The 72,089-nt window shown below is 31.7% G+C and overlaps 4 protein-coding genes across 6 annotated transcripts; 2 read left to right on the top strand and 2 right to left on the bottom strand.

Moving 5' to 3' along the window:
- Nucleotides 1–21,960: 21,960 nt before the first annotated feature.
- LOC133688858 (pectinesterase inhibitor 3) lies at nt 21,961–22,777 on the top strand. Its single transcript, XM_062108484.1, has one exon. The coding sequence runs from the start codon at nt 22,033–22,035 to the stop codon at nt 22,624–22,626; it is 594 nt and encodes a 197-aa protein (XP_061964468.1). The 5' UTR covers nt 21,961–22,032; the 3' UTR covers nt 22,627–22,777.
- Nucleotides 22,778–35,022: 12,245 nt separating this feature from the next.
- On the top strand, nt 35,023–44,974 carry LOC133689229 (uncharacterized). The gene is made up of 18 exons (XM_062109018.1): nt 35,023–35,654; nt 35,741–36,263; nt 36,356–36,616; nt 36,822–36,913; nt 37,663–37,872; nt 37,948–38,352; nt 39,072–39,235; nt 39,433–39,526; nt 39,667–39,723; nt 40,091–40,225; nt 40,363–40,431; nt 41,466–41,579; nt 41,840–42,001; nt 42,153–42,281; nt 42,652–42,753; nt 42,851–42,930; nt 43,435–43,581; nt 43,934–44,974. The coding sequence occupies exons 1-18, from the start codon at nt 35,154–35,156 to the stop codon at nt 44,514–44,516; spliced, it is 3,828 nt and encodes a 1,275-aa protein (XP_061965002.1). The 5' UTR covers nt 35,023–35,153; the 3' UTR covers nt 44,517–44,974.
- A 683-nt stretch (nt 44,975–45,657) lies between these two features.
- On the bottom strand, nt 45,658–51,969 carry LOC133689231 (3-oxoacyl-[acyl-carrier-protein] synthase II, chloroplastic-like). Of its 3 annotated transcripts, none has more exons than XM_062109021.1 (14): nt 51,267–51,969; nt 50,408–50,613; nt 50,101–50,304; nt 49,523–49,633; nt 49,330–49,425; nt 49,177–49,222; nt 49,008–49,087; nt 48,404–48,472; nt 48,120–48,204; nt 47,162–47,316; nt 46,991–47,071; nt 46,635–46,694; nt 46,395–46,528; nt 45,658–46,215 (listed from the first exon to the last, which is right to left on the bottom strand). In XM_062109021.1, the coding sequence occupies exons 1-13, from the start codon at nt 51,613–51,615 to the stop codon at nt 46,412–46,414; spliced, it is 1,659 nt and encodes a 552-aa protein (XP_061965005.1). In that variant the 5' UTR covers nt 51,616–51,969; the 3' UTR covers nt 45,658–46,215; nt 46,395–46,411. The 3 variants fall into 3 exon arrangements, with proteins under 3 accessions (XP_061965005.1, XP_061965003.1, XP_061965004.1); XM_062109019.1 differs by having other exon boundaries at nt 45,658–46,230; nt 51,267–51,968; XM_062109020.1 differs by having other exon boundaries at nt 45,658–46,099; nt 51,267–51,968.
- Nucleotides 51,970–64,864: 12,895 nt separating this feature from the next.
- LOC133688659 (uncharacterized) lies at nt 64,865–68,264 on the bottom strand. The gene is made up of 8 exons (XM_062108230.1): nt 68,027–68,264; nt 67,593–67,895; nt 67,387–67,480; nt 67,076–67,194; nt 66,875–66,985; nt 66,488–66,583; nt 66,334–66,391; nt 64,865–65,243 (listed from the first exon to the last, which is right to left on the bottom strand). Exons 1-7 carry the CDS (start codon nt 68,069–68,071, stop codon nt 66,335–66,337), a joined length of 825 nt encoding a protein of 274 aa, XP_061964214.1. The 5' UTR covers nt 68,072–68,264; the 3' UTR covers nt 64,865–65,243; nt 66,334.
- Nucleotides 68,265–72,089: the final 3,825 nt, after the last annotated feature.

Here is a 72,089-nt window from a genome sequence, read left to right as displayed (position 1 = left end):
TTAGCATGGGCGCCCACCGAGCATATTTATTTCTGTGATTTAAAATTATTTTTTAAAAATTTAATTTTTTTAATTTTAAATTAATATTATTTGATATTTTCAAATCGCTTTTATGTATTGATGTTAAAATTAATTTTTTAAAATAAAAAATTATTATTTTAATATATTTTCAAGTATAAAACATTGTTGTTATACTTATACCGGTGAATGGTACGTGTAGGATTTCACTATCGAATTTTGAGAAGACCACATATTTCCAGGCGTGCTATTAGTGGTTTGTTTCATTTTGGCCTCATGGTTCCAGTGAAATATATAGAAGTGTCTCTATATCTATCTATATAGATTTTGCTGACCTCCTGTCCGCCAATAAAATATTAGCGGCGGCCGTTCTAGGCGGTGCTCGATTGTGGTATATTCCTTTGGAAAATCAAAGTGGCCAAAGCATCTTGCCTCCAGTAACTAGGATATGCCATGCAACAAGCAGCCTTCTTAATCATACCTAGCCTCTCTTTATCCTGACTCTTTGAAAATGCATTCCTGTGATATAACGAGAGGCCCCTCTCGGGATATTCTTTGGCATTTTAAACATGAATCGCGGCCTCCATATATGCAGGTCGGCAGGTTTGATATACAATTTGTGAGGACATGGCTTGTTTTGGAGACCAAAGTTCTTATTTTCTTCTCTCTATCAGCTAAAATCTTGAATCACGAACTTGTTAAGCCCTAAGTTACCATTCCCACGAACCCAAATAGAGCCCAACCACCAATCACATGAAAGCAAGGCGCAATAGAGCAGGCTTTTCATATGGATGAGTAGATTTCACTATGTCGAGATAAGTCTCTCGTTAAATTTTTTATAACATAAAAAATGATAGCGCTTCTAAAGAATAAATAAAAATATGAGGTTTTGATGATTGATTTGAATATAATAAGCTTGATTAATTTAATAATATAATTATAAAAAATTTAATGATAATAATAATAATAAAAATAATGATTAATCAATAAAAAATAAATATTTGTTAATATTATGAAAATATACTATCTAAATATTCTTAAAAGATCTCAACAATTCTATTTGATAATAATAAAAAAATTAAATGAGAACATGATAATCTTATAAAGACAAAAAGATAAAAAAATCTAAATCTCAATCACTAGCAAATCAAACATTGAAGGACAAATTGAAAAAAAAAAATCAATTTTAAAAAATGATAAAAAAAAAACTTGACTTTAGTCAGCATGCCAAACTCCCAACCCACTTGTGAGGTCAGGATAACCCCATATATATAAAAAAAAAAAAACAATGAAGGCCAACTCTTAAGCAAACTAAATAATGCAAGGTGAAACTAAACAAAAACCAATTAAAAATGATGAAAAAAAACTTGGGTCATCAAGGTTAACTCAACTAACCTGTGACTCAGAATATGAGATCCGAATAACCTCATAGAAAAGAAAACAAAAAAAAATCACAAAACTAAAGCCCTAACAACTTAATGTTGAAGGGAAAAATAAAAACAAAAACCTAAAAAAAATATCAAAGACAAGTCGGGCTAATCTTTAAAATTAAAAACATAGGTTGTGAGACTAAATTACCACATAAAAGGTAAGTTTGTAAAAAATCATAAAGCAAAATTTCAAATCATCCAAAATTAAAAAACAAACACTATTAAAAAATTAACAAATAGTAATGGAAATGCCAACATATAATATTTAATCGCTGCTTTCTGATAGAAATAGTAATGGACAATTTATAAGGGAGTGTAAAAAATAAAAAAAAAATCAATAAAAATATCATTGAAAATTCTGTCAGAAAGTCAACACTTTATTATTTACCAACAAAATTGCAAATGAGATAACTTCATCAACAAATATAAATAATTTATAACCAGCAATCCCTTCCACCTCATTCTTCTTCTTTGCCATCCTCCTGCTAAAACAAAATATAGGTTGCTCCTTATTTGCTAAAAAATATAGCCACCCAAACTCATCGGTGTCGATCTACATCTATTACTAGTTTAACATCTATTGTTGATTTTTTTTGTGAAGCTTTGATATACAAAATAAGCAAACCTAACTATTCTTTTGTGACCCATTTATGTTTTTGGTTAATTTATTAAATTTGTTTGTATATTTATAGCTCTCTGATATATTTAAGTGTTTCAAAACTTTTTCTTAAAGAAATTTATTGTATTAATGTATGATTTGTATGTTATGGTTTGTTTGAGACTTGGAGGAAATTGAATTTTTTTTGTCATTTGATGAAACTGAGTTTGATTTTGTAACTTAGATGTTTTATAATTGAAGAAATGATGGGTTATTTTAATGGGTATCAATTATATTTTGTCGGTTTTATTGTTAAGTTGAAAATTTAGAGAAATTTAATTTTTTATTGAATTGATAAAATCAATATTATTATATATAGGTTTTATAAGCAATGAGTGATCATTTTTAGATGTATTAAGATTCACCTGAAGGTTTTATAGGCAATATTATATTCAAGGGGTTGATGGTAATTTCATTAAATTTTATATCTTTTAATCTGAAGAATATTTGTGTAGGTGAAATTAGATGTCCATATGTGAAGTGTAAGAATAAAAAGTTCTACCATAAAGATGTTGTGATGATTCATTTACTTAAAAATGATTCATTAAGAAATACTTATGTTAATTTGTACATAGAAAACTCTATGTTCCTTACAAAGACCATTATCAACACAAACAACCACCACAATAACCGCCAGTATAAATGCCCAGCTGCAACAACTTTATAGCAATAATGATGACAACTAAACTAGGAGAGATTAGAAGAGAGGAGAGAAGATCGAGATCTTTCCCAATAATGATCTCCCACCTCTACCAGCGATTGTTTTACAGCCACAACAAAAGTAAAAGGGAAAAAAAGGCAAATCTAAACCAATAAACCATGCACTTCCCACATCATTAGAGCATTTATCCACACACCACTAGTCATAGTAGTGCTTGAGCTACACATGTTGACATTGTCGAACTAGTTCTGGTAGCATCCAATTAACCTATCTACTTTAGAAAGTCAATTTCAAACCCTAAAAATAAGCTTTTGCTAGATTTTAATGTATTATTGATTCTCATACATATTATAATGAATTGTTATGATTATTAGAAGTTTCGGGGTCCATATTGATGTGTGGCAACTCTAGGGTCATGATACCATCAAGGATTTTTTTTTTTAAGATGGAATAAGGTTAAATCAATACATCACGATCCTCGATGTAAATTTTTTTTTATCTCATAATGAAATTCTATATGTGTTGGCATTGTGCTTGAATTGTTATGATGTGTGTTAACAGTGTTTATATGCAATATTATGGTGTTTTAATGGTTTTATTATTTATTGACCCATCTAGGATAAATATATCATCACTAAGTGATGTCCTAAAGTGTTGATTGGTAGGTAATAAAAATACTTAATACATTACTTTATTGTATTTAAAATATCTTTGAAATATCTTTCACTTTGAAATATGGTGGTTTCTTAATAGTTTTATTATTCATATACCCACCTATGATAAATGAACCGTTACTATGTGCTATCCTAGAATGTTGATTGGTGGGTAATGAAATTGTTTAATACATTACTTTATTGTATTGAAAATATTTTTGGAATATATTTCCCTTTTATAATGTTGTGGTATATTAATGGTTTTATTACTCACAATCCCACATGGAATAAATGAATCATTATTAGGTGTTGTCCTAAAGTATTAAATGATGAGTAATGGAACTTAATAATAAATTGCATTATTGTATTCAAAATATATTTGAAATACCTTTCCCTTTAAAATATTATGGTGTGTTAAAAGTTTTATTGTTCACAAACCCGCCTAAAATAAATGAACTATCAATAGGCATTGTTCTATAGTGTTGATTGGTGGGTAAAAAAATTGTTTAATATATTACTTTATTGTGTTCAAAATATCTGTCGCACCCTCGCGATGAGCGCGACATCACAACGACCCTTTCCAGGAGCGGGGATATTGGTGTCGGGGTCTTTGTTTTGTGAATAAGGGAGTCACCACCTAATATTATGGTCACTAGAAACCCTAACTGGTCTTTCAGATATTCTAAAGTAAGAGACTGGTTGCGTAAAGAAAATGTATTAACACCTCTAATACACCTTACTTAAGGTACTGCTTGGTGTTTAGTTTATAATTGTTATGGTGTTGATTTTTCTCCTAGGATAAGTTTGATATGATGAACTTGGGTTCAAAGTCTAAAAAGAAACAACCCATGGTTAATGTGGATCACACCCTTAAATATGTCTACAAAGTACCAAGAAGAACCAATGCAAATCTTTTGAAATCTATATTTGATTCAGACTAAATTTATAACCTATGATTTATGAGATAGGTAAGATAAAAATATAAGGAGATTCAGTGTGCTTTAAAAGCTCGTTTTCCCCTTAATATTTCAAGTGTTCGCGACTCATAAATCACAAGGAAAAGGAACAAAAAAACTAAGTTAGAAATCTAAGGAAATTGAAGGTCCTTTAAAAGCCCTTTTTTGCCTTAGTATTTCATGCTTTCATGGCTCGTAAACCGTGGAGTCAAAAATTAAAATGTCCTTAATTATAATCAAGGCTTCTTTCAAGGATGTGTGATGACTTATTATTCCTGGCAAATTATTTTGGATATTTACCACTTAGGGTTTCTTAATCCAAATATTAACAGTGAATAATAACAAGTTATTCCCAATATTATTTTGGATATTCATCCCTTTAGGATTTTTTTTATCCAAACACTAACAGTGAATAATAGATGAATTCCCCCCAAAACATGTTGTAAAATCCAGAATGCAAGAAAATAATTTTTTTTTTGTTGTGTTTAAGAAATCTATGCGAAAACACATTTTGAAACTTTAAATATTTGTTTTTTTTATAAAACAAAATGTCCAAAACATGTTAGGGTTTTGGCTATTTGCAACACGCAAAAACATTTTTGTATTCGCTCCAAATCACAAGCATCATAATTAAACGCAAACATCACGATAAAAAGTAGCAAGCCCTCATATATATTGTAAGATTTACAAGAAACTTAAAACAACACATAAAAAACCGTTCAAAAGCCAGCTAAACTTAAAATCCTATAACTGGAAAAGGAATATATTTGTATGTGCAAAGGGGAGTGAAGGTTCTGACACCAAACTTTGAACTAAAAAACCTGATGCAGTGCAGCCATACTAATTTCATGCGAAAGGAAAAGGAACCTGGGTAGCATGCCTCTATTCCCCGTATGTTAAAGACTAAGACTAAAGAAATAAATGACAACTACCTCGTTTTAAGGAAAAACAGAAACAAGTTTTTGAAAAGAATGAACAACGGACCCCAACTATACATACGGCAAAGAAGAAAAAAATGAGGCTCACACCTGTTGATATTGCTTGTTTTAAATGTAAAAGATGACGTGCAAGCCGATGGACAAAGCTTTTCCCTTCTCGCCTCTGGTAACCAAGGAAAGCCTTCCTCCTTTGTTCTCTTGGTTTTTTATTTTCAGCCCTTTCCTTGTTCCCCTTATTTCCTTTCCCTTTTCTATTTTTCTTCTCACCTCACTCGGTTTTCTTTCTCCTCTCTCTCTTTACTCTGTTTTCTTTTCTTTCTCTCCTCTCTCCATTTTCTTTTTCTCAAGGAGGGTGGCTGCTTCGTTTTTAAAAGATGAGAGGGGGCGATTTAGTTTTTGTCTTTTTGTGTTTCCCTCACTTTTCTGCTCTAAAAAACATCGAGAGAGAGTTTAGATTTGGTTTTTGTCCTTTTGTGTTTCCCTCACTTTTTTGCTCTAAAAAAATCACCCCCTTCATATGGCTGGAGGTTCACATATATAGAAACCTCTACACATGATATTCATGGAAAAATTCTAATAATTATTACAGAGATTCTCTTCTATAAACAACCCCACAATTCCTATGTCTATGATCTTTTATATTGCAGTGATTTATTTTCCATAACCAGCACCCATCAATTCCTACATCTATGGTATTTCATATTGCAGTAATTGTTTTCCATAAATGATTCCTTGATATTAGCCTTGAGGATCTAAGTTACCGCAACACATTCTTTCCTCTTTTCCCCCCCTTGCAAAGCCAGTTGTTTCCACAACTGTTTAAGCTTGGAGACCAACTCTAATATTCCCTCATCTTGACCGTGTGCAGCAGGAATGGTTACAAAAAAAGGAAAGAAACTGCAGACCGGGAAGGGGCACTATACTCAAAACACGAATGAACAATACCATGCTAATTAATTCAACTATGGGGCTGTTTCATATGCAGTGTGGTTTGTTAAAAATGAAAGGTTACAACGACATTGTTTGGAAGGAAAAATATCCCTTTAGCGTGGCTGCAAAACAAATGAAATTATGACGTTGTTTTCCAATCCAGTCCTTTTTTTTTTCAAATCCCTCAACGAAAACCAAATAATGTCCTAAAAATGGTCTTTAATTAACCCGATAAATTCTTGAAACATTAAATCAGGTCCTTCGAATCAGACCTGCAAACTCAGGTCAGGATCCTTTTTGCGGTAGGATTCTCTACTTTCATGTTAGATATTCAAACGGGAATATCTTGAGCTTCCGATTTCGAAATCAAGTGATTTGAAAGTCTAAATTTATTTATGCATCTAGGACTATAACTTTATGAGGGATTCGAAGTGAGAAAAAATCGTTTTAAAGAACAGAATCTGGCAGCAATCTGGTTGGTCAAAAAGGGTCTTTTGATCTAATTCAGAGACTGACAATGTCAAGCATCCTGATATAACTGAGAGTATGACCTAAGAACAATGACCAACAAAATTGTGACGAAAGAAGAGTCTTTAGTGCTAAACTCGAGTCAGAATCCTTTTCGAGGCAGGATTCTTTGCTTTCACGTTAGATATTCAAACGAGAATATCATGAGCTTTTGATATCGAAATCAAACAATTCAAAAGCCTAAATTCATCTATGCATACAAGAATACAAATTTGATGAAGGATCCAAAGTGAGATAAAACCATTTTGTAAAACAGAATTGCAACAAAACTCGGCTGCAAACCTTCTCACGGCAGGATTCTCTACTTTCACGCTAGATATTCAAAAGGGAATATCTTGAGCTTCTGTTATCGAAATTAGGCGATTCAAAAATCCAAATTCATCTACACATACAAGATTATAACTCTCATGAGGGGTTCAAAATGAGATAAATTTATTTTAAAGAACAGAATCTGGCCGCAACCTGGTTGATCAAAAGGATTTCCTGATCTGATTCAGAAGACTGAAAATGCCAAGCATCCAATTTGACTGAGAGTCTGCCATAAGAACAGTGAGCCCTAGAACCCAATAAAGGTGTAGCTCAATTCTTCAACATGTCATGAGTGACAGAATATAGCCGAGATGGTTAGATAATGCGCGAAACCAAGTCAAAATCAAAGCCTAAGTTGGAATAAAAAATTACGACAACAACAGAATCAGTTTTTTTAATGCAAATTCTGAGGGATTTATCCAATCTTAAAGACTAGATAAAGTAGGAATAAATTTAGCATTATGAAGACTTCTAATCAATCTAATAAAACTGACGATTTTGGCAGCAAAGGGAGAGGATAAAGAAGGCATAAAATAGCTGAAACGGGGTTTGAAAAACATTTCTTTCTTCTCTACTTTTGTCAATCTTTCAGCAAACGTGAGTTAAACTCCTGCACTTGATTCAAGAAGGTACACTATCTTCAGCACGTGAGGCCCAAAAATGATTAACAACAACATCTTTGTAACATCTTTCCCTTTGCATTATAATGGTGTATTAGTGATTTTATTATTCACATACCCACCTAGAAAAAATGAATCGTCATTGAGCATTATCCGAGAATGTTGACTGATAAATAATGAAATCTTTTAATACATTACATTATTGGGTTCAAAATATTTTTAAAATAACATATAATTCCTTGTAATTTTGTTTTTTTAATATGTATAATAATGTTTTTTCTTTGTTTTTTTTTTCACGATACCCCGACAATACCTTTCAGAGCTATTATTCAAGCTATATAGTTAGTCACTTTTAAAAAGTAGAGTCATCTATGGTGACAATATTTTTTTTAAAATTTATAAATGAAAATTTTGTAAAATCTTGACTTTAAGTTTTAATTACAAATTAATATTATTTGTAAATAATCCTATTGTTGTTTGAATCTGAATGTTCTATGTTCATGATGGTGTGTGTTTAATATATATATATATATATATATATATATATATATATTTGTTTGGGACACCTTTCTTTAAAGATGCAAGTGGATTTGGGATGGATCGATATGATCTCACATAGGCCCATTAAATGTAAATGGTAGTATTCAGGCTCGTTTCAATCAATATAATTTTATATGGGCTTATGCCCATCAATTTCTCACCATCCCATAAGTCCAATGCACACTTTTTAAAAGTGTGGATTTGACCTTACCACTAAGCCTATGTCCCAAATCAATACCTTAGTTTACTTTATTCTTTTTCTTTTAATAACAAACACACATATACCAGTTTAGACAAACTCATAACGTGTAAGCATATTAGGTATATTTATCATTAAAGATAAATATAAAACAACTTACTTTAGATATAATATATGTAGTGATTATTATATTTCTTATTATTTGACAAGTCCTTCATCTAGAATCTCTAAACACTAATTAGGGTTTTTAGTTCATGAAAGTAGGTGGTGATTTATTTTCAAATTTTAACTATTTTTACTTATAGTTTTATGGATTAACTCGAATAAACCTAAAATATAATCGTTTCAGTTTTAATTTTTTTTATTAAAATAATTGTTTTTAAAAAAACAAACTAAATTGTGATAAAGTGAATCAAATAGTGTATAAACACATCAAATCAACTATGTCATATCTTATTAATTTATAATTGGTTTAATTTAAAAATTGGTCAATTGATAAACCATCATTTTGCTATTAGACTGCGGAGTTTAAGAGTGTGTTTGGTATTGTGGTAGCTGTTGTGGTTGTGGTTTGAAAACAGTTGTTTTATAAAAAGTATTTTTAGTTGATGTTGGTTTGAAAAAATAGGTGTTTGGTTAAAACTGTGGTTGAAATTGAGGTTGAACAGAAAGTAGTTTAATGTGTTTGGTTAAGAATGCTTTTGAAATTGAGGTTGTAAAATAATTTTAAAAAATATATATTAATATTTATGATTTTTAATATAAATATTGTAGATTTAACTATTACTATTACATCATGAAATAAATCATACTTTATATAAAAAAAAAATTATTGTTCCATTAAACTATCTATAATTCTATTACATACAAAATTCGTTCGACAAGAACTACAGTTTCCATGATTTTTTGAGCGTGCAATAAAATTAGGTAAAATATTATCAGGAATAAAATTGAGATTACAGTATGAATAAATTTAATTCACCTTAAACAATTTTTTTTAAAATAAAAATTATTGTTCACATTCACGTGAACAGTGCGAGTGAAATCAATTAACTGCACTGGTTTTTCAAAAAAAAAACTGTTAACTGGTTTTTCGAGAGAAAAAAACATTGTTCACTTTAGTGAACAATACAACTGTGGAGGGACGCTGCACTATTCACTGAACAGTATAACATGGTGCAGCCGCAAGAAACAAGTAGGACTTGCTTTCGTTTTCCATGTGTTTCAAACACATAATTTGATGGGATCTATAAATAATAACTTATGTTTTTTTTTTGTTATCAAACTTTGTTATATCTGTGTTTTAAACAAAATACACCCATATTTTCAAAAACTTAACCATCTAGGTGGTGGCCCAGTGATAAGAACTTGGAACCTAGAGGTTTGCTCCCTCTGTGGTCTCAGGTTCGAGCCTTGTAGTTGCTCATATGATGGCCACTGGAGGTTGACATGGTCGTTAACTTCAGGGCCCGTGGGATTAGTCGAGATACGCGCAAACTGACCCGAACACCCACGTTAAACTAAAAAAATAAAAAACTTTAGGCGGTAACGGCGGGCAACCGTATTATATTAGCATAAAAGAATAAACATGATGGTGCCGTCAGTACATTTTGTGCACTGTACGCTAACCATATGAAGCAATAGTCTTTTGCTAATTGATCTCATGAGCTCGTCAAGGGACATAATTACTTGGAATTTTCTGGATGCTTATTACCGAGCCCACGCCCTTAAGCCGTGCCCTCTGTGACGTAACATCTACAAAAAAAGACAATAATTAGGGCAATGGCTTGCTCAATCAGGCATGAATCAATCAGACTTTGTCATGAAGAGGGAGGGGTCCCATCATGACCAACAGAAACATCCATTAAATTGGATAGGACCCATCCTATTGCTGATGGTGATTCTAGAACCTTACCTCTCGGCTTTGCCAGTCGTGAATTGTGATGGCAACTCAGCTTTCACATGCATAGACAAACAACTTGCAAATTCCAGCCAAATTAGCACGGTAGCTGTCCCCTCGGACTCTCTTGTTTTTAGTGCACCAAAGTAGACCCTAGACACGAGTGATCACATGACGTGGTGTTTCCAACTGTCATTTTTTTTTTAAAAAAAGCGTTTTTAATTTTAAATTATTTTTTGTATGTATTTTTAAATTGTTTTGATTTTTAAAATAAATTTAAAAAATTAAAAAATATATTCTTTTAACATATTTTCAAATAAAAAAATATTTTAAAAAACATTTATTACATTCTCAACCAAGCACTTAAAAATCAATGAAGTGTGGTTATGTTTGTGTTATTAGAGTGTGTTTGACAGTGTAGTAGCGGTTGCTTTTCAAATAACTTTTCGTGCCGAAATACATGTCAATGATGTTTTTTTATTTTTTAAAAATCATTTTTAACATCAGCACATCAAAACGATCCAAAACGTACAAACCGCACTCAATTTTAGCAAAAAAAAATATTTAAAATTTAGCGAAACGCAGGTTGAAACGCACAACCAAACAGACCTTTAACCTTATAGACTACACCTCATAAGCCAACATCATTTATATCAATGCCTCTCTTTGGGATGACAGGGCTATCTTGACTATGTTCTAACTAGTTTATATAAGACAACACTACAATGCATATTTGATCAAAAACCATTTACATAACAAAAACAAATATTTGGAATAGAAAATTATTTAGTATTGTTATTTAACTTATTTTAGTGAATCAATCTTGAAATTTCTTTACCTGACTCTTTATCTAATATAGATCTAAAATTAAATTATGTGGGAGTTGTTTTGACATAACTCGTCGACTTTACCAGTACAAAAACAAACTTACTGACCTGTAAAAAAATTATGGATGAAATTAAGAAAAAATAATGAAATTAACAGAAGAAACCTCCCAACTTAACTCTTTACTTGGGTCAGGTTTAAAATTATATCATGTGAGAGTTGTCTCGGGTGTAACCTAGTCTACTTAGCCATTCCAAAGATATCCCGAAGGACTAGTAAGAAAATTATGAGGATGAAATTGAAAAATAAGGATGAAATTAACCAAAAAAAATCATTTGACTAGATTCTTTATTTAACTCGAGTTTGAAATTAAATTGCGAGAGAATTGTCCCGATATGATCCAATTGATTTGAGTAGTCTAAAAGTAACCCTGATGACTATTAAGAAATCTTGAGGAAAAAAAAAGATGAGATGGAAAGGGAAAAAAAAGGAGAAATAGAAACAAAAAAGAGCTGAAGTAGAAAAAAAAAAAGAAAAAGCTTCACTATTCATATAAATAATGAAGCTCCACTAAATATACCATATCTTTTAATAGAGAAAGGTAATAGAACCTAGAAAAGATGGCTATACCTGATGGATGACTATATAGAAAGATAGAAGATTATCATATTACAATTATTTAAAATCTAAAAAAAGGCATTTGAACACAAGCATAACTTAGTGTATTAGATGTATTATTCTAGTGAAACAAGGTTGGAATCCTAGGATTTTAATTTTTCCCAGTACAATTATATAATAAAAAATAAAAAATTCATCATTATTCATAATACCTAAATTAAAAAAAATCCTATTTAGGCTGAATTCTAGCCCAAATAGTAGGGATTTTCAGCCCAATACCAAAACCAACCTTGATATGTCTAATATTGCCCCGGCACACCCTTTACATATTTTTTTTGGGTTACTAATAGCCACACACATAAAATTTTCGAGCATATATTTTTTTCTATGCACACAAGACTTTTCATATGCAGAGCACACCATTTTTTATGCCAATGAGACTGCTCATCACTAATAGTTTCATCAATAGCCTGCATAAAACAACAACCATAGCGTAACTTGATAACCAATAAGCAATCATGACCAGACGATGGCAACTCATAAATTTCTTCATCAATGATACATTTTTTTTAATAAAAAAACCCCATGATTTTGGTGTATAAACACACTTAATCACTAGGCAAAATCCAGATCTCATCATTGGCTATAAGCCAACAATGCAAAGGTTCCGCACTGTGCCACGTAAGTTCTATCCACCCAAAAGATAGAGTTTGACTTAGCAATTAAAAACAAGGTTTGACAACACACAATCCCACTCTAGGCCATACAAAGCTAGCCATGCAAGACCATATCATTATAGGCCATAAAAAACTAACCATTCTAGGCTAACTCTAGGCCATAAATTCTTCTTCTTTTTTTTCAATACATTTTTCTTTATATATTTTTTTTACACACACCACTCCCTTTTTTAATCTACTAACTTAATCAACTGAGAGTCACCTGTTCCAACAAGGGACTTGTTTTATAGAAAAGCTCGTGGAATCGTGGTCAAGCCTAGTTACACCAACAGTCGGGGATAGAGCCATGTAAAATCCAATTTCTGTCTGAAGTTTTTCTGATTTCATTAGTGACACTGTCTATAGGGAACTAAACAAAAGCTAGTTCATTCCCTCTCAATCATCATACTTTCCCACGACTAACAAAACTTTAGAACATGAAAAAATAATTGATATTCCTGCCACATAAAATGCAACTCCTTAGGCTTTCTAACAACTATCTCATTAAGTGCAAATGCTCAATAATGTTATTCTAGACATATAAGAACAGCCTCGTACTTTTTCATTCCATCAATAGAAAATACAACATATAGCTTCATTGTGTGCATTAAAAGTCATAGAAAGCTCTAGTTTGATAAAAGTTCAGGAAAATTAACTTTTAAAGTATACCAGATACTCCTACTTTATGAAGAAGTCGTTGTTTCTATAAAAAAAAAACTCATCCAAAAATCCTATCCAGTAGCATGACTATCTCTATCAATAATGCTCCTCAACAAAAAGACTCAAACACGAGACAACATCAATGATTGTATGGCATTCTAATAATAAACACCATTTACATTATGATAGAGACTCTCCACTCTATCACAAAGTGTTTCACACTCATCTTTTCAAAGATCGTGTCACTGCAAAAGCCAACTTTGACAATTATGATGGTCTTACATATCCCAAAAAGCATATTCAAAATGTTACAAACATCCTAAACCTTGTCGCACAAAAGTGTAACACCATGTAAAAAGTTATCCCAATAATATTTCATGGATCTGTTAGTATCTGGTATCATAGCTTGAACCCAACTCTATCATTAGCTTTTATAATTTGTATGTTAAGCTCATCTTTTATTTCATCACTAGCATTCCAGCTAAAAATAGCACAACCAAGCTTTTTCACTTCCCTTAATGATAAAATGAAAGCATCAAAGTTTATATTTAGATACTCAACAAGAAAATGTTAAACATGAAAAATCCACTAAAAACAATTACCACTGAGGACTTGATTAGTGAAGTCTACAACTACTCATTATAGGAACACTTATAATCATTTTTAATAGGACTTATATATATATATAACAAGTAATAGATAATCATATTCGAGTAGAAGAAACAAGTGTCACCAGACAAGGACAACCTCATTTTTAAAAATTAGAATCTCTACATTATCATCAATCTTCTACTAAGGCATCATCCAAAAGAAGCACCAAGGGATGCATTTGTGATTGCTTGATATTTTTTTAGCTCATAACCACTCACATATTTACTGCTATTTTATACGGTATCCACCTCCAATAAAAAATGGCACAAACACAAGAAATCATAACAAGTTTTGTCACTTTTATTGTGACCACAATCATGACACTAAAGAATATCATGCCCTAAAAAATGAGATTGAAAAGTTGATCTGTAGAGGATACCTTTAACAATTTATAAAGAAGAAGATGTAACATAAATAAACATTAAAAAGTCTTTGTTATGTACTACCCAAAATGATATAGTTTTCAAAATTATATATCTATCTTTTGAAAATTTTAAATGAAAACAGTAATTTTTTTTATGTCTTAAGTGACAATGAAAAGTCTATATAGCAAGATCTCTATAACTCCATTAAAATTTCCATTACGAGATCTTTATGTCTTTAAACGTATCTCCATGAAAAATCTTCATAACAAGATATCCATGTCTCAATTAAAATCTCCATGACTCCATAGAAAATCTTCATAGATGAGAACTTTATGTCTCCATTGACATCTCTATACATGACTCCATGAAAAAATTTCATCGAGGATCTTTATTCAAATCTCTACATCTCCATACAATATTTTCTTATATAGTACTTTTTTGTGATCACAAAGCATTTTTTTTCTAGATAATAATAATGTTCTGGAGTGGAAATTGATAAAATCATCTCTTCTTTGTAGGAAAAACTCTCGCGTTAACAAAAGCCATAATAATAAAACATTTATTTTTCATGAAGACACAGTTATAAAGGCATATCCACAAAGAAAATATTTTTCATACATACTTAGGCACAAAGGTAATGTTTATATAATAAGTATTTTACTCTTGCACTTTTATTGATTAAAGTCTTTGAAACATGATTGTTTAAAAGTCTTGGAGGGGAAAATGATAATACCTAATTTTTTTTAAAAAAAAATATCCAGTTGCCAAAGCTACCATAATTTTCAACCTAATAACGACATCAATCCCAGTTTGTCCAATCTTACCCCGATATACCTTTCTATAAATTTTCTCGGGTTTTCTAGAGTCCTTCGCTATGCGCATAATCTTTTCATGAACACTTTTTTTTATACATACACAACTTTTTCTATGTAGAGTAGACACCATTTTATACGTCAATGATACTACTCATCATCAATAGTACACATGAAATAAACAACCAAGGAATAACACAATAACCAACGAGCAACCACGACTCAGTAGTGGCAGCATACAAATTTCTCCATTAATGATACATCTCATTATCTATGAAAAAAATCCAAGATCTAGATATATAAATACACCTAGTCAATATGCAAAATCCATCTCCCGTCATTGCCATAAGCTAGCCATGCAAATGTGTCAGACCATGCTATACAAGTTTTAGCCATACAAAAGATTGAGCTCGACTTAACCATTGAAAGTCAGACCTAGCAACACACAATTCCACTTTAGACCGTACAAAACCAACTATGTAAGACCATATCTTTCTAGGAAATAAAATCTAGTCATTCAAGATCATGCTATACAAAGTCATCCATACAAGGTCATGTCATTTTAGGCCAGCTTCAGGCTATAAACTCTTTCTCTTTATATATTTTTATTTGTACATTGTTTTTCATACTCACCACATCCATCTTACGTTTATTGGCTTAATTATCGGAGGATCTCTTATTTCAACTAGGGACTTGTTTTGCATGAAAACTCATGGACTCAAGCTCAATCACACCAACATCTCTAAATATAATTATAAAAATATCCAATTTCTATATGAAATGTTCCTGATTTCATCAATTATATAATTTAAGGTTTATTCAACCTCTAAACGACGTAGAAAAACAAGGCAATATTAAGGGACTTAATTATTAGATTTGGGCATTATTGCCTTAATCATGCATTAGCATAATTTTATTAGGCTTATTAAGGGACTTAAGTAATTTGTTTTTTAATGAGATTATAGTTTATATTTTCAATATCAATAAATGATCTTTTTTTGTAGCCTTTTTTTTCAAAAAACTTTTCTTGTCTTTATTGCATATCCTATAAAAGAAAGATTCTAAAGGTTTCTCTGCAACAATGCACAAGCAATGTGTTTTGCTTATTTTTTGAAATATATTTACATCAAAATTATCAAAACATTTTTTTTTTTTAAGTTTTCTTTTATGATTTTTATAAGTTCTTGTCTATCAAATAAATATTTTGGTTAAAAAAATACCAAAATAAAAGATGTGGGTTAATAAGTTGAAGGGATTTTGGTTAAGAAGATATCTTTTTTATCTTTATATATATATATATATATATATATATAGAGAGAGAGAGAGAGAGAGAGAGAAATTAGTAAAGAAAAACTTGAATGAAATTCAAATTATTACTTTTCTTAAACAAAATTTATCGGCATATAATTACATAAAAAAATTTATTGTGTCATGCAACATAAGATTAAATATCTTAATTTATATTTTTCTTTTAGTTTTTCTATTTAGAAAAAAAACAAGAGATCTTTAAAAAAACTTAAACTTGTAATTTTCATGATGTTGTTTATTGCATATACCACTAATGAACAATACTATGCCAAGAGAAAATTATTGATTTTATTAAAATGATGTGTGTATATATATTATCACCCTATTTAACTTTTTTTGTTTAATTTAAGAATTACTTTCATAAAAAATATGTTCACGTCTTATGTAAGTTTAAGAAAACATAAATTATTTAGTTTAAATAAAATACATTTGTTTACATATATTTAGTATAGTCTTTATTGATATTTTATATATCAAAAGCATGCGTAACAATAAAATATAACCAAATCCTATTAACCTGCTTTAAATATTTATAAGCATTACATAGTAACGAGTACAACATAATTGTACAACATATTTTCTTAAACCTTTTTTATACCGTAAAATACAATTATAATTATAAGCACAGATTGTTTTATCAACTTAAGAAACCCACTTCAAGCTTCAAACCAATTGGTGGAAATTTGTAATCCATCAATTTGCAACTAAAGCTAGCATAAGTATATATCCAAGCTCGGTGACCCATTGTTTATACATAAAAATTTTTAAAAAATCAACGGAAATAATTATAAAAAAAACTTAAAAATAATTATTGCAGATAATAATTATAAAGAAAAGTGATGAGGTCTGATTTTATCTCATGAGTTTGAAAGCCAAGTTAAGGCTTAAGATAAGATTATTAATGTTCTGGTTCTGACAATTTAATCTATCTTTTCTTGATGAAATAGCTGATAGATTATTTTCAATACCCACAAAAGGTTCCCTCCTTAGAGTTTTGGGATTCTCTGATGATTATGTCAATATCATATGAGAGAAAAATAATCTTATTTTAGAAGAATAAAATAATCTTATTTTGTCAAACCCACACAAGTCTAGACTTAGTATTTGGTTGAATCTTGAGACGATGAGTCTGTTAGTTTGCTAGATCCATACATATTTGAACCCAACACTTGATTGAGCCCATTAATGATGGTTTATCAGCCTAAACTTTGTTCATTTATTCATAAAGAAAGGATTTAGAAAAAACAAAAAAATATTAATCCGTTAGAAAATAATTAAATAGACATGCAAATCCATATAAAAGGGAATGAAAATAGAATTTAATAAAAGAGTAAAGTTTGAGAGCTTAAGTAAAATTAAAAATAGAAATGTAATAATTATACTAAATATTAAAATGTGTGGGATATTCATTCCAGATGCTAGCAATGTTCATGCACACACAGATCATTATGGATGACCCTGATAATTTTTTGACAATTCATTTTTATCATCAAAGTTTTATTTTAGGCAATTTGATCCAAATTTAAGGCTGATCTCTTCTGATTTCTTAGTCAATGGTAGGATTGGAAGAATAGGTACCAAAATAAAAAAAGGCGTCAAACATGGGTGGTGCTCTATAAGTTTTGAGAAAAATACACTTTGGTCCTCTAATTAACTTTTAAAATAATGCAAATTATATGATTTTGGTGCCTTGATTTTTTTCAAATTCAATTTTGGTACAAAAATTCATTTTTATTAGTTTTTAGTCCTTAGTTTAGAGATTTTAATGGTAGAGAGAGAAAAATATCATTGACACCGATTTATACCACCGAAACGATCAATGTTTGTGTCAAATGGTTCCATTTGATGAGGGGAATTCATATTAAGTGTTTTTTCTACCTTCAAAGTTCATGACAATACATATTTGAGTTCAGTTTGATTTTTAATTTCGAGTTGATTTTGGTTTTTAGGGTGATTTTTTAATGTGCTGATGTAAAATAATTTTTAAAAAATAAAAAAATATTATTTTAATATATTTTCAATTAAAAAATACTTAAAAAAACAATCTTTTTCATACAAACACTCAGTGATCTAAGTAAGCAATCAAAACCATCATTCCACGGAACCAAGTTATTATGGTAACTAATTTCGGTAACGAGGAGAGCAGCTGGCATAGCTACCACGTGCCTTGAGACCATGAACTCGTCATGTTTTTTTGAATTTCCAATTAATGTTGTGTTGCCGCCAAAAGAAGCTACATTAATTCCAACTCCCACTCCTCCACGTACCTTCTTCTTCTTCTTCTTTATAATCCGTACCGCCCCTTGATTTTTTTCAGATCTAGAAATACCCTCCCCCCTGGATGGCTAGAAATCAAACCGGAATCCGATGAAACTCCTACCTACATTTCTTATTTAACAACATAAAAATTGCTAAACTCGTAATTTCCTCTTATGTTATCCTTGATTTGTCAATTTAGCCCCTGTGTTATTAATTAATTTTACCAAACCAGTACTATACGAAGTCAAATAAGGCCTCCTAAATCAATTATTAAGATCTTGAGGGACTGATATTTTAGTGAGTCGTCGCGAACTATCTACCCGATCCTTTCCTATCTGTACATATTTATGGTACATAAGATATTGCCTAAATTCATGTATATATTAAACACATTTATTTATATATCTTTGAATAAAATAACATTGTTAAGAAAATATTTTTAATTTTAGATAAAAATCTTGAATTTATTCATATCATTCCCTATATTTTTAATTTGGTCAATTTATTTTTATATTCTCCAAATTTGTTCAATATTAATTTAACCCACGTGTATCTCTGAATCTATTCAATTAACTCAATAGCTAGCTTCTATCAAGTCTTAGATAGCGTTTGGTAATGCGGCTGTACCGGAGATTCAAATAAACCACAGTTTCTACATGTTTGGTTATGCAAAAAAGTAGATTTTATTTTGGTGGAATCCACAATAATTGTGGCTGCACCTGTGGCTGATAAGAAGCTGGAAAATTATGCTTTCCAACAACAGCTAACCTCATTTTTCAAGATTCACTGTGCTAAGAAAAAAAAGTCGGCTCAACTATTCATCTTTTGTCTCTGGAATTGCAAATTCTATATGTTGTAGCTTGTCTTCCCCAAACATTAGAGAGCATGTAAAAGATGACTTCCTGGAGCTTTTCCACTGTGTGGAGAACGGAGTAGCATGTTTTGGCCGGATCAGGTTGGTACAAACCTAAATGTAAAAAAATATATATATTTTTTATTTTTAATTATATTTTATTCAAAAAAACTAGTATTTAACATTATTTAATGACACTACATAAATTAGAAGGATATCGCATAATGACATAGTATTTACAGAATTTGATCGCAATTTCAATTTTATTCCTGATAATATTTTATCTGATGTTGTTGCACGCTCAATAAACCATGGAAATTATAGTCCTTATCGAATGAATTTCATACGTTATGAAATTGTAGATGGTTTAATGGAACAATAAAAAATATTTTATATAAAGTTTTATTTATTTTATGATGTAATAGCAGTAGTTAAATCTACAATATTTAAATTAAAAATCATCAATATTAATATATATTTTTTAAAATTATTTTATAACCTTAATTTCAAAAGCATTCTTAACCAAACACATTAAACTACTTTTTATTCAACCTCAATTTCAACCACAGTTTTAACCAAACATCTATTTTTTCAAATCAACTTCAACTAAAAGTACTTTTTATAAAACAACTTTTTTTAAACCACAACCACAACAGCTACCACAATACCAAACACACTCTTAATATTAACTATGCATGCTAATTAAGTAGCATTATTAAATAATCTTCATGTATCGGACGACTTTTAATATTGATATATGATTTATTCCACCAAATAAATTGTCTTGTAAGATATATGAAAATATTTTTTAATAAAAATTGAGAAAATAAGAATTCCATGAGTAAACCATTTATTTTATTTTTACCAATTTGGCTTGGTTTCTTTTTTTATTATTGGTTTTTGCCAACTTTCACTAGAAATTCAACCATCCTTTATCTTTAAGGAACCTCTAAGAAGTGACCTTTTTATTATTATTTTAGTTTGTTGATCTTTTTTTTTGTTAAAGATTCAGCCATTTTTATTTATTTAATTTATATAAGAGATTCATCACAATAAATGAAAACTAAATTATTTTTATAAAAAAATAACACGTTTTTAGCATGAAAAAAATATTTAGTTCTTATTTTGATGAGTTGATATAAAAAATAATTTTAAAAAAAACATTATCTTAATGCATTTTCAAACAAAAAATATTTAAAAAAACAACTATTATCATACTCTTAAACATCTCATAACAAAAAAAAAAAGCATGTACATAAACAACGAGGTGAACATGCATTTCTTTTTTTATAAACAGTAACCCCACCCATTTATTTTAGTATTTTAATTAATTATTAATTGTTAATTAAAGCCTTTAAATGATCAAGGAATGCAAATTTCCTCTATAATGGGACCAACCGAACATCTTTCTCTTATCAAGATCTTAACGAGCTGCATTGAATTAGTTGAACCAAAACCAGATCCCAATATTACTTCTATCTGGCAATGTGTGGGAACGAGGATGGCCCCTTGAACACTGTCCATGCCCACATGACCTGTTTCAGAACTTGGATGGATGCCCGTGCTTGCTTTTAGATCAAACTGGAGCCGCATACATGGTGCTCTCTCTCTCTCTGCACACTTATTTCAATTATTATTGTCATGGCAGGACCCGTGTCTACAAATAATTGCATGGTTTCACTTTCACGGAAGATACCGTTTGTTTTATTATAAAATAAAATAAAAATATTATTTTCATACATTTTCAAATAAAAAACACTTTAAAATAACTATTATCCACTAATAGCCTTCAATGGCAATAAAGAACATTTTTGGATTTGAATAAGCAGCTGCTGCTTGTTTTAATTAAATTGCAGGAAAGAAGATAGATAGCGTTGCTGTGGTTATACTACTGTTCCGTGGATCTTATTATGATGTGATCTGTCTCATGGCAATAACTCACATGTTATGTTCATGCCTAAAACCTGAAAATGATGGACCTAACCTCTCCTCCATGAAAACTTGACCCATCGAGTTACTATTTTGTCTCTCCAGGGAGGCAACGTTCATGTTTTTACAGTAATATAAAATGAGAGAGAGAGAGAGCTTGCGTGGGCATGGTCAATTAATATACGTACGGGAGACCTGGTGCATGCCGACTAGCTGCCACCTACGGTGCATTTACTCCGTTGTATAGCACAATCATCCTGGACTACACTAACCTTGTATCCATGTATCCTAGCTTACAAGAAAAATTAAGAAAAAATAATGAAAGAGATACTTTCATTACGTTGTGCACAGTCTAACAGATTACACACACTAAAGAATAGAAATTCTAAACGGTATATTTTAACTGATTAGATTTTAGGTTTGTTTTTCAGAGATCATCAATTCGAGTTTTACAAACCTTAAAGTCATTAGAAACTTACATGATTATTAACTTCAGGCTCATAGATATATACAAATTAATCCGGACACCCATGTAAAAAAAAAAAAGAATAAAAGGTCAATCCCGTAATTAGGTGTCTACATGAAGCCCATACTCTAGCACCATTCCCTTATAAAATCCATCTGCCATAGTAATAGCATCGATCACTCACGCTCTCTTACACTACTACAGCTAGCCACATGTAAGGGTTAGAAACAATGTCGCCCCCTTTCTCTCTCTTTAACCTTCTCTTCATCTTCATTTCCTTCTCCACATCTCCTTACTCCGCCGCTGCAAAGTCCCACAATGCACCGCGAGATCTAGTCCGTTCATCCTGCGTCCACGCTAGTTACCCTAACCTCTGCCTCCGCACTCTTTCGTCTTATGCAGGCCCTGCCAACACCCCACGCGACCTGGCCCAAGCAGCTGTCAAGGTAAGCATTGCACGTGCCAGGAAAGTGTCAAACTACTTGAGCACACTCTCGGGTCTTAAGAAAAAGAGAGAGCGAGTTGCACTGAGTGACTGTGTTGAGCAGATATATGACTCGGTGGATGAGCTGAGCAAGACACTGGGTGAGTTGAAGCATTTGAGAGAGGAAACGTTTAGGTGGCAGATGAGTAATGCACAGACATGGGTCAGCGCTGCCTTGACTAACGAGGACACGTGTCTTGATGGGTTTCACGAAGTTGAAAGCAAAGCCAAGGATGATGTGAAGAGAAAGATCACTAATGTTGCTAGGGTTACTAGTAATGCTTTGTACATGATTAATCGTCTTGATGAAAGTCGTGGGAGGCCGAAGCTGGGTCATTGAATATGGAAAGCTTTTGTGATTTGTAATATATCTTCGTATTTTGTACCCCTTTTTTCTTAGTGTTTTTATATTTATGGAAGCTGTATGTAAGATTTCACCGACTTATTAATCCAGTTTGTGCTCGTGATTATAGCGTGATTAAAAGTATAAAGTGTTTTTTATTTAAAAATATATTAAAATAATAATTTTTTATTTTTTAAAAATTATTTCTAACATCAAAATGATATAAAAATATCAAAAAATATTATTTTAAAATAAAAAAATTAATTTTTTTAAAAAACATTTTCAAAACACCAAAATACACAGAGCTCGTGTAAATCATGTCATCGATGAATTTTAGAATCCATCTGAGATACGTGGGGGCAAATAAATATAAGTTAATTACCAACACATGTCATCATCCTCCCTTTTCACAATTTATTATGAATTTTAGAATCTATATATATGAGATACGTGGGAGCAAATAAATAATTAGTTACCAACACATTTGCGTGATATATTGAAATATTAATTATTATTTTTTATATAAAATTAAATTAGTTGAAATTTATTTATTTTTAAATATATCCAATCAAATCTATACCAAGAATAAACCTAGTTTCAATTAATATGTTTACTGTTAAAGAAAAAAAAACAGAGAAAAAAGAATATGTAACAACTCGTATATATATAGATCTAGCTGAAACATTTAGCACACAGTTCTAGTGATCCAGCAACGACATAAATTTACATTGAAAGTTGAAGACAAAAGATGGGTTGGGCGGCTGAGATGATAAATAGGGTGAAGCTGAATGCTGTCTAGTCACCGACTCCAGGGTGTAGTAAATTAAGATATATGCTTTCTTTATGGTATCTGGTCTGATTTTTCTGCCTGTTACAAATTTTATTCAGGATATAGAGATTTAATTTGATATGCACAGGCCATGCTAGATACCCTACATATTAAAAAAAAAAGAAAAAAAAAGAAAGAAAAGGTCCCAATAATTGCAGGCACAAGGACATGTATGTGTTTTTATCCTTGTCTTCACTAACCTTTAGAAAAACCCCTCATTTGTGGTTTGAGTTCTGTACCTATTTCATTGAACGGCAGCTATTGTTAGCTGTTCTTCGGATCTAAGTTGGATTTTTCAGTTGATTTCAAGGAACAAAACTATATATCAAGTAATTAATTAAGGGAAACTCACGTGATTTTTATTTATTTATTTCTTTCTTAAAAATCAAATTCTTTGATGTCTACTTTTTTATCACATGGAACTCATGTGATAGATGGATTGTATAAGAAATAAAAGCTCCTTTCTTTACCTAATCTGCTCTCTTATTTAATTATGAGAGTTTTAATAAATTCATGGGTTTTTTAAGAGGAAAAAAAATTATGTGAATTTAAAGTAATTATTTAACGATTTTATTATATGAAACTAATTCCATTGGCTTTTTCATTAATTATACTAATAAAAAAACCCTTGTTATGTTTACACTTTGATTATATGGTATTGAATATGTTAAAATTAAATGAAAGAAAAGAATGGACAGTCATCAAATCCATAACATTGACGACAAAAATTAGGTAATGAGTTGTAATTACATTGATTATGACTCAATTTATTTGTAAGTTTCTAAATCTTTATATCTATAAGATCTACATAAGTTGGTAACATATAAAAGTTTTAAATTATTATATCTCTTCAGTTATTATATATTTTATATAAAATTAATGGTACTAATAATAAATTGCACAGGCCATGCTAGTTTTAAATCATTATATCTCTTCAAATTGATTTTAATCTAGGCCATGCAAAAGTAAGGAAATGAGGTTTCAAGACTTACCTGTTAAGTTGGTTTTAATAACAATGCCAAATAAGTCCTTGCAATCTGAATATTTATTTTACGGTCAATTTTTTTTATTCGACCTATAGTATAGCGCAAGCGTAAAACTAGTTAATTTCTAAAAAAAATCTCTTAATGTAACATTTTTTTATGAAGGACTTTTAAATAATAGAATTTAGAGAAATTAATTATAAATGTGTTCAAAATTGGGAAACATTTTTTTATTTTTGTTTTCTATTTTATTTTTAGTTTTCATTATGCAATAAAAATTATAGAATATGTTCTTGATATTTTAGATAACTAGAAAATGTATTCAAGTTATTGGTATTTTTTGTTTTTTAAAAAATGGAATTTGTTTTCAAAATATCCTTCTTTTCCAACATATTCAATACATTTTTAGATGAACAAACTTATATTTTACTCACCTTGAGCATATGCAATATTCATGTTATTGAAATTAAAATCAATAGTAAGATTAAACTTATTCCTGGGGGATATCATAAAATGGCATGATTCGAACACTCAAAATCATGACAAAAAATACCAAAAGTGGTTCAAAATAGGAAAAAAGATTCAAAGAAAAGATGAAATACCCGTGAAAAATTATAACATGCTGAAAATATCCTCTGGCTTGTAGCTATCACGTACCACCATTGTGCACGTCGCGTTAGTGACTTCTCAATGAGTGTCCTGGCTTAAGGAGCTGGGGAATTATGAGTCTCATGATTTTGTCAGCCCATAAATGAAGGTTATGAGAATATCAACTAGTCGGTGCACAAGAACTTATAGTTGAAGTTGGAAAGCTACTGCTGAGCTGCTTGTCATTACTGCTGTCAGTGATGAAAAGGTATGCTGTTACTCAAGGAAGCACGGAAGAGAGGAGGATTGCCAGTCATGACTGCTTATTCCATCACGGTTTTTTTTGCAAGAAGAGAAGAGTTTCGCCAAGAGGGAGAGAGATGGAGAAAATATAGGGAAAGGAGAGAATGTTTGGATGATGCCAGTTGTAGAACCAGTGATAAAGGATGAGGGGAGAAGGGAGGGACTAGAGAGAGAGAGAGAGAGAGAGAGGTGATTTTCTATTGATTTTCTATCTTCTTGCTCTCTCATTTTCTTTCTTTTTTCTTGTGCTCTCCTTTTTTTATGTTTTTTTTTCTTTTTATTTGTCTTGATTGATGCTCCAGGTTTTTCTAATTAAGATGTTTCGATAGGTTTGTTTGCTATACTTAAATGAGATGATGGAATTTAATGAAAAAAATTAAAAATACTGTCTTCACAAGAAAAATGATTACGTAAATATTTTGATTATTTTTCTCATTTTCAATTTATTTTTTTATATTTTTTATTCTTATTTGCTCTTGCTTTGATTTTATAATGATCATTTTAATTTCTCTCCTTTTCTTTTCTTCTTCATTTCTTTTTTTCTCTTCTAGATTATTTCTCTCTCTTTCTCACTTGAGGATCGTTAAAATAGAAAAACTCATGCAGTATATATTGAAAATGGATAAAATCTTGAAAAATAAGAAAAGTATCTAAAAATATACTTTTTTAATTTTAAACTTTTATTGTTGTTTTCGAGAAATTTTATAAAGAAAATGTGAGGTTAAAAACAAGTACTTTGATTTTATCACTAAAATATCTTGATTTTTCTTGTAATTTAAATATTTTTTTATTAACGTGGTTTTTTAAGCCAGCTTGCACGCACCTCAATTAATCTCACATGTTCTAAAATTAACAACTATGTAAGTCTCCAGTGACCCTAACGGTATTCAAATTCATGACCATTGAAGAACAAACCAAATGCCTAACCAATTAAACTAGTATGTCTCCTAGGTTTTTTTAAAAAAAGTTCTTATTAATACCGCGCGCACACACCTTATTTATTCATATCATACAAATAAATATTAATAAATATAAACTTCTTTAAACAATATATTTGGTCCATGTACTCTTTGAGTTATTTTGATTAAAAACCCGTACTATTTTTTGCATTGATTGAGTCCCTCTCCTCTTCATTTTATATTGTTTTATCGTTTCTCCATTATAAAGTTGTTAGTTTGTACATGTGCATGTTACTATCAAAATTAATCTCATCATAAATATGTGGCAATTAAGTGTCACCAATTAAAAAAAAAAGCTCAATCAATATAAAAAAGAGTATTAAAACTTCAATTAAAATAATTTGAAGAATATGAGGATCTAATAATAGACAAAAAAGAAATTCAAAATATAAAACGAAAATGAAAAATTGTGTTTGCCTTCTTCTAAAGTAACTAATCGTAGATTATGAGCTCTTTTAATAAGTTTATTTTTTTGTGAAATAAATAATTAATTGCATGTTTAGAGTTTTATCAAAATCAAACATATATTGAACATATTTATCAAGTATAATTATAAATATAAATATAAATCATATACAAGAATTTAATTTATAATATATTGAATATGAAAAATTGGGCAATTCACATGCATACAATACAATAGGAGCCAAAGAAAATAGTTTAGTAAAATATGTAATTTAAGGGGCTGTACCCTTTAATTAGCCCTAGTATTCTTTGAGTCTTTTTAGCCTCCTCTAGACTAATATGTTTTCTAATATCTATGATGTGGTCCTTCAGTTAAAGGTGAGACGACTGTCAACAAAATTCAACAAATAGATGATTGATATGTATCCGTTTCTAATAAAAAGTATAAAAATAATTTTAAAATAAAATATATCATTTTCTATTTTTTATAAATGAAAAACAAATTCTTAAAATAAAAAAAATTCAATATAAATTTTCATTTATAATTAATATTATAGTAAGTAATAATAGATGTTAACATGGAAAATAAATTTATAATTTTAAAATCATTTTCAATAAAAAAAAATCAAAACTAGTAAATGTCTAAAACTTTTCATATAAAAAAGTTCCTTTTGCCTTGTTAAAACAATAAAAAAGAATTAAGAAGAGAAAAGGCAATCAAAAAATCATTTAATAGTTTTTTGATATATGAGAAGTAATATTAGAGGTTGATTTAAGAATATTGATTTTTTTTATTTATAAAAAATTAAGAAAATGAAATTTTTAGTTTAAATTATTTTTATTATTACAAATAGACATGTGTCAATCATCTATTAGTTTAATTTTATTATCTAACGGATCAAATCTGATGAAGGGATCACATCATTAATATTAAATAACATACAAAGACTCATTTAAACTAAAAAAAACTGTAAAAAGACTCGATACAAAATTCAAAGAGTACATATAGAATTTAATATCTAATGATCGATAAAAAAAAAATTCAAATTATATATATTAAAAAAAACTAAGCCCCATCAGTCATTCATTGTACACTTTGAAGCATAGTTTTGAAACTCGGCGGGTCGATCCGACCGACTAGGGGTTGAAACGGGGCTGGGTTGAAGAAAAAATAGGAGAAGGAAAAACCCGGTGTGACTTAGTAAGACCCGGTCAAAAACTCGGTTGCAACCTGTTGACTTTTTTTTTTTTACTAAAACGACGTTGTTTTGATTTAAAAAAAAACAATTAACCTAGACGACCGGTGATCCAGTCAAAACCCGGAATCTAGGCCTTGAACCGGACCGGGTCTAAAAACTATGCTTTGAAGGATGCTCTTTTTACTCAAACAGTGCATCTTCCTTCTTTTTTTTAAGTACCTAGGAAATTTTACACTTTGGCCCCTCAATTTCTTTGTTTTCTTATTTAGTCCTTTTAAAATTGTTTTGATTTGCTATTGGTCTTGGTGATTTGTTTTCCATGCATGTGTATAGAGATTTCAAGATGTTAAGGAATTGTTTTGTTGCTCTATTAATTCTTGGTTTAGCGAAATAAATTTCAAATTTATTAATTTAAATTAATTAGAGCTTTAATGATTGAATTTAAAGATTTAAGGAATATTCATTCTCTTTTTTTGCTAAATTTCAAGTACTGATTTGCATGGTCAGGTGTAAAGTTCATGTTCCTTTTTTAATTTTGATCTCTCAATTGTTCTTTTTTAATTTGATCCATTCACAATGACCTTAATACTTGGTTTTGCAAAATGAAATAAATTTTGGCAATTTAAAAAAAATACGTGTTAAGAGACTGAAATTAAAAATAGAACAAAAATAGGGACTAGGGTAAATGAGCAAGACAAATAGGTTGGCACATGTGGGAAGCTTCTATTGTCTTCAGATGATACATGAAATGTCATATAATAGCCAAAAATTGGTTTCCACATCGGGTTGAAAGCACCCCGCCATGCATTTCTAGCGGTCAAACAAATGTATATACGGCGGTGTAATGATTAGGCTTTAGTGGATCTTATTTTATCCTCCCTCTTTTCTCTCTCTTCTTCTTAAGAATCATGTTGGCTTGCTAAAATTTAAAGGTGTGCTATCATTTGTTTGTTGTATCAAATTTAATCTTTATTTTTTTTTATTTTTTTTTGTTTTTAATCCTTTTATTGATTCATTTTGTTTTTTCATTTTGTTCCTCATCATTTAATTTTATTTAATTTTTATATTAAATTTGGTTTTTATTCTCTTTATTGCTATTGGTTTTTTTATCATTTTTTTAATTAATTTTTTTTTCAATTTCATCTACTTGACATTTGATTTTAGTTTATTTTTATGTCAAATTCGATCCTCATTATTTTGATTGTTATTTGTTTAGTTTTAGACTCATTTTTTATCGATTGTTTTTTTTTTAATTTTATCATTGAATACTTGATTGATTGAGAAGTGGTCATTATGTTTTTTTTACTTTTGTTTCTATGAGTTCATCCTGATTTCTTGTAATAGGTCATAAGCTTGATATGTTAACGTAGGTCTTTTTTTTTTGTTTCACCCTTCAACATGAGATTATTTGATAATTGAGCTTCATAGTTTTATTTAATTTGTCTTCAACGAGGTATCTCGATATCATAATTAGATTGCGGATTTGACATATTAACCCAAGTGGCTTTTGTTTGTATTTTTTACCTTTTTTAAATTATTATTTTTCTTAATTTCTTCCTTCAACATTAGTTTTACTAGGAATTGAGCTTTGATTTTTTTTTCTTTTCATGAGAGTATCACGCTTTCATTTAATTTTTGTTTTATTATTAAATAAGATTATAAAAACTTTTTAAGAATATTGGGGTGATATTTTTACTTAGTATTGACAAAAAAAATTTTTGAGTTGATCATTGTAAAAAACTTTTGGTTTATTTATTGTTGTAATTTTTATTCATATTATTAAACTAGTCATCAATGACCCGAGTTTTTGGGGTTTTTTTTTTATTTTTTTAGGAACAGTTACGTTATCTAAGCATTTTTTTTTACGGTGGGAAAAGATTGGTTGCAGACCACCAATCTAGTATGCATCAAATTAAGCTATGATTCGAAAACATTGCCTTGGGCATGCAACCAATCCTACTTGCGCCTCATCCTTTTACCTTGCTTGCTGGCTGGAACTTTTTAGAACTTGCCTGCTCGCTTTCCTAAGAGGAGAAGCACCACCGTGAAAAGATATAAGAAAGAACCAATTATTTGAACATTTTTATTTATTTATCCTTTGTTTATGTTTTTAGAAAATGTTTTTCTATAAAATATTTTTTATATTTTTAACTTTTCCATATTTAGATGCATCTTGAGAAATTATAACAAAATGCACTTTTCAATGTCAAAAAAGTGGAAATAAAGTGTTTTTTTATTTAAAAAAGTGAAAAATACTTTCCAACTCAAAATTAAAATGATATACAATCTCATTATTCATATACATATAAATATAATACATTAATAAAAATACTTCTAAAAATACTATTAGAAAATAACAAAGTGCTTACACACACACACGACATGTCCTATTATATAAATTCTATTATAAAAAGAAATATCATAAAAAGAAAGTTATTTTTAATGTTTATCAAAAACTAAAAAAATGCTTAATAGCATTAATTTTAAAAAAACTCTACTAGTTGAAAACAAAGTTAAAGACACAAAAATGACATTAACACTTAAAAATAAAATTGAGCTCACTTTTTATGATATAGATAAATACTAAAAATAGAGGGTAAACCATATGTACTCAGAAACTAATGCGCGTGTGCGCACACATAGACACACACAGTGCCCTATAAAAATTTATTTATTGCAGCTAAACAAATTACAAATCAGGCCACTGGATAGCTAACTATATAACATTTGGTTATTATCTTAGGATAGAAAAAACAAAAATAATAAGGACAAAAAAGATAAGACAAAACAAGAGACGATGATAAAATAGTATTTGGTAGTGATTTATGAGATATAGTGAATGTCTTTGTATCATATTTGATTGATGATGGACACAACAAAACAAAATATGAATATATATAAAATTTTACCCTTAACATGTATTACCATTAAACTTATATATTTTAAAAAATAATTAAATATTCTTTTACTTTAGTTTATGTTGAATGTTGATATTAATAATGGTATAATAACCCTAATTATAAAACTTGAACCAGCCCAATAAATTAACACAGGACCTTGTAAACCCGATGTTTGGACCATTCCATGTTTAAGAGAAAATTAAGGAAGGATTGACATAGTTTAACTCGCTCAAAAACCTTAGTCAATATGCAACCCGATCAACCCGCTATAAAACTCGGGTAAAAAAACCAGTTGACTTTTTTGATTTTTTTTTATCAAAACAACATCATTTTGATCATTTTATATTTTTTAAAAAATTAAGTTAACTCAGGTCAAAGTTGACCAAGGTTGGCTTTTCTACCCAATGATTCAAGCTTTATCTCGAGTTAGGTTTTAAAATAATAATAATAATCATCATTTTTATCTTTATATGCATGAGTTGTATCATTTGAGAATTAAAAGTTATCTGCAAATATATTTTGGAAATAAAAAATAAAAAAATTAACTTTGTAGGAATGTCTTTTTATAGCTTTGTATTTTTTTCCCGTGTTAAGCCATGAGTTGAGTCAAAATTTTTCTAATGTGAAAAAAGATGTCTAGGCGATGATAACCGTGGTCCACCCAATTTAACTTGACAAACATATGAGATATGAGATCAAGATACCCCATAAAATACAAAAAAAAAAACCACAAAACTCAAGTTTCGATAACCTGGGCCCCGTTTGTTTGTTGGAAAGTAATTTTCTTTTGGAAAGTGAATTCTAGAAAAGTGAACTATTTTTTTATGTTTGGTAGTGTAATAGAAAATAAGTTGGAAAATATTTTTCATTGTTTAAAAAATGAGCTGGAAAATGACTTATTAATGTTTTATTTTTCTCAAGATTATTAAAATGATAAAGAATAAATCTAACAAATTAAAAAGTTAAATGAGAATGAAATTGAAAAAAAAATATAATTTCATAAATTATCTCAAATAAAATAAATAATAATCAAAATAATAGAGATCAAATCTAAAAAATAAAAAAATAAAAGATGAAGAAATTAAAATAATAATAATAAACATTTCATAAATTATTTCAAATAAATAAGTAACAATTAAAAGAATGAGAACCAAATTTGATAGATAAAAAATTTCAATAAAAAAATGATAAGGAAAAAGCAAATAACAATTATAAAAATGAGGACCAAAGTTAATATAAAAATTAAAATTTAAGAGATGAAATTAAAAAATAAATATTCAAAACAAAATATATATAGTAATCAAAAGTTTGAGGATCAAATTTGATATAATCAGTAAATAACATGACATTTCTAAATTTTTTACAATTTCCGAAAAATGTTTTCCACTCAAATTTTCCAGGAAAACACTTTCTTGGAAACCAAGCTAAATTTTCCTTTGACTGGAAAGTGTTTTCCATTGACCAACTTTTATAGTGGCAAATAAACACAGGAAAGTTTTGAAAGTGCTTCCCGGAAACCATTTTCTAAGAAACAAACATGGCCCTAAATTATGAAATTGGCAAGAAACCAATTTCAAAAAAAGAATGTTGAAGAAAAAAACTTGAGTTAACCTGAGTTCACTCTACTAGCTTGCCACCTGCGACATCAGATCAAGATTAAAAAATTATTTTTTTAAATAACCTCGAAAAAAGGATGGAAGTTAAATAATAAAAAACATTGAAAAAAAACTTAAGTCACTCTAAGTTAACTTGACAAACTTGCGACCCAAGATAATCTCATATAAAGGAATAACATAAAAAAACAAAAAAGCTCATGACTTAATAGCCTAATGTCAAATAATATAATAAAAAAAAGTTAAAAAAAACCCTGAAGCAACCGAATTAACTTGATTAACCTGCGATTCGGGATAACCCTAGAAAATAAGAAAAGATAAAAAAAGAGTAATGAAAAGAATGAGGACCGAAATTAGATAAAAAAATAATTGAAATAAAACGTTGAGATATGAAATTGAAAAAATAAATAAATTAAGAAATGGATAAAAAAAGAGCAATAAAAAAAATAAGGACCAAAATTTGATATAAAAAAACCAAGTAAAATAAAATGTTGAGGGACAAAATTGAAAAAAAAATTAAGAAAATGATAAAAAAAGAGCAATTAAAAGAACAAGAACCAAAATTGGATAAAAAATAAATGAGATAAAATATTGTGTGACAAATTAAAAAAATCAAAAAAAGGATATAAAAACAACAATAAAAAGAGAGAGTGCCATACTTGATATAAAAATTAAATAAAACCAGTGAAAAGAGATGAAATTATATATATAAAAAATCCAAAACAATAAAAACCAATAAAAAAAAGAAGGATCATAATTGAAAGAAACAATAAATAAAAGGATAACTCTAATTTTAGATGACCCAACACAAATTTTAAGGAGATAAGAGAGAAAAGAGGGGGAGGAGAAAACAAAAATCTTATCAATGCCAAATCTTTGTGAATTGAACTACATGTGCTACCCCATCAGCTGCTCCGCCGCTGGACACTTTGAAAAACATGGTTGTTGAACCTTTTTGATAGTTGAAAAATACCATACACACCATTCAAATTCCACTAAAAAGATCATTTAATTTTTGTAATGAAAAATAAAGATGTCACTCAATTATAGTAATTCACAATGCAATGAACTTAGCCCTGCAGTAAAAGAATTTAGCCTTATAGTAAAAGAATGCCAGGGTTTAATGTTTACTAATTATATGACTTGTACTCCATCGCGAGTCAAATATTTTTATTTTTTATAAAAAAATTGTATAAGCAAGTTTTTTCAATGCATTTATGTCGTTTAAAAATATTTAAGTTCAAATAAATTTTTTTTATACATACGTGTAATCAAATAATTCAAGAACTATGCGTGCAAATAAATAAATAAAAAATCAGTAACGATATCTAAAAATAAAACTTAAAAAATTAAAAGACATATATAGATCAAAATATTTAATCTCAAAAGATAAGACACTCGGTTGTATTTGCTAAATTTATGTATTAAAATAATATTTTGTATTCAAGCAAACGATATTAGAAATAGAAACACAAATTAAATTGATTGAATAAAATAAAAAGATAAAAAAACACAATGCAAGGCTGCATATATTAGAAATATTATCTAAAAATATTTTTTAATTTTCAAAAATAAAATTTATCCATACAAAAGATAAAAAAAATATATATGAATAAGAAAAACTCTTCAAATTTAAATGCATAATTAAAAATATAATCGTCATTCCACGTAGTCTCTCTAAATAAAATGAAAGAGAGAATGAGTACTAATTTAAATATAAATTAAAACAAATAGAGAAAAAACCATAAAAAAATTAATTTTAAAAAATAATAAGAAAAAAAAGAGCAAATGCTAAGCTCTACTAGGCCTTTAATATTTTTTATTTGCAACATGTCACTTAAGATTTTTTTAAAAGAAATCAGACAACTTGTTGTCTGATTTGTCTAGATTTCAGTAATTGTGGTAACTAAAAATTCAGGGCTCTAGTTTCTTGACCCAAAAACCTGTTTTCACCTTATTTTAACCCAAAACACCTATAAAACATCATAGAAATCATGACAAATCTATCTATGACCTTAAAAAACCCAAAAAATACCTAAAAAACTGAAATCAACCCAAAACTAAAAATCAACCCGAGTTCATATATGTTTTTTCATGAAATTTAAAGGTAAAAAAATATAATATGAACTCTTCTTTTCAAATGAAACCACTTGATATAAATATCATTCGTTTTGGTGGCCTAAATCAATGTCAACGATATTTTTTTTTATCGATGAAACCTCGCAACCTCCCTCTCCTTCCTCAATTAGAGACTAAAGAATAAGAAAAATAAACTTTTGTATCAAAATTAAATTAAAAAAATATTAAAGTACTACAATTATATAATTTATATTATTTTTAATAATCAAGGATTAAAGTGTATCTTTTACAAAACTTACGACAAATCACTCTTATTTGATACTTTTTTTATTGTTTTATAAAAAAATAAAATAAATTAATTTTTAATTAGTACTAAATCACTGGAAAATAATTTAAAGATCATATTAAAAAAATTACATAACTGGTCTACAATAATATGTAAAAAAATAAATATTCGAGTGATGGTAAAAAAACCTATGCCTTTAAGAGTTATATTTAATATTTTTAATAAAAATATAGAAATTCAAACAATTTTTTTTCCCCTATACGCCACCTAGTTCTCTCCTTCCATAAACCCTAGCAAACCTCACCTACTCAACTCGAAACAGCTCCTCTGTTTTTCTCTTCCCTGCAACTCCCACCGCCACCACCACCACCACCACCAAAATGGAAGGCATCGAACTTGATGCCCCGTCACTCTCCTTCCCTGAGAATGATTTCTGCGACTCAATTCTCTCACGCTACTCGACCTCCACCCAAGACGACCACCACCACCTCTGCGCCATAATCGGCACCATGTCACGAGAACTCAAAGACCAAAACCTCCCTTGCACACCTATCGCTTACTTCGGCGCCGCATGCTCCTCCCTAGACCGCCTCTCCTCCTCCTACTCTGATCCTTCCCCTTACGTGATCGATTCTCTTATTACCATCCTCTCTCTAGCTCTTCCTCGAATTTCAATTCCAATATTGAAGAAAAAAAGAGAATTGGTCTCCAATGTTGTTGTCCGGGTTTTGAAATTAAATTATTCTGTTACAGCTGGAGCTGTTGTTTCGGGATTGAAATGCGTGGCTCATTTGTTGAGTATCAGAGATAGTTTTAATTGGGATGATATTTCTCAATTATTCGGAGTCTTATTAAGTTTCATGACCGATTCTCGCATAAAGGTATCTTTTTTTTTTAATCCTGTTAATTTGCTTTCCGATTCTTGATTCTTTAAGCTATAAGAAATCTTGATTGATTTTTTGAACAGGTGAGAAGGCAATCCCACTCTTGTATCCGTGACACCTTGCTAAATTTTCAAGGTACACCAGCATTAGCTCCGGCGAGTGAAGCAATCACCAATTCTTTCGAAAAGTTTCTTCTTCTTGCCGGTGGATCCAATGCAGTTGCTTCTACTGATGGGCCTAAAGGAGCCCAACACGTTCTATATATTCTCGATGCCTTAAAAGAATGTCTTCCTCTTTTATCATTCAAGTGTGTGACTGCAATTCTCAAGTACTTTAAAACTCTCCTCGAGCTGCGGCAACCTGTTGTTACTAGGCGTGTGACTGATAGTCTGAAAGTAATTTGCTTACACCCGGGTTTACAGGTTCCGGCTGAACCATTACTCGACTTGCTATGTTCACTAGCTCTTTATGCTTCTACAAATGAGACGTCTGCGGATAACATGACATTCACTGCCAGCTTGTTGGATGTTGGAATGAAAAAAGTTTATTCCTTAAATAGGCAAATTTGCGTTGTTAAGCTACCAATTGTATTCAGTACACTCAAAGGTTAGATGCTACTTTCCTAGAAGAATGGGTGCTGTTTCTGTTCGTTTCCAATTTGCGTACTTGGTTGTTTCTCACTTTCTGTCTTTTGGCAGATATTTTGGCGTCTGAACATGAGGAGGCCATCTTTGCGGCCACACAGGCATTGAAGAACTCAATAAATAGTTGTATTGATGAAAGCTTGATCAAGCAGGGAGTAGATCAGATTACAATCAACAAAAATGCCGAAACTAGAAAGTGTGGGCCTACAGTTATAGAAAAAGTGTGCGCAATCATTGAAAGCTTACTTGATTATCATTACAGTGCAGTCTGGGACATGGTATTTCAAGTGGTTTCGACCTTGTTTGGTAAATTAGGTATTTTCATGTTTTTTCTCACTCCTTTTCTATTATGCCATTGGACTACTTCTTGCCATAAGAATTGGTGAAGTTGTGTGTCATTGCTAGTTCTTCCAGCAGCTTGATTGGGGGAACCTCTCAGTTTTTATAATCGGTCTTCTGTATTTTTGTGTTCAATGTTTCTTCTAGGAATACACAATAGTCAACATTTGTTATTTTCCAGGAAACTATTCTTCTTATTTTATGAGAGGAACCCTTAAGAACTTGGCAGATATGCAGAGATTACCCGATGAAGATTTTCCTTACCGGAAACAGGTAGTTATTTGCTTCTGCACAACCTCATTATATGCTATTAATACACACTCATTATATTTCTGATATTCTTTAGCTTTTTTACTATAGCTCTTGTCAACTTTACTGGTCTTATAACATCAAAATAAATCTGTTAGGACTTGACATTCTTAAAATATGACTTTCCATGTCATTTGGAAATTTATGCACTCTCAATGCAAGCTATCTTGCTGCACCATGTTGGAACTCCAATGTTTCATAATGCAGCATGCCAATAGAATAGAGCATTTTTGGCGGCCTCAATATTCAAGAGCCTTCCTCTGATTTGGGATGTTGCTAAAGTTTTGTACTTAATATCTTGTGGTCATTGACTAAAAAATCTGCTTTGTCTAAACCTTTCAAGAACCAACAAGAGGAGGGGAGGGTGTTTTGGTCCACTACAAATAGTTCACTGGGCATATTTTCCATTGTCTAGTTCTTGTGGGCCTCCATAATGGCTTCAGCATTGTTGCGAAGCAGCATTGATTGCACAATGGTCCATATCTACAGTGATTGGTTTGCTAGGATTTTCTTTTTCTAGCCTGCACTTTCTAGTTAAGTGCCTCATGTTACAGGGTATAAATTCTTAATTTACTTGTAATTGAGCTCAAGGAAAACTTGACTCCATTTTCACAAATAAGTGAAAGCATTTTTTTTTTGTACTTGTTGATTGCTTCATCCATAATCTCAACCCTGCCCTTTTCTGATATGTTGATGTACTTGTCGATCTGCAGTTGCACGAATCCCTTGGATCTGCTCTTGGTGCAATGGGTCCTGAGACATTTTTAAGCTTCCTACCTCTTAAATTAGAGGTCGATGACCTATCTGAAGTTAATGTCTGGCTCTTTCCTATTCTGAAGCAGTATACTGTTGGTGCCCGTTTAAGCTTTTTTACAGAGTCAGTTCTGAGTATGGTTGGTCTGATAAAGAAAAAATCTCGACAGGTATAAAATTACTAGGTAATATGGTGTACTTTCCTGCTACATAGCATTTTAGTAGTGACGTCTTACCTGTTGCAGCTGGAGCTAGATGGAAGGATCATCTCAGCGAGGAGTGCTGATGCTCTTGTACACTCTTTGTGGTCCTTATTACCTTCCTTTTGCAACTATCCTTTGGATACTGCAGAAAGTTTCCAGGATCTGGAGAAAGCTTTGTGTGGTGCACTTAGTGAAGAATGTGATATTCGTGGAATAGTTTGTTCTGCCCTGCAGGTCCTTATTCAACAGAATAAGAGAATAATAGAGGAGCAAGATGATCTAACTGTTACAGAAGTTGGTATAGCTGAACAGCATGCTATTGCCCACTATACCCTGCAGGTTGCAACAGATAATTTGAGGGTGCTTGGGTCTTCTGCTCGTAACTTGTTGACTGTTTTGTCTGGGATCCTCCTGGAATCTCCAAAAGATGACGGTGGTCTTCTGCAGGTACTTTTGCTAACTCAACCAGTGAACAAGAGATGCCATTTTATTTTTCATTGAGTCATGTTAGAATTGTTGATTTCTTTTGGGTATGTTTCGTGATTTTATTTTATATATCAATTTTGCCAACATAGTCTAACTGTCAAAAATCATTTTAGAGAAGATGTAACTTGTATTTTTTGTAGACTGTTTCCGTGGTATATGGGAATTATCTGTTAGATTCATAACATTTTTTGGATGCTTTATCTGAACCACCAGAAACTTCTGAACATCACGACTATTTCCTTTTGTAAATCTTCATTTGCAGGTACTATTGCCAATAAGAAAATGCAAAATAGGTGTTTATATTTTTTTTCTTTAGATAAGCATATCTTCAATCGTTCGCTCCGTTATTTCTGTTGTGTGGTCAGTGCAGTCCTTTTGATGTAATTGGTTGTTGAGCAACATGAGATATTGGAGGGTTATTATATTTTGTTACTTGCATCAGTTTGGTGTAATGCTGTTGGAGCCTTAAGAGGCACTTCCCTTTGCTGATAGTCTGTGAGGTTGGAGGGTTATTATATTGTTTTCTGTTGCTGCTCCTAGATTGCTCGTTTGGAGGATGAGTTCTTCAAATTTATTTTGTTTGCTCTCCTTTTCTTATAGATTTCTTTTTCATAAAAATTGCATCATAATTATTTGGCATGTTCAGTGAAGTTTTTATAATACAAGTAAAACTCTTGCAGTCTACAATTCGTGAGTTTTCCTCAATAGCGGATAAAGAAGTAGTTAAGAGGATCTACTTAAAGACAATGCAGAAGCTTTTGGCTGTCACACAAAAGGCCACAAAAGCTGAGAATTCTAGAGATTCCAATTCTATGCGGATTGATGATTCATCAAATGACTCGAGGTTAGCTTTTTTTCTCTTTGTATTGCTTTGTTTTTTATTTAATGTGATATCTCATTTTGTCCTCTTTAATATCATATGCATTTATGAATTGTCTTCCCAACCCACCACCAGCCAAATGCCCTTCTATTTGTACACATACGATGATAGATGTCATGGAATTTTTCATTGTTTTTCACATAACTTCATTTTTACTGCAGAGCACGGCTATTTGACCTGGCAGTTTCACTTTTGCCAGGATTGGATGGTGAGCAGATCAATGTTTTATATAGTGCAGTAAAGCCTGCATTACAGGTTTGTCATTTCCTACAGTGTCCTATTCTCCAGCTACTTCTTAGAGACTTTGTTGTTTTCACATGAGAATGATCTTAATTATTCTTCCTCATATATATTATTATTTGTATTACATTGATGGTTGTTATTATGATGTGAAGGATATGGAAGGTCTGATCCAAAAGAGGGCATACAAAGTTCTTTCAATTATTCTCCAGGTAAATCCTCCATAATTGCAAAAGCTCCGTAGTTCTTGGATGTTTTGATTGTTATCGCATATCAACTTCCACTGTTATCACCACAATTTTCATGGATAGTTAGAGTGGAGTTTTGTCAACTGCTCGTAATGGACTGATATACATGTTCGAAGTTCTAGCAGTGGTGGCAAATATTATGGACATAAATTAATTGTGATTTTTCCTGGAATATTCTTAGTGCTATTTTTTTCTATATATTTAAGAAAGAATTCTCCTGAATATTCTGCTATGCAATGTTTTACTATTATAGCAAAGATTTAATCTTACTACATTTTGTGAAATTCAACTTTTCTGATTATTTTTCTGTTTCGGGTTTCTGAATGGTCAGAGGTACGATGGATTTATTACACCACGATTTGGGGAACTGCTTCAGCTCATGATTGATGTGCTACCCTCATGCCATTTCTCTGCCAAACGGCACAGACTTGATTGTATTTACTGTCTAATAGTTCATATCCCCAAGGTTGTAAGACATGATTTTTCCTTACTGTTTATTTCTTAAAGTTTAAAAACAATGCAGTTTGGATGTTGGAATCTGTTACTGTTTTCTTTGGTATGTTACACCTACCATGCCTGAATTACTTGAATTTCTTGTTACAGGACTCAGAGCAGAGGAGGCATGAAATCCTTACTTCTTTTCTTACTGAGATAATACTTGCTCTGAAAGAGGTATTATGTTATCACCAAGAGCACTAGTCATTTTTCAATCTTTTTTTTTCTGGTTGTGATAGGTTATGATGTTGATTCTTTGGAGATCCTTTGTATAACATTTAAAGTAATTACCTCATTTTGAGCATGCAATACAGAAGCTGGTTGAGATTATTTGAATAACAGCATTACCTTATTTCATAGGAAAACTTGTAGAGATGAAACTGTGTCATTTGCTGACTATTATAGTGTTGCTCCAATTTATTAACTGCCAACTGGATATGAGATTATATGAAGATTGTACATTTTGTCTGTTGAGAATGCCGTGTATATAATCAGGTACAGCTTTTAGGGAATGCTAATAGAAGATTCATAGGTCTTGCCTTAAAATTGTTAAGAGATTGAATTGAGAACATGGGAAGGGATTTGATTTTTGGCTGCATGGTGAAGTTGACTGACTGTAGCAGCCATAAGTTGTTGGGTATTTTTGAACTCACTATGCTATATAAGCTGTTATCTTTTTCCATCACCCTTTCTAGTCCTTAAATTTCATCATTTAAGTTATTCACTACTCTCAGCCTTGTCTTTCTTGATGCCAGGGTATGCTTGTGCTTGATAATATTTAAACTGGCTTTCCTTGAGCAGAAGCTTGATATACAAGTCTCATGTTTCTACGTGGTTATTTAACTCTTGCCCAAGAAATAAAATTATTCTAGGTCTATTTGTAATGAAGTGGTGCATGGTTCATGCTCAACCCATAATCATTTTCGTACAAAGTGGTGGTTCCCAAAACTTAACATACACCTTTGTGATTGACCAGATATTTACTATAAAATTAAGCAAAGACCCCATGTTCATGCATGAGATAATATTGCTTGGTAAATGTGAATGTGATAAGATTTTGTGCCCTTTAAAATGAAGATATTAATGAAAAGAACTATCTATGTTGCTGGTTCCAAACTTGTTATGTGTCACATGCTGGGTTTGAACTTCTCGCAATGTGTAGTTTATAAATGCTGATAAGCTCTTTGTTTTTGTTAATGGTTTTACTACAGGTTAACAAAAGAACAAGAAATAGAGCTTACGATGTGCTTGTCCAAATTGGTCATACCTTTGGAGATGAAGAGAATGGCGGAAAGAAAGAAAACTTGTATCAATTTTTTAACATGGTATCAATTTTGTATTTCTGTCTCCAAAGTTTTATTGCTATGTTGATTGAAATTGTTGTCATTTTCATACAAATTTGAAGTTCTAACAAGATCCCATTTGTTACTGGACAGACCAGCCGTGATCTGTTCATCTCAAGAATATGATATAATCATCCCATTTTTATTTTATTATTTTGTATGAAAAAAAAAATTGTTTTACATGTATGTGGGTAAATTGACCACGTGTTGCTTTTGGAAACACTTAACTTTTGCGGTCACAGGTTGCTGGAGGCCTGGCTCTTGAAAGTCCTCATATGATCAGTGCAGCAATGAAAGGTGTAGCTCGTCTGGCATACGAGTTTTCAGACCTGGTTTCTATTGCTTACAAGTTGCTTCCATCCACATTTCTCCTTCTGCAGAGAAAGAACAGGGAGATTATCAAAGTGCGTTAACTATCTTTTTGATGTGTGCAGTTTAGCATCATGTTTATTTGGGTCGAGTGAATTAAACTTATCATTTCTTTTCTACCTTTCTATTTTGTGGTCTTTTTTATGCTGCCTTCTTTCTAGACTAAATTGGTAATTTTCTGTTCAGGCTAATTTAGGTTTGTTGAAGGTACTAGTGGCCAAATCACAAGCTGAAGGGTTGCAAATGTTCCTGGGGAGTGTGGTGGAAGGCTTGCTGAGATGGCAAGATGACACCAAAAACCACTTCAAAGCTAAGGTATTGACAACCCAAACTGTGTTGAACTTATCTTTACTTTGGCCATAAATAGTGGTGTTTAAGTGAGTTTCTGGAAGAGATTTCCTTTTCATGTTGGCTCTTTGGTGCCTGTATGTGGGTGCCAGTTGTGTTTTTCTTGAAGTTTGCCTCTCTGTTTTTCTAGTGGTTCAGATTTATTACCAATGTTGTTGAGAATTTTTTTGTGGACATGCTTTATTTAACGCTACTATGTTCTTTTATAGTGGTGTTGGGTATGCTGTTGGACAGCATGTACGCAAGTCTAAAAGCTTTTGCAGCATTGTGCATGATTATTGCTCGGAATGTGGTCCAAACTATCTAATGTCTTCCATTGCTTCCAAACTCTTTTCAGGTTAAGCATATCCTGGAAATGCTAGTCAAGAAATGTGGTCTGGATGCTGTGAAGGCAGTGATGCCTGAAGAACATATGAAACTCCTTACTAACATACGGAAGGTTTGTTTAATGACATCATGTTAATATGCCATTTTATAGTTTCCGAAGCACAATTTGTTCTTTTGTTTTTTATTCATGATTGTTGAATATATACTAGATAAAGGAGCGGGGAGAGAGGAAGCATGCAGCAAGCTCTGATGAAACTAAATCTCATATGTCAAGAGCTACTACATCCAGGTCTCAGGCATATTAGTATATGGATTAATAGTGAATTTTATGCTCTTGTAAATGTCTAAAATGTTCTCTATTGCTTGTAATGCTCTCCCTTTATTCGTATTTTGTTCAATTCTCGCATGATTGCAATGATGGTTTGCAATATATTGAAAGAACAAAACACACAAAAAAGGGCAATGCATCTCCAATTTAATTTTTGCGTGCTCATGAAATACTGTATTTCTATTCATGAAATACTGCATTGCATTCTAAAAACTTGGCTCTTTCTGTATGGTTGCCATCCTCTCATCTTGTACATACAAGAACACCGAGTCCTAACTGTATTCAATAGGAAGCATCACAATATAGATTTGTATTGCATTCAATCTCAGACCGCAGTGCTATATTCCAAATGCATCAGCCTATCTGGTGTTTCTGGTAGAACAACACTATGTCCGTGTTCTTAAGGATTCTTCTCTAATTTTGAATTTGTTAATGATATTCTGAAAATTTTTGCTCTGCTGACAGGATAAGCAGATGGAACCATACTAAGATCTTCTCTGATTTTAGTGATGGGGAGACAGAGAACAGTGATGGTGAATATATGGATACAAAGACAGTTTCAGATCGGCATAGCAAGTTTTCCTCCCAGCTCAAACCCAAAGCTTCACTAAGGTCAGTGACTTTTGATGATGTTAAAAAAGTTATGGATTCATGGCATGGGCTATTATATTCAGATTATTATATCATGGGTGACCTTACTATCTTAGTGACTAAAGGTTTCCTTTATTGATGTATGCCAACTGTACATCCAAGATCTTGCACTTTGCATTTTAGGGTGTTGTTTGGGTTCCACTAGATATTATTAACAACCCATCAACTGAATCAAGAGCACTACTTCAGCCTTTGAATTTATACTGGACTCTTGATGAATCTGATAGATGGTGTCTAATGGTTCTGGTAGAGGGTGCCACACTGCACCATATCTATTAGTAATTACTTGCTCAATATACCCAAAATTTTCCAGGTCCAAAATAATACACAGGTCAGACAAGAGCTTGCCAGAAGACTTGTTTGACCAGTTAGAAGATGAGCCACTTGACTTGCTTGATCGGTACAAAACACGATCAGCCCTCCGATCAACCACGCATCTTAAAAGAAAGCAGGAATCAGATGATGATCCAGAGATTGACTCTGAAGGGCGGCTGATAGTTCATGAAGGAGGGAAACCTAAGAAGGGGAAGCCCTCCAACCCCGATTCAGATGCGAGGAGTGAAGCAGGCAGTTTCAAGTCACTGAACTCCAAGAAAACTCAGAAGCGCAGGAAAACTTCAAATTCTGGGTGGGCTTACACTGGAAGTGAATATGCCAGCAAGAAAGCTGGTGGGGATGTGAAGAGGAAGGACAAGCTTGAGCCATATGCATACTGGCCCCTGGATCGCAAGATGATGAGTCGTAGACCAGAGCATCGTGCAGCTGCTAGGAAAGGTATGGCTAGTGTTGTAAAATTGACCAAGAAGCTTGAGGGCAAGAGTGCTTCAGCTGCGCTGTCTATGAAGCTCGTCAAATCTAACAGTCAGAAGAAAGGCAACAAGAGAAAGAGCAGGTGAAGCCATCTAGATTGGTCGATATATCAAGAAGAAGGATCTGCAGTGCAGGTCGTGAGATTTTGTACTTGTTTGATTGTTACCGTTACACAGTTGCGTGCTCCAGTTTTGACACTGATTCTTCTGGTTGCGGAATTGGACATGACAGAAAAACAACTGGGAAGCCAATTTCCAATGACGTAGCAATTTTGCTTGCAACTTGATCGGCTCTCTCTTTCGTTTTATGTTTAGCAGAGCTCTTGATTCATCATGGTTTTCTTTGGCGCGTGAACATACACGCACCTGGGTTTAGCTTGGTTGAACTTGTGAAATGATCTTATGTAATGTTCTTATGTCTGGCCACCTATGCTGTTCAATGAAATGCTGGGTGGTTATCACCACTCGCATTTCCAGTTCTCAAAAGCGAATGGAAATTCACAGATTTGAATCCTAGAATTAAAGGCACTTCTGGGTTTTCTTTATTGTCTTTGCAAAAATGTTTTGTTATTTCTTTATTCAATTGTTGTTGCGACTCGCGTAAAAATACAAGTCAAAAAAATCATACGGTACATCTCAAATGGATAAGATGGAACTGTACTCCCCTGCTTGAGTGGTGTAAAATCCAGATTTGCCGATCTTTCTGCGATAAGGTCGTTATCTTAGGCTAAATAAAATTTTATTTTTGTTAATTTTTTATACGTATACTTTAACCTGTCATCTTTCTCGAATATAATTATAAATTCCAAGATAAACGAAATGCCTTTGCTTCACTTGGGCACACGCCATCGCTTCGTGCCTTCACTAAACTAACTAACTAGAACAAGTCGTGCAAATAATTGCTAAGAAACTGATTGAAGTCATGCCATTTTCGCGACTCATTAGCTGAAAACAAACCTCACCGACACATTGTTGAGTGAAATCTGTCTAAATCCTGCATCATAAGAACCCGCACCGCAACTTCTCTCGCTTATCCTCGGATCTTGGGAACTCGTGAAGTCGATGACATTGTTATGATCAGCGAATATCTAGTAAAGAAGATCCTGATGATCGGGTGCAAGCATGGAAATATCGAGCTCGCCTGCCTAAATTACCCAGCAGCCGTCATTTGTGGGTGATAAAATGAAACAACGTACCATGACAAAACATTAAGCGTACAAGCTCGACAGAGAGAAACAAAACAGAAGCATGCACATAAACCACCGCTATGCTACGGTAAAGTAGCAAACTGTTAGCTCAAAAATTCATTACAACTGACAACTAATGCAATACCCTTACAGCTATCTTTTTGGTACACGGAACAAAAAGTAAACAAGGCCACTTCCGATCGTTGATTGATGGCTCACAAGTAGATCAAGGCCCACTGTGGCTATTTATGAGAGAGGATTATAAAAACAACAGAAACAAAAAAAAAGAAAAAAAAAAAAAAAAAAAAGAGTATTTCCAGTCGCCACCTGGTGAAATCTGATTATTCTCCCTTCCCGGGAAAATAGCCATCTAATCAAATCTATCCTCGAGATATCAGATGTCCAACTAGTTACATTTCAAAGGTCAATTGAGCTTCAGCAAGCTCAGCAGAAAACAGGATACAGTGAGGATTCCAGTACACTCTGCAAGAAGTAGCTATGTCATTAATAGTCACTTGCTGAACATTTCGCAACTTAGCATGCTATATAGGATACATCTCCTGCCAGACCTTCCGCATCTGCTTTTAGTTTTCCCCCCACTGAAAATTAAGTTGCTGTAAAATGTCATGCAATGGTGAGATGATGGGATGAGCCTAGGCATCAATTCATACATTAATGATACATCTATTAGTGCAGTATTCGATGTTCCTATCCCCAGCTTGATGTGTTTCTCAAATTCAATTATTATAGCACAGAGTTAAATTACAAATCTACGCACCTTGGAGAAGCTCTATTTCACTTGAATGGGGCAAAAATGATCGACGAGTTGTGGCCACCAAACCCAAACGAATTAGACAGTGCAGCCTTGATGTCTAGTCTCTCTTTCTTTGGGCCCACTAATACACTCGTGTCCTGAATTTTTATTTTTGCAGCATTAGGTAAATTGAAAACAAACACCATCAAATTTAAACTTACAATGCCATAGCTGTAAACAGGAAAAATAATAGAGCAAACATACCATGCCTTGCTCTGGATTTTCTAGATTGATATTTGGATGAACCCATCCTGTCCGTATTGCCTGTACAAGTAACAAAATACAATATCAACAACCAATGAAAAACTTGTTTTCTGATGGGAGTAGGGGAATAATAACTCAATACTATTAACGAATGAGAAATGCAATTTCAATGTTCCTTCTCTCTGACAATACATTTATCCTTACAAAAAAAGAGGGCGGATGTTTTGGCACTCCATCGTAAATGTCATATCCATACTTATCTTGGGTTCAAGAATTGAACCAACCTTTTCCTCCACTCTCTAGACATGATTAAAATTGAGATAGGATAAAAAGGTCATGAATACTATACAATTTACCTGTACTGCAGCAATGGCTTCCACAGCACCAGATGCTCCCAGTAAGTGACCAATCATAGATTTCGTTGAGTTCACCCTCAACTGCGAATGCACAAGAAAAATTGAGTGTTATACACTGGCAATGGCCATGCAATAATTAGGTGATGTTCATAAATAGTTTATGTTACATACACCAGAGTTTCGGCCAAAACAATGCATGAGAGCATGATACTCTTTGAGGTCTCCTGCTGGTGTGGATGTAGCATGTGCATTTATGTAATTCACATCCTCTTTAGATACCCCAGACTGTGCTAATGCCTTTTCTATGCAGAGAATGACACCAGCCCCTGTTTTCAGGTGGTGTAGAAGCGACATTAGTTAGCTTGTAAAAACTCTGCATGTATAAACTAAATAATCAAGATAACAAATTGCAATAGAAATTATTCAATTGCTTGCTGTAATTCAGAGAGTGATAACCAACTCAAGCACAGATCTTACAATCTAAAAATGAATGCGCATTACATCTGGGAAATACGACTTTAGGAGAAGGGTTCGCAGGTTTCAACTCAAAGAAATAACTATAAAGAAGAAGCGCGGCAGACTATCCCAAAAGCCTGTGAAATTCAACTCAACTGGAAAATGCCTCATGCTGATTTTTTAGGATTGCTGCAACGATCCATATGCTACATTGAGGACTCATCTTGTAAAGGACATTAGAATTTACCTCAAATAGATATATTAGAGTTATTTCTACCTACTAATCTTTTATAGCCTTGATAGGACAAGAGGTAGACTTTTGTTTTTCGAGAAGTGTTTCCCAAGACTTTGATGAAAGGTTTAAACAGGGCCAGACCAATAATTCCTTTTGCAAAACACATGTAGAAAACGAGTACCAAAATCCCCATGGCTCTACTGCAATAAATAATGAAAAGCAATCACAAGAATGCAAGCACCAATTTGCTATGAACCCAGCAGGCATGGGTTCATAATAACAACCAATACCGTTGCTGGCTCACAATTGATTACATAATCATAAGGTGGATCAAAATGAAAGAGAGAGTCAAGATCCTTCAGCGTATCTTTAAATTTCATGCCCACAGATAGATTTTTTGTGTGAAAAATTCTAGGTACTTTAGACAGGGCATGTTACCATCAGGACGTGGCTCAGTCATGTGATAAGCATCACAAGTAAAGCTCCCTCCAAGAAACTCTGCATAGATATTGGCACCTCTTTTCTGCACAAAAATTAACCATAGATTACCAACTGAAGAAAAAACTGCAATCTACCATCACCAGATATATAAATGGATAAATAGATATGTATAGAGAGAGAGAGAGAGAGAGAGAGTAAAAAGCCAATGGATGGTCTAATTCTCTTCCACTTCTGCTTCTCATCAAAGCATATGACTTTATTGGGATTAAATAAGATATTACCTTAGCATGTTCTAATTCTTCTAGAAGCAGAACACCAGCTCCTTCCCCCATGACAAATCCATCCCGATTCTGTTTATTAGAAAAGAAGACATTTCAAGTTTGAGAAACACAGGCGAAGTAAATAAAGAAATGGGATATTCCCTTTCTAAGAAATGGCACAATGTGAATCAAGTTATGAACCATTTGATCCGTGGGATCTGCCACCAGGTCCCACATATCAGACATGCTGTGTGATTTGTGATGGCTTCATGTTGTGCCATTGTTATATGTAGCACACATCTAATAAAATTAAGACATCAGGCTCGCTGCTATTTTGCAACTAGAACTACGACACAAATACAATTGAACCAATGACTTCTAAGAAATTTTAGAAACTATGAAAGGATAGAATTCATATCCAAACTACTTGTAGATAACAGAGCAGTGAATAAAAAATAAAGAATCTGTATCATTTACTCACCAGATAATTCTTCCACTGGCTTGAGTACAATCATATTTCAAATGAATAAATTTCAACCATTTTAAAGAAACAAATTACAAAAAATTGGTTACTCTCTTTTCCTTTTTGCATATGAGGGGGGCCCAATGGTTAGTGATAAATTACCATATCCCAAGGTCGTGAAGCTTTTGTCGGATCATCATTCCTCTGCGAAAGTGCTCTGCATGCCACAAAACCCCCCAATCCTGCACCAATGATTATAAACACATATGAGCTTCCTGCTATACCAGGGAACATGGAACAGGTATAACTCAGGAAAGGAAGAGAAAACCACCAATGGGAATAATTGCTGAATCTGAGCCACCACAAAGCATAACATCCTGCAAGTTCATAAAATTGGGTGCTAGGCATTAACGAGTGGTATGCACAATAACTTAAGCATCCCAAAGTTTTGTTGTTGAACATGAATTGAACACAAGATACTTACAGCTTCGCCTCTAATGATGTGGTTCGCTGCATTCAAAATACAAAAGTTGCCGGTAGCACAAGCAGTGGAAATTGAATAATTTGGCCCCATCCATCCCTGCAGTTACACATGCCAAACAGAAGTTAAAAATTTTAATTAACCAAACGGTCAGTGTATGCTTTAAAATTTCATCATCCTTAAGATTATAGCTTACCAGATCCATTGCAAGCATGGCAGAACCCATATTTGTAGTTGCAAAAGGAACACAAAAAGGATTCACCTTCTTGTATGAGATCCTTAAAGCTTCAATTGCATCATTGAAAACCTATCCATAATCACCCAGAAGGAGCAATTAATTAATAAATAAATTTTATGGCACTATGAATATGGTTTTCAGCAACATCAGCAGGTCCTTATGGCTCTCAAGAAGGATCACTTAATATTTCCTTCTCCAGACTCATATTTCCTTCCAGAAGTTGTTCCATGAGGAATCAACAACGTTATCAAGGACAAAGACAGACACGAGCCAATGATTCCCAAGGGGAAAAATCAACATTGAAAACAGAGTCGATTTTCTAATTTTCATATGTTCAGAAGAAAATAAATAAATAATGGTGGTCTCATCATTAAGTTGACATTGCCAGAAAAAGAGACAACAAAATACATATTTCTTGATTCAGTAATTGTAAGAATACCATTTAAAGCTGACAGTTAGATGCTTCATCAAGTCATTTTTGTCAACATTTTCACTATCATAGACAAAATATCTTAAACTGAGGAGATTAGGTTTACCTTCATCCCACCCATTGCTGAGCCAATCAAAACTCCACACTTAGCTTTATTTAACTCATCCATCACATCCTCAGTAATCCCACCATCTGCCAAAGCTTTTTTACCAGCAATAAGCATATAAAGCATGAATTTATCCATTCTCTTGGCCAGTTTTGGTGAAACCCATCCATCAGTCGAGATAGACTTGATTTCTCCAGCAATTCTCTGTGAAAAAAGAAAAAAGGAAAAAGGAAAAGTGAGATTTGTGAAGGTAAGATTTATTCAGAGCAACAAAATGAAGAAAAGATGTGTTGAAGTAATCAATTACCGTGGAAAATTGAGCACAGTCAAAAGCCTCTATCTGAGATACGCCACTGACACCTTCAAGAAGATTGTTGTAGAAGACATCTGGTTCATGACCAAGAGGTGACACCACACCCAACCCTGTCACAACTACTCGCTTTTGCTTTGTATGTGGTTTCTTTTTTGTCTCAACTTCCTTTGTAGGTTGCACAGCTACAGCCATGGCTTGCCCTAAAATTTTTAAATACATCATCAAGGCAAATGGTGTGAGTCTGTCATTTGCAGGCAGCTGAAGACAACTATTCTCTCTCTCTCTCTCTCTCTCACACACACACGCACGCACGCACAATGGCTAGGTTTCTTCTATGAAGAAAAAAGGAAATCGTGGGTGACCAGAAATGCAGCATGGCAAAGCGAGAAAGAGACATGGTTTTCAGAATTGGAAAACAAAGACTCAGTAGACTCTTATCTCCATACTCTGCTTCGCTTAGAAAACATAAAAATAATAAGAACAGAGCCACAAACAGCAAATTCATGCAACTAAAACCTGCCTAGCTTTCGCTCCATTTCCAAACAGCAGCAGATACAAGAGCTGCCCCTCACTGTTAATTACCTGAATTATTTTCTGATTAGCCCATCATATTATCGCCTTTTTTATTTTATTTTTTTTAAAAAAAGAAAAATCCCAGTTACATAACAGAACAAAGAGAGAGAGAGAGAATATATATTACACAAGCATCCAAACAAAAGAAGATGAAAGCGATAAATCATCATCAAATCCAAGCCTAAACCGATTAGCAAAACAAAACCCAAACACAAACAAAAGCAGGAATAATAGAAAATAAACGATTAAAAAGGAAGATTCGAATAAGTGAAGAAGATACCGGAAAGAGCGGGAGGATGGAGTTGTCTTAGCTTGCGATTGGATCTCAGGAGTCCATGAGAAGCGTAGTAATGACTACAAGGTTCAAAGGCCAAGCAAGAGCTCACTAATCCTTGCAGGCTCGGTCCTCCTCCACCCATACCGCTGCCGTAGTTGTTGTACTTGTTATTGCTATTGCATTTCAAAGCAGCAGCAGCAGCAGCAGCAGCCTTCCGCCTGCGACTTCTATTACCAGTAGTCGAGGATGGTGGAGACAGAGCGTGCTTGCTTTCCTTAGCGCACGTGACCGACATGCACGCCGCGACAATCCACGTGCAGAGCGGAGATGACAATGAACCTGACCCCGTCATACCTCACCCCCTCCTTCTCTCCTCCTATCTATTATTACTAGTGCAGATTAGACAAGAGAGAGATGCTATAAATGATCAAGAATCAATCTAAAAGGAAGGAAGGAGAAGGAGATGCGAGGTGGCGGTTGAGGGAGGTGGAGGGGAAGCGGAAGGGGAAGGGGAAGGGGAAGGATGCAAGAGACCTCTCTGTTTCTATTTGTTTTGATTCTTGTTTGTCTTTGTTTTCCACTTTCCTATCTATCTCTCCCCCCACTATAATGGTAATTAAATAGTAAAAGTAAGTAATATTGAGTGTGTGCGCGTGTTTCTCTCAAGAGTGGTATCGCCAAGTTTTGGGCAAAATCTGAGTCGCTCCCCCTCCTCCTGTACGTAAACTGCCAGGTTCGTTTTATTTATTTATTTATTTTCTAGGCGCTGGTGCGTTTGTTGGGCTAAATGACAAAATAAATACAAAAATACGCAGGGTATCTTACGACGACCAGAAATATTGTTTCTTGCTTATTTATCTCCACTTTTTCTTTATTTCCTTTAATTTTCGAAATCCAGGAGCGTGGCGATGGGACACTCTGTTCTGCGGTTTTTCCCTTCTCACTCTCTCTCTCGTGGTGCCACCTGTACTCCTGTTCCCTCATCAGACATTCCCATCCATGCTACAGTTTTGGTTTCTCCTCTAGAATTATACCGATGCTCTTTTTTTACCTACCGCAACAAATTTAATCAAGACTCAATCATGACTCTCTGTAGATAAATCTGATTCCGAATCTAATCCTTATATTATATAAATATATTTATAAAATATTTAGATTTTTTAATATAATATAATATACTTTAATATTAACATTAAACTCATTTATATATATTGGCTATTTTATTTTTTATTTATTAATAAATAATAGTAGATAATAAATAGTAATTAGATAATGGTGAATAGCTAATGAATATCTAGAATTTTTACTCAATGGATAAGATAATGAGTAAAGTATGAATATCAAGAAATCCAACTCGCGGACGGTTTATACTCTAACACAAAAAATAATAAATTAAATAAAAAAAACTAGGAGAAGAAAAATTATTATATCTCAAGACATAAAAAATTATTCATTATAATAATATAATTACTAAATTTGCCTTTAGCTATTAAAACTTTGAACAAGGCATTGGGGGCAATGTAATCTTTTCACCATAACACAACCATTTTTTGCAGATTGTATGGGGTTAGATTGATTTTTTTTTATATACAGTAAAAATACTAATTTAACCCTAGAATAAAATAATCCAATGCTTACTGCTCAAGGATATTTTTGTATTTTTATTTTTTTAGAATACTGTAATTATTTTGATGACTTTAAGAAAAAACCAATAAAGTATTTATTTTTGTAATTATTTTTAGAATAGTATAATTGTTTTGATGACTTTGGTTTTTTTTTTGTTATTTTTATATTTATTTATTTTAATTTTATTATTCAATGTTTATGCACTGAAAATTAATCTTCGTGCTATTTTTTTTTCACTTTGCTTTCAAGTTGTCCTTTTTTTTATTTATTTTAATGAGATTATCATAATCTTATATTTACTATCACGAAGTCTTTAAGTTAACTCCGTTTAGCTGAGTATTTTTTTCTTGTTTTGCCCTTAAACATTTGGGTTTTTCAAACTCCAATGGGATCATATCGTTTTTTAACTTTTTTTTGTTGTTATTATATTTATATTTATATTATTTAAATTACCAATTGATCCAGTAACTTAAGTCTTAGATTTCTTTCCTTAGCAATTTTTTATGCTGAAAAAAAAAAGACTAGTTGGCAGCAAAGCTCATGCCACAAATATAGTCAAACATATTCATGATATATTTGATTTGATCAAATTAATTTTTTAATCTAATTAATTAGAACTAATAAAGTCTAATATGGATTGACCATAATTGAAGGCAAATGAGGGATTTACTAGCCCCATGACCTAACTACCCCTCAATCTAGGGATAGAAATGGGTATTCATTGGTCGAATTTTTTTAATATCAATACTCTATTCATTATCTATCGGGTAAAAAATTCAGATATTCATAAACTATCCATCAAGTTTTGAGTATCCATATAAATATAAATTATGTATTATTCTTTATTATTTAATAAAAAATAAAATAGTTAATATATATTTGAAGTATTTATATATGTATATTAAATGATAAAATAATAAAAATTATAAATATATATTTGTTTTATGTCAATATTGAGATATGTATATATCATATTAAAAAAACATAAATATTCTACAAATATATCTATATAATATAAATATATATATTCCGGGTTAGGTTCAGGCAGTTTTTAGGTCGGGTTTGATAATAACCATACCCTACTCATTATCTATCGGGTAAGATAATTATCCAAAAAATACTCGTCTATTTAGGTTGGATAAGATCGATATCTATTGAATTTAGATTAAATTGTCATCCCTACCTCAAGCTAATTATTTAGTTGTAATTTTATTTTTTAATATATTGTATGAATTTTTTGTATAATTTCATACATCACACTCTATTTTATGATGTATATATGGAGAAGTAATTTTTATTTTAAAAAATTGAATTGGTTTAAATATTCAACTTAATTTGATAAAGTCAAAAAAGGAGGTAGAAATACTTGGAATTAGGATACATAAAGCAAAATAACTTATTATGTCTCTAACTTGATCCATTAATATCATTATCAAACACTCTCAAAATTCATGAGTTTTCAATATCATTATTTTATAATTTATAGATAAAGAAGTAGTTTATTTTTAAAAAATAGTTTTTAATTTTATAAAATTAATTTAAAAAATAAATCTAAATTGAATTTGTAGAAGAATAGGTCAATGATGTTGACCTTTGGATCACATATTAATATTTTATGTATTTTGATGATAACTATTAAATGAAAATGGACTCATGATATGTTAAGATAAGATTAAATTTAAACAGATCTATATGAAGATCACATTAACAAGTTCAAGATGCAAAGCAAATGAAGATTTAGTTTTTAAGGATTCATTTTAATGTTTATTAAATCTTTATATCTTATTCAATAGCAAACTAAAATGAATTCACACACTTCACATTGCATGCATAAATAGAATTGATATATGAGATTAAGTTTAAACAAATCTATATGAAGATCACATAAACAAGTCCAAAATGCAAATCTAGTGAAGATTTAGTTTTTAAGGATTCATTTTAATGCTTCTTATTAAATCTTCATATCTTATTCAATAGCAAATTAAAATGAATTCACACACTTCATATTGCATTCATAAATAGGATTGATATACTTTTAATCTGTTCAAGTTTCACTAAGTTTGAAACTACCAAATTTGTTTTTTTTTTATATTGAACCGGTTAACTCTTTGGGCATACCAAATGAATCAGTTGACCGTTGTTCATCTGTGATGAACACCTGAGAATTTTGCAGGAACCAGTAGACCAAATGATATAGCCATTTGAATCGGTCGACCGCTTTATCCGCCAGAGGCATTACAACGGCTAGTTTCTTTTGGAAACATATATGTAGCTCTCTTTTATGCAAAATAAACAAGATTTTCTGGATATACATGATATAGAAGTTATTCTAAAAGAAAAATCAACTAGAAATCATCAATCCTAACATACTCTAAATTGTGGTAAATTAAATCTTTATATTTTAGCACAAGAATATAAAATCTCACACTCATTACACTTACACACCTTCAATCATCCTAAGAGCTATTGAGTAAGCTATAGACATTATAGTTTTCAATTATACAATCTACTCTTTGAGAGAGTGAATCTTGTTGTAAACAAATTATAATTATAAATACCTGGGAGTTTGGATAAACTATTAACATGGTGAAGTATTGTCACCAAAGAAAAAATCTTGAAAAGGGAACATTTTTAAGTAGTGTAATTGCTTGGTGTGGATTAATCAAGGGAATTGTGTCTTTCACATGGATTAGTGAAAGAGCACAATACTCTCAAGTACAATTGGTACCTGAGATGTTGATGTAAGCTTGTCAAACCACGTTAAAAACTAGGTTTGCAATCTCTCTTTCCTTATCTTTTTTACTTTAAGCACTTTAATTATATTGTTGGTTATTGTGTTATATGTGCTTAGTGTGTTTATTTGCATTATTTGACTTAATTAGTGCAACACCTAATTCACTCCTCTTATATGTTATTGTTGCTTTAATCCTAGAACAATAATTTGTATTATAGCTAGGTTCTCACATATATAAGTTTGCTTAGACTTGATTTGAATGACAACCATTAGCTATAATGTTTAATGAATGTAATACCCCTAAATGTTTTTGGGCGGAAGTTGTAAACACTTCTTCCTATGTTTTAAATCATATTATCTTAAGACCAGAGTTAAAAAAGACTCCTTATGAGTTTTGGAGAGGAAGGAAACCTAACTTCTCATATTTCGAGGTTTTTTGTTCAAAATGTTTTATTTTTAACACCACGGATAACTTGGACAAGTTTTATTCAAAATTCGATGTTGGTATTTTTCTCGGATATTCCTCCTATAGCAAAGCTTATAGAGTTTATAACAATATAACACTTTGTCTTGAAGAATCTATGTATGTCGTCTTTAAGGAAACTAAAAATGAAAAGAATTGATGAGATTTTAGATGATGTAAATAAAAGTGTTCAACATTTAAATCTTAATTATAAGACACCTATAGAGGACAATAATGAATAAAGATCAACTAAGATTGAGTCATCAACAGGAAATGGTAAATAACTCTTTCGTGCAACAAAAAAAGCTGAGCCATTTAAGCTCTCATTCTCTTGATTTCATTATTGGTAATCCTCTTAAAGGAACTAAGACTAGAGCATTTCTTAGTAATATTAATGAACATTGTGCATTTGTTTCACATTTAGAGCCCAAATCCATCATAGAAGCCAAAAAAGATACAAATTAGATCTTAGCCATGCAAGATAAGTTAAACCAATTTGAAAAGAATGATGTTTGAGAACTAGTCCCTAGACCTAAAAATCATTCTATCATAAGAACAAAATGGGTCTTTAGGAATAAAGTTGATAAACATGGGACCATAGTGAAAAACAAAGCTAGACTAGTCGTACCTTTACCTTAACAATTTTAAATTCCTAGACTTCACATTGTTTAATAGCCAATGAACTATTTCTGCTATAGAACATAGAGTCAAATTCATCTACCAATGTAAAAATATATATGATTCTGAATTTTTGTTGTTAATTGGGAATGCTTTTACCTGATATATAAATCTACCACCAAATTCAGTTTGAAATTGGAATGATATGCTTTTACTTGATGCATAAATCTACCACCATATTCCAAGCTCATTTTTCTAGGATATAACTAAAATTTATGTTGGATGATTTAGTTAAATTAAAACAAAATCCTGGATAAAATATAAAATAATATTTAGATAGATTCATAGAAGTAAGAGGAAAATATTAGGTTAAGATTTCAGAAAGAAATTTATCATGATTGCTTAACAAGGATTAAAGTTGGAACTAAGAAAGAAATTTAAGGGAATTAAATTTAAAGATATATATGAATTGAGAATAAGAGCTTCAAGATATGAAAATTTATTGAAAAAAAAGCAGAGAGAAAAGTCATAATTTATGGAACTTATTGTCAGGAAATAATGGATATAGATGTAGCAAAATTCGTACCTAGTGAACCTATAATATATGAAGTACTAACTAAAAAGAGTGTTAGAGCTTTGAAATCTTTAAGTTAAAATAAGGAAAGACATTGCTCAAGTCTATGATATTTGAACATGTAATTCAAGATTTAACATAGTCAATGCATATTAGGTTTCCTAATAAAAATGAAGCAATATTAGTTGATAAAAACCTATTTCCTTCAATTAATACATTATTTGTAAATATGATGATTGTTGCTAATAATGATAATATTCTATCTTCTTACGAGGCTACTTTTGCAATTATTATAATTTTATAGCCAATTGTTATTGCTTCAAAAAAATCAGATTTGGAAGAAAGAAACTTAGCACCCTATATTGCCTCTCTTGCTAACAAACCACTATGGTCAAGAGCATTTCTAATCACTAGCATAGCCCTATATTGACCTTTCCCACAAAACTTTAGTAATAGCCAATGATGCAATCATCGTCATTTTCAACTTTGTAATACCATCCATTTCAAGCCTTTTCAATTCATTAGTGCACTATCACCATTCCATAATAGCCACCACTAACAACATCAACATTTCCATCTCCACGCCACTAACCAACCACCTAAAAAAATAGAGAAAATACCAAAAGAAAAATGAGAGAAAAAAAGGAAAACCAAAGCATTTCATGGGTCAATTTCCCTTTTTAGGTTGTGGTGAGCTTCACCGCCATGTAGAAATAAGGAGGAGGAGGCATTCCCAAACCCAACCAAAACATGCCCCAACAGTGGCGACACGTGTACCTTATGTACCTTCATTGTTACAATCGACTCCAACAATTTTTAAGGTTGTTTTTGAACCTCTAAAGTATTTTATTGCTTATTTTATGTATTTTTTTAATATATTACTATGTTTTATGCATATTATGATGTGATAGTTGAAGTATTATGGTCTATATTATTGTATGCAGACCCTTAGGGTATGAAGTCATTAAGAATTTATCTTATGAGATGGAATAAGGATGGAAATAAATACCCTGCGATAAGGTTGGAAGGATCATGCTCAATTTTGGTTTATCTGAGTCGTAATGGTTTGGCCTTAACATTAAAACTTTATGTGTGCATGTGTGTGTTTGTTATGATGTTCATGTTGAAATAATTTTCTGTTTCTTTTTCAAATAATTTTTTAAACAATTGATATTTTTTATTTTTTAGGATTTACTGAATTAATGAATGCATATTTATGTCTCTCTTGTTGTTGTTTTAGGTTTGTTTTTGTTTGATGTAAATGTGTATAAATTATCTTTTATTCAAGAACTCAACCTAGGATTAGATGATCCGTTGTCGACTTTTATAATTAGATGTTGACTATCGGGTAATAGAATTAGTGAATACATATTTATTTATATTGTTATGTGACTTTTATGTTTGTTTTTGTTTGTTGGGTTGTGTATTAACTACGATTTATTTCAAGAACTCAACCTAGGATTTGAGTACCCGTTATCGACTTCTATCATTGGATGTTGACTATTGGGTACTTGAATTGGCAAAATACATTTTTTTTGTCATTTTTATGCTTGTGTTTTTTATGTATAAGATGTCATCTATTTTAAACACTCAACCCATATTAGAACTCATTCTCATATCCTATCTTTTGATGTTGACAATTAGGTATTTGAATTGGTGGATAAATATTTTTTTTTATCTTTTTTTATGTTTGTTTTGTTATGTGTAAACTATCATCTATTTTGAAAACTCAACCTAGGATCATATAAATCGTTCTCGGCTTCTATCATTGGATTTTGACTATCGGGTATTTGAATTGGCAAATACATATTTTTATCATTTTCATGTTTGCTTGTGTTTGTTGTGGTGTATAAGTTGTCATCTATTTTGAAAACTCAACTTGGGATTAGATGAACCATTCTCAGCTCCTATCATTGAATGTTGACTATCGAATATTTAAATTAGTGAATACATATTTTTGTTATTTTTATGTTTGTGTATTTATTATGGTATATAAGCTGTTATTTATTTTGAGAACTCAACTAATAAGAATGAAAAATATCATATTTTTCTCCTTTAATGTTTAGCCTCTTATACTTATGCTTAAATGTACTCATTATTTCTATATTTTGATTTAGAATGCAAATAGAGGTATTAAGTGCGAAACAAAGCTAATTGTGTGATTTTGGATATTTTCAACACAACTTTGTAATTTAGGCATAACTCTCTCATACAAGATCCGATTAAGATGATTCAAGATGTTGTGGAATTTTAAGAAAAATATCTACAACTTCCATTTTTTGAGTGTTGAGATATACCAACTGCATCGAGGTCAAAATTGGAAATAAAATCGCTGCACTAAGCCATCAACGTGTTGGAATATTCTTTGGCTTACAAATCTAATACATGGCTTGTTATATCCTATTTTATTATTAAATATTTTCATTAATTAGTCAAATTTAGTTATTATTATTTGAGGATAATATTAGAATATTTTTAGGAGATTTGGTGGGCTTATAATACGGGGAATGAACTTTAAAAAGGAATAAACCATTAGACTAGGGATCTATTTTTCTTCCCTCTTCCCTTACAACTCCTTCAGGTTTTCATCATGGCCTTATATGGTTAAACTTTTCTAATCGGTTGAAAGAGACAGAAGCATTGGATTCAATAGAAATATGAGATTTGATTTATTTTTATTGTTCGATTTACACTTTGAGTAATGGATATTCTTTTATGTATATTTTCATGATTGTCTCATTTAATTATTAGAAGGCCTACTAGTGTATTATTTGTTGCAATCTGCTACTAGATTAGATATCAAATCCATAATTGTTTGATTCCTCTAATTTGTGAAGCAACTAAGGTCTAATGATTTGCTACATCAAAAATTATTAAATCTTTGAAAGAATATTCGACTAAATTAAATGCAATCTCTTATGCTTGTGTTGTTTAGTTTTATTGATCTCTCTAATTCTTAAGTTTACTATTAGATTAAACTTCCAGCTCTTGTCTTGTGTTATTTAGTAGTAAGGATTAATTAAATAATTTGTTTCTAATTAATTAAAATTAAGGAGAGACAAGAAAAATAATTACAATGGTAAAAATTCAAAATGTGAATTGATATATACTTGCATCGATAATTAATTTTAAAATTCTAATGGTGGATGTTGACTTAGACCAAGGTTTGTTCTTCTAGTTAACTTTGATACTTTAATTATAATTATTTCCTAATTGTTTTTCTTATAATTGTTTCTGTTATATTCAAACCCTCATTTCATCCTTGTTCACGTAGCATAAAACTACACTAGATATTCTCTATGAGAACGATTCTTACTCACACTACTACATGTATTTTTAAGAGTTTAGATTTTATATTTGGATGGATGCTACAACCTACCATTAACCCAAGATTAGATGACTTATTCTTGGCTCTTAGCCTTGGATGTTGATTATCAGGTATTTGAATTACCAGATACACATTTATGTCATGTTGATATGTGTTATTTGTTTTTGTGTGTGGAATATATTTTTTATTTGACGTGATTCTACATAAATCCATTAATAGTGAGTGTTGGCCTTTGAGTCTATTTTAATCAATATAATGTAGAACAACCTATCAATAACTCGTCATTCATGCGGGTTCAATGCTTGTTTTTTGTCAGAGGAGAGATTACATCGTTTTCAAATCCAAATCTAAAAGCACTCTTTTATTTTAAATTTAAATAAAAACATTAAGCATAACAAACATTTTTTATTTTCAAAATAAACAATAATACCTTATAGTTCTTTGAGATTTCTCTAGCAACAAAAGAAAAAAGGGAAAAAAAATCATTTTGACCTATAGTTTATATAAAGTATTCTCATCATTTATTAACAAATTTTGTATAAAATAATACGATTTCTTACACTTTTGTTTTATTTGTCATTTTCATTCTAAAAAATTTCTAACATCTCAAGTTATTTTGGACAAGTGATGCATATTTTAATGACTTTAATGTTCTGCAAAAGGGGCGAAGTGTAGCTCAAATGTTAACCTCACCTATTGCCGCATGGGGCTGGCTAGTTTATGCCAAACACAAATAAAGTATGAACTTTATATCTCGAAATATTTTTTTATTCTATAAAAATATTTTTAAATTCTTAAAACTTATCACATATAAACATCTTATTGGTAAATATCAAATATATTATGTCTTATATTAAAATAACTCTATGTGTTAAAATAAAAAAGACTTCTACTTTATATACAAAAGGAAAATGTTTTTTTGTAATTAATATAATTCCTAAGAATAGATTAATCCTGTTTTTTTTAAATTATTATTATAAGGCTATTTATACAACACATGAAACCTTAAATAATATAAATTAAGATTCTTAAATCGCTAATAACCTATATAAAACCTTATTGATACTTTATTTTGGCTATCAAAATTAGGGGTGAGTAAAAAAACTGAAAAATTAAAAAAACCGAACCATGAAAAAAAACGATTAAAATTTTAAAAAAACCGACCGGTTCGGTTTTATAAGCTTGAAACAAAAAAAATCAAACCGAACCAAACCCAAACAAAAAAAACCAAAAAAACCGAGCCAAACCGGTTTGAACTGGTTTTTGTCCTAAAAAACCAAACGAACCAAACCAAAACCAGTCGGTATGAACTGGTTTCGGTTTAGTTTTTATTTTTTTAAATCGATTAAATAATCAAAAAAACCGAATCGTGAAAAAAAACCGATTAAAATTTTGAAAAAACCGACCGGTTCGGTTTCAGTTTTATAAGGCTGAAACTGAAAAAACCGAACCGAACTAAACCCAAACAGAAAAAAACCGGAAAAAACCGATCCAAACCAGAAAAAACCGAGCCAAACCGGTTTGAACCGGTTTTTTTCCTAAAAAACCAAACGAACCGAACCGAAACCGGTCGGTAAGAACCGGTTTCGATTTTTAAAAAAAAAAATTGGTTTGATTATTTTTTTTATAAAAACCACACCGAACCGAAAATGATTACTCCTAATCAAAACTCTAAAAATGCTCAAATAAAAAACAAAAAACAAATTAAATTATTAAATCATATCCTTAACACACACACACACACTATTTTCAACTCTTTTAAATGAAAAGATTCATATTCTTTTTTATTCCTTTTTACCATCTCCACTAATATTAAAAAATCCCTTCAAATAGAACAATTCATAAAAAGAAGAAATGTGTATTCTTACTATTTGAGAAAAAACCAAAACAAGCAACTGTAGTTAAGAAAAGAGAAATCACGGATGCTTTTATGGCTCCGTTACTATTTATTTACAAGAAGAAGTCTCAATCTACCCGACTGAAACGAAACCAAACAAGGTTCGAAATATAAATGTGATGGAAATTAGAAATGATCCAGACGTCACGATCAAGTCTAACAAATGGAGAAACAGTGGCATAAGAACGCAGGAAGTCAAGAACTGGTAATCCAAACTCCGATCTTCTATACCAAATCCGTGAAATCTCTCCTCACTCCATCGACGATATATATTGCTTGCAAGTTTCACTGTCAAAAAGCCATGGAATATAGAGAAGGACATGCAACTGCCCTTCCTTTTCCCGAACAACCTCGTCTCCATGCTTAATTATTCTATATCCTTCAGGACAAAAACAGATATCTGCTGCCCCATAGAATATAGGATGCCTTCTCCTTTTACCTAACTACAGCAGCGAAAGCATTGATTGGAAATCACATTCCCTTTTGACAAAGCCCTTCCTGTGCCATTTAATAGCCGCTGCCTTCCATCTTAATTTCTGAAATAATAATGATGATGATAATAAAAGACAAAAGAAAGAGACTGTTCTTCCTTAATTTCATGATCTTCAGAGGTAGAGGCCAATGTTAGATTTTACTAAAGAGGGTGCAAGAATTCTGTATTGTTTCTTCTTTTCCTTTGCTATGCAGAGTCAAATCACATGCAAAACCCTTAAAAACAGAAAGAGGAGTTGAGGATGGGCTGGCGGTTTTGGAATTGAAATAAATCGAGCCAAGCAAACGAGGAAGGATCATATCGGGGTAGAGTTCTTAAGCTAAAATTAATTCGTGAAAAAATGTTTAATTAAAGCTTAGGCAAGTATTTAGTAGAGGCCAGACAAATCATAAAAGAGAGATCTAATAATCCCACTAGAATTATTGAAGACTTTAGGTTCGGTTTCTATTATTAATTGTGTGATTTATTATAACTAGAGTAATTAATTAAGCTGGCCAAGCTAACTCCTCTTTTATTACTAAGAATACTACTATTAAATATTTATTTATTAGGATGATAGAACTTACTACTATTAAATATTTATTTATTAGTATGAAAGAACTTATTTTACAAAATATTTTCACTCGAAAATAAATTAAAATAATATATTTTTATTTTTAAAAATTTATTTTTAATATTAAGACATTAAAACTATTTAAAAATATAATTTTAATAATAAAAAAAAAAACCAGCTAAAAAGAGAGGGTAGGGATGTATTCCACTCAGCCGGCCCCTCCTAAACACTCTCCACTTGATTTGTGGTGGCACATCACATCCATATTTAAGCATGTTGCAGGCTTGAGGGTCAAGGGCTAATCATAACCATGAAAAATATTAAAAGCTGGGCGAAGGATTGATTTTGAAAATATGGGATTTAAAATTTATTAGTATATATATTTTATATTTTTTTAAAAGAATTATGTATTTTTTTATTAAGGGATAAAAAATCATTAGAATATATATTCTATATTTAAATTTTTTTTTTTTAATATAGGATAATTTTTTTTTAATTTAAATACTTTAACTTAAAAGTTTAATATAATATCTTTTTAATATGTGATAAATTTTATTTTTAATATTCTTTTAAATTTTATTATTTATAACAATATAGTCTATATTTACATTGATTTTTTTCTTAATTTTTCATATAAAATATTAAAATTTTATTTTTTTAAAAATTTTTCCGGGTTCATCCGAGTTGACCCAGGTTAACCCATGAAACCCGAGACCCGACTCCTTGACCGGGTTAATCCCAAACCAGGTTTAATAACCATAGCTTCAATGATGATCTTCTGAAAACCCAGCGTCAAGAGCAATAGAAACTGCATACCAAATGGCTAGGAGCTCCCTCATAATCACTGAAAATTGGCTAGGAATCTGCTTAAGAGCTGACACTCTGCGCACCCTTAATAGCAACATCAGTGTGCACTTTCATCGAGCCAGCTAGTGGGGGCTTCCAAGTTGATGTCCCTTCAATGGGGGATGTAACAGGATGAACTCCAGCTAGGGGATTTGCTTCATGAAAGCCAGAAAGAGTCTTCAAAGCAATCTCCAACACATTTCTGCAGTTGGTGGGCTTTTCTTGGAGCAATTTTTAATCTTCGGCATGCTTTTCACAGATAATTTATCCTTAAATTTGTTAACATACCAGACGTCATAGAAAATTAAATTGTACATCCTTAGTTGACAAGACACCTGATATATTATTTTGTTTTTTTTTTTATTGGCCCAGGCTATAATGAAAAACCCCACCCCACCCAGGTTTGTGCTCTGATAGAGCATTTGGTGCATCCATTCCATCTAAAGGCAAGATTAGTTAGAGTTAGTGGTAGGATAATAATTATTCACTTGCGATTATCATAGGTAATTGGTTCAGGAAGAAAAAGAAAAACAATACAACTTCACCACACATAACTACATCATGAAAAGAGCAGGAAAAAAAAAAAAACCCTGCAAGGCTGAGGATGAATAAAAATGAGGAGGCTACTCCTTTTACAATAAGATTAACAAACAAAAACCGATCCGGTGGATAAGAAGAAATGGCTAAGGTCAAAGGGTCTCAAAGGTAAATACAGAAGAATGTAAGATGCTTTACTCGCTGGAAATATTTATACTGACAGTGAAGATTATCACTTTTGGAATGACAACTCAAGGAAGGAACACAATTTGAATAGTGGCAAAATACTGCCTACATCTCATGATTGTATCCTGCAAAACAGAGTCACAATATGAATTAACCTAGGAAGTAACATCTTCTAATAAATAACTGCTGCTCAAATGCAAAAAACATAACTGAAAAGCACAGATCAGCAATCATGCGCGAACATCAAACATATATGATATGGATGAATCTCCACATATAGATCGGAGTTGTAACCAAATTTGAGAGTACAATAATGAGGTTAAAGAAGAAAAAAAAGAATGGGAAAGACAGATTCAAGACATCCAAATTTAAGTTTTCCTGCAAAATTTAGCTGTCAAGAAAAATTATCATTGGCAGTAAAAAAACCAGGTTCAAATTGTTGATTATGCTAAGAAAGCTATCCTATTTGCGTGAGCAGCATAGTTTCATTCTTTTATTGGGGAAGGATAGATATGGATCCATAGGGGTGTTAAGTTTTGTTTTCTCAAAAAGGATGAAATTCATTGGACAGTGGATGTTGTCTTCAAACCAATTATATGAGGTTAAAGAAAAAAAAAAAGGGAAAGACAGATTCAAGACATCCAAATTTAAGTTTTCCTGCAAAATTTAGCTGTCAAGAAAAATTATCATTGGCAGTAAAAAAAACCAGGTTCAAATTGTTGATTACGCTAAGAAAGCTATCCTATTTGCGTGAGCAGCATAGTTTCATTCTTTTATTGGGGAAGGATAGATATGGATCCATAGGGGTGTTAAGTTTTGTTTTCTCAAAAAGGATGAAATTCATTGGACAGCGGATGTTATCTTCAAACCAATTAGTCAACACCCAGGCCCAAGTACAGTTTCAAACACAATGTTTCAGTTTTCCATTTGACAACATTTCAAATGTTTACCTCAACTACTTGGAAACTTATGTAATACGATCCTAGCAATTTTTAAGCTATCTTGCTGAAGCAGTTAGCATGCTCAATGGTGATGTTATTGACTCCTTGAAAGCATCAGGACACAGAGGACAAATTGTATTAACTGCTCCGGGTACTACTTGATGCTGATATTCTAAAGCAAATTATCACTAGAAAATGAAAAGAAAATCTCTAATAGAAGAGACACAAGAAGCCAGAAAGTTAGGTGTTTTTCTTGGCATATTAATCCACTAACCTCAACTAATGGTTTCTGATGTTTTGGAATGTTTTTCCTCGATTAACATTTCAACCCTCTGCAAGTGAAGACTAGGAGTCAGGAACATGTCTATGAAAAGAGAAATCACAAAACCATGCTGTAAAAATTATAGACAAGAATGTTTTTGCTTTACCTTCACAGAACTTCCAACTTCATCTAGCTTTTGGAGTAGCATCAGGAACCCTGAATTAGAAACTGAATCATGTTTGAGTGATTTTGAAGGGGACGTCTGCAACAACACGAGGAAAAGAAGAAATTATAAAAGCGAAAAGGAAAGAGAAAAATGAAACTCCACACATTCGATATAGTGACAGTGAAAAGGGCTAACATTCTTTAACAGTTTTCATGCTCCTAAGTGGCTGTCTCGGTTAATAAATTAAGAATACCAATTAACTATTCATAAAATTGCACAAGGAATATAAAATCACTTACAGACTTAAAATCACTAGCAGAAGGGCTGTAATGAAAAAAGAGACTAAAAGTAGTTTTGCAAAAGGTTTTATAGTGACATTTGGCATACCCAAGCTAGTGCTGATGAATGATCAATCCTCAAACTAGGAATGTCTTCAATTGTGGAAACTTGTTTAGAGACGATCTCACTTCTCATATATGAAAGTCGTGCCAAGACTGCCTGAAAAGGGCACCAAGGGGCATAGACTAGTTAAATTCCTTCTTTTTTAAAGTCACAGACAACAATTACCAATTCGATGACTAGGAGTACCTTCCTGAAAGCACTTGGATTTGCAATGCCTTGTATTTTAACATCATCACTTGGTGGCCTTCTTACACCAACATTCTCGATCCTCAGAGAGTAGACACCAAATAGAGACTGCAGGTATCCTGCAACATTACTGACAAGCTTCTTAAATGTCAAGAAAACTAAAACAATGGCAAAGCTAGGAAACGTCAACACTTTTCAAGTACATATTTTTTTCACACTCACACCAAATAATACAAATATTTCAATTCAGTCAAAGAGGTGAATGAAACATTGCACTTGTTACAGCAAAATAAGTGGAGCCAGCCTTTTACCTTGCTCAACAATGACATCGGCAACTGAAGGTAATAAAACATGCTTCTCTTTCTTTAACACCCCGAAACATGGAAATGGCACTGGTCTTGTAACCTGAGCTAAAAAACCAAAGACGTTAACAATGCAATCAACAAATGCACAACTCAATACAGCATCAAGTACATTTCGGAAGGTAAGGGCATTGGGTAAGATATTGATGATTTACTTTGTAAACTATGGAACTGGGAGTGAGATAAAGCTTTCGCGATTTAATATCTTTCCTCGAGATATATCTCCTCACGGGCAAGTACAAAAGCATGAAGAAACCAATGCCCCAAGCGAGTACTAAAAGCAAGGAATACATAACCCATTGTGCCGTTTGGTACTTAACGTATTTGTCTTCCATTTCTTGAAACGAAGCAGTATAAAGAACTGGGTCATCTTCAACTTCAGTTGTTTCTTCATTAGGAGACAATAAACCCTTTTCTAAACTTTCAATTTCCACAACCTCATCACCTCCAGCACCCATCTGAATCAACAAAAGAAATTAAACAACTAAATCAAGATCAAAAGATGGCAATCTCAAGAAATTTGCAAGGAGTAAAACCCCACAAAAAAGAAAGAGAGAGAAGAAAAGGGTAAGGTATAGAGAAATGTTACCGATGATGCATCCGAAAATAACCTTCTTTTAACAGGAGTAGCCATTGCTTCAAAGTTTGAGGTATCAGACTCGGAGAGAGAAATAAAAGAAAATGCTACCCTTGAGTGTTTAGGTGGCGGAGTCTTGTCTGGTCCTGTGTTGGAATTTGGAAGATGAAATGAAAACTGCTCCTACACGAGATTCCTTCGTAGTCCTACTGCTATATTCAGTTTGACCCAAAATCTCGGACCAGTAGGTGGTCGTGGTGGTGGTGGAAAATTTAAGTTAGACCAAAGCAGTGTTTTTTTTTTTTAAAAAATAATTTGATCCTCAAAGTTTTTTTTTTCTTTAAATGAGTTTTTAAATTGCAAAATTAAAGGACAATTTTTCTTCCTTTTATTAACCAGTGGCAAAATTGAAAGAAGAATAAAGATCTGAGATTCATAGTTTTTTTTTATTATCTTGTCCTTGAATTACATTTCCATATCTCGCTTGGGTGTAAATGTCCAACAATTACGAAGAATGCGAGGTTTCCTAACTTATTTTATTCCCATTATACATTATTTTTCTTTTTTTCTAAGGATAAATAACTTGATGTATTCTTATATATTGATATATTCTTATATAATATCTTATTTTTAAATATTTCATTCTATCTAAATTGATATATTTGTATTTTTTTTTTATCATAGAATATCCTCAAATTATACAAGATATACCTTTATGTCCATTTATTCTTGGCACCGCCTTAATTATGGTTTCTAAGAATATAACAATGGAATATCACGAAAAAGAAAAAAAGAAAAAAAAGGAAAAAACACATTATACATACATTTTCTTTATGTGAAAATTGTTTTGTAAAAAGAAATAAGATGAGAGCTCGGCAGAATAAACTTGATTCTTTTTTGTTATAAGGAAATTGTATTAAAATACAGAGCTACATTATCATCTTGTATTATACAATAATTATTTTTAGAAAAATCATTTTCTTTTAGGTTCTGTTTAAAATTGTGATAATGGTCGTGGTTCAAAGTGTTTCTTATTTAAAAATATATTAAAATAATATATTTTTTTATTTTTTTAAAATTATTTTTAAGATTAGCATATTAAAATAATATAATTTTTTTAAAAAATTTTTAAAAAAACACGAATTCTCTCGCATAACATGATTATAAATACACACAGAGGGCCTGGCCATTACAATTGAAGATGGCCTCCTTTAAGAAACAAAGTTCTTATAAGACCTTTGTTTGAGGAGATGGGATGAGAGCTTCTATTGGGCCACACCTTCCACTAAGTTAAGCTTGTATTTTGTTGATATGAAATTGGGCCAGGACTTTTTCAACATTGCTGATTGGGTTTCGATCTGTCAATTTCAGAGAATTCAAAGGGGGCATGTTAGGGAGTGCAACTGAACCATGATTCTAAAAAAGATTAAATTTATTATTTTAAATTAATTTTTTAAATATTTTTAATGCTCTGATATTAAAAATAAATCTTAAAAAATAAAAATATATATTATTTTAATAAATTTTCAAATAAAAAATATTTTAAGAAGTGATATCTACTTCACTGGTACGCTACTACACTACTGGTAAACAAGCACCAAGCTGTTCAAAAGACGATTTAGGAGAATTTTGATGCTGCACTGACTATTGATTTCATTATATTAAATAAAATACAGATAGATTATTTTCTTGTAAATATATAGAGATAAATCATAACTTATCATTTAAAGAACACTATAAAATAATCAATAACTAATTGTTAAATTCCTAACATTGAGAACGAGTCCAAACACATGTCTACGATGGCATGCAGTTTGAGGCCTTTTTCTACGAACATCTGTTGTTTCTGTCATTGAAAACTAACAGGGCATTTTCCTGCTAACCTCCTGGCGTAATCCCTCCTATGTTCTTGAGTATGAGCGAGATTTGCTATAAACTCAACGAATGACATCAGTTATAAAGCTGCTAAAAAACACACACACACACTTCTGTAAAGTGTAAACTACAAGGCTAATATCGAAAGAGGAAATTAAAATCAGAATCTAATCGACCCATGGCCGGCTACGTTCACCATTTCCCTTATTGCTGGCAGAAGTCTGTGCTTGACTAAACTTGAGTCGAGCAAAATGATATTTATGGATCCTTCAATTTTTAAGTCGCCTAAATCCATTGGCGACAGACAGTTCACATGCTCTATCCTTCCTAAGATTTGGTTGGTCATAAAGGAGTCGGTTTTCATGTCAAGGACGACAGCTTGCCCATAAATCAATTCTCTAAACCATGTAAACCCATGTCATACATTAGCTGGAAAACCTTGTGCACTGGGTGGTTTTGGGATTTGGATTTGGATTTGGTGTGGGTCTTATCTAAAGAAAAGGAGCTCCTCTTGCATCACCTCGGGATCATCGATCTAGCATTCTCCACGATATCGAAAAAGGAAGGAGAAGAGAAAATGAAAGACGGAGGCAAACATAAAACCTAATTTTAAGAAAAACATATGTCGGTCTAAGTAACCCAATTATACAAAAATCGAGACTTGAAAGCCAAGATGATGGTGGTGTAATGCTAGAAAGAAAGAACATAGCGGCCAAGAGAGGAGTGATTGCATGAAAACTGGACATCTGGGGAATGCAGTCAACCTCATTTTTGGCTGTGAAGTCAAAATCAAAAGCACATGGAGTGCATGGAAGAGAACCCAGCATCATCAATCGATCTCACACCCACTTCCCAACCATCCTGTAAGCTAACAAGCTCGTAGCTAGCTAGTCATATGTACAATACGCGTTGACATGTGGACGACCATGAACATGAACATGAACATGCATGATGAGGTCTGGGTGTCCTCATAGCATTCTTTGATTGGGTTCTATTCTGGGTCCACAAATTGACCTCATTGAATGATAATGGAGGTCATTCTTAATTCACTACAGGCCCAGCTAGCTAACCCGTGCTTTGGCCCACTCCACGTCTCCCTTGTCGGGGCACCATTTCTCTCTATCTCTCGTTTCTATTTTTGATTGTGACTTTGCTTTTTGATTTTTTTTTAGGAGGGGAAAAGCAACCAAGATCCGTCTGAATCTTGTGCTTCATGTTCAAACCACGCCAGATACATCCTGTGCAGGTGCTGGATGGCCCAACTTTGATTAATTGATGCATTTTTTTTATATATAATTACTAGCCATGATAAATTCAAATTTAACTGGTTTAAAATTCTCTGTCAAATTGAAATGGCCCCTAATAATGGGTGCTGGCTCACCCAGGACCCAATTTATTGTGTACAGGCGCTGCACTTGGTAATGTATAAGGATCTCTCCCCAATTTATAAAGGGTTGATCTCGGGTTTTTATTTTTCAATATAGTCTCGGACTTACATATTATTTAGATGATGTTAAAGGATTTCTCATGAATTTTTCAAGGGTTGATCTTGAATTCCCCGCTCTCTAGTGCAGTCTTGAACTGACATGATTCGCTAATAAAGCTTTATGGTCTTAAGCTGTCTCCATGGATGATCTTATATCTCATACCCTTAGATACAACCACTCTCCAGTGAGGGGCTCCTATACCCTATGACAATGCAAGGAAGATCACATACCTCCCCCACTCTAATTTGATCACTCTTTAATGGGAGCTTCCAAACCCCTATGCCATCATTAATAAGGTTAAAGGCCTCATATTCTTTAATGAGATCTATCCCTAATGATAAGCTCTTAAGCCCCCTCACCATTGATTTGGAAGTCGCAAGCCTTTCTTTCTTTCTCCAATACAATCTCGGATTGGTACATAGCTTCCAAGCCTCGTGTTATCACATGGAACGACCTTTCACATGTTCCCCTCAGCCTATTAAAAATTTTTCTAGTACAGACTCACCCTCTATGGTTTTCTCTTAGCCACTTAAATTTTTTTTCTAAGTATGTTTCTTCTTCATGGGTTTCCCTTGACCTCTTAGAATTTTTTTTTTAAAATATATAGTCCTTTATATGTCACCTCACTCTCCTAAATATTTTTCTAAATATTGGTTCCTCCATGGTTCCCCTCTGTATACTTGGAAATTTCTTCAAACATGGTGCAAGCCTCT

The sequence above is a fragment of the Populus nigra genome, chromosome 3 (genome assembly GCF_951802175.1).
Source record: "Populus nigra chromosome 3, ddPopNigr1.1, whole genome shotgun sequence".
Lineage (NCBI taxonomy): Eukaryota > Viridiplantae > Streptophyta > Magnoliopsida > Malpighiales > Salicaceae > Populus > Populus nigra.
This window is presented reverse-complemented; position numbering and strand designations above follow the sequence as displayed.

Coding starts and splice junctions, on each gene's coding strand:
- LOC133688659 (XM_062108230.1), bottom strand. CDS start 68,071: ATGGCTACTCCTGTTAAAAGAAGGTTATTTTCGGATGCATCATCG. Junction 66,584..66,874: donor ATTCATCAGCACTAGCTTGG/GTATGCCAAATG, acceptor GTGTTGTTGCAG/ACGTCCCCTTCAAAATCACT. Junction 66,392..66,487: donor AAGTTGGAAGTTCTGTGAAG/GTAAAGCAAAAA, acceptor CTTCACTTGCAG/AGGGTTGAAATGTTAATCGA.
- LOC133689231 (XM_062109021.1), bottom strand. CDS start 51,615: ATGACGGGGTCAGGTTCATTGTCATCTCCGCTCTGCACGTGGATTGTC. Junction 49,426..49,522: donor CCATGCTTGCAATGGATCTG/GTAAGCTATAAT, acceptor GTGTAACTGCAG/GGATGGATGGGGCCAAATTA. Junction 48,205..48,403: donor AAGAATTAGAACATGCTAAG/GTAATATCTTAT, acceptor ATTTTTGTGCAG/AAAAGAGGTGCCAATATCTA.
- LOC133688858 (XM_062108484.1), top strand. CDS start 22,033: ATGTCGCCCCCTTTCTCTCTCTTTAACCTTCTCTTCATCTTCATTTCC.
- LOC133689229 (XM_062109018.1), top strand. CDS start 35,154: ATGGAAGGCATCGAACTTGATGCCCCGTCACTCTCCTTCCCTGAGAAT. Junction 39,527..39,666: donor CAGTAAAGCCTGCATTACAG/GTTTGTCATTTC, acceptor TATGATGTGAAG/GATATGGAAGGTCTGATCCA. Junction 40,226..40,362: donor TAATAGTTCATATCCCCAAG/GTTGTAAGACAT, acceptor TTCTTGTTACAG/GACTCAGAGCAGAGGAGGCA.